General features: G+C 47.8%; 3 protein-coding genes across 5 annotated transcripts in view; 2 read left to right on the top strand and 1 right to left on the bottom strand.

Moving 5' to 3' along the window:
- Positions 1-27,534: 27,534 nt before the first annotated feature.
- MRPL45 (mitochondrial ribosomal protein L45) lies at positions 27,535-37,659 on the top strand. Its single transcript, XM_084863150.1, has 8 exons — positions 27,535-27,772; positions 28,829-29,006; positions 29,646-29,763; positions 30,912-31,010; positions 33,434-33,482; positions 34,704-34,853; positions 35,291-35,464; positions 35,650-37,659. Exons 1-8 carry the CDS (start codon positions 27,707-27,709, stop codon positions 35,734-35,736), a joined length of 921 nt encoding a protein of 306 aa, XP_084719276.1. The 5' UTR covers positions 27,535-27,706; the 3' UTR covers positions 35,737-37,659.
- Positions 37,660-37,747: 88 nt separating this feature from the next.
- On the bottom strand, positions 37,748-54,898 carry GPR179 (G protein-coupled receptor 179; the record flags this gene model as incomplete). Its single annotated transcript, XM_084863119.1, has 11 exons — positions 37,748-44,504; positions 45,496-45,642; positions 46,100-46,205; positions 46,727-46,865; positions 47,038-47,276; positions 47,564-47,673; positions 48,288-48,356; positions 49,152-49,387; positions 49,552-49,639; positions 52,492-52,600; positions 54,126-54,898. 11 exons carry the CDS (start codon positions 54,896-54,898, stop codon positions 39,426-39,428), a joined length of 7,095 nt encoding a protein of 2,364 aa, XP_084719245.1. The 3' UTR covers positions 37,748-39,425.
- A 4,977-nt stretch (positions 54,899-59,875) lies between these two features.
- The window catches only part of SOCS7 (suppressor of cytokine signaling 7), a 24,749-nt gene continuing 14,068 nt past the window's right edge, over positions 59,876-70,556 (top strand). For 2 of the 3 annotated variants that reach the window (XM_084863121.1, XM_084863120.1), the window contains exons 1-2: positions 59,937-61,031; positions 68,615-68,679. In XM_084863121.1, the coding sequence (XP_084719247.1) occupies positions 60,076-61,031; positions 68,615-68,679 (1,021 nt within the window). In that variant the 5' untranslated portion in view covers positions 59,937-60,075. Of the gene's footprint in view, positions 61,032-68,614; positions 68,680-70,556 lie in introns of all 3 variants that reach the window. The other variant, XM_084863122.1, reaches the window with a different exon arrangement.

Below are 70,556 nucleotides of genomic sequence, written 5' to 3'. Positions count from 1 at the left end.
AACAAAGCATTGCTGGTACTACTTAGCCTCCCTGACTTAGAAAGTGTGGCCTTCAATGTCAATGTCAAGCGTGGAAATTAAAACTATAATTCCACTAATATGAATCTTACATTCGGAAGACGGTAAAGAGGTTCCAAAACCCAGGAACACAAAAAGTTGGAGAGCAATCCATAGGAAGATCCCAACCTTCTGCTTCCTTTTCTGTAACTTTAAACGGCTGTTGGGATGACAGTTGGAAATGCGGAGAGCAGATGGAATGTTGCCTACCTATCCCGTGTTCTTCATGAGAGGGAAGTAGATTAATTCCATGTGCTTTAGCCCTGGCTGGTGTGGCTCAGTTGGTTGGACATGTCCAGTTTATTCCAAGTCAAGGCAGCTAGCTGCCTGGGTTTTGGGCTTGATCATAGCGGAGGCAGCGGATCATGTTATGCTCTCATATCAATGTTTCTCTCTCTCCCTCTTCCTTTCTCTCTCTGAAAAGTAATTTTTAAATCTTTAATAAGTAGGTAAATAAATGAAATGTATTCTATACAGATGAATAACAACTATTGATATAGCAGGTGATACATGTATATATCTGTATGCATATATGTATGTATATCTATCGATATGTATTTGAAATTGGCAATATGGCATATACATCTAAATATGGCCACAGAAAGGTTCTCAGAGTTAGAAGTTTTATTTCTTTCTTTATTTATTTTTAAATTTCTTTATTGATTATGGTATCACATAATTGTCTTCATCCCCCATTCCCATCCCAAACCCCTCGCCATGTATGCCCACCCGCTGTTGTCCATGACCTCTGGTTAGGCTTATATGCATGCACACAAGTCCTTTGGTTGATATCTCCCCTTTGCCCCTATCCTCCCCTACCTTCCCTCGGAAGTTTTATTTCTCTTGGTATCTTTCCATCAGGAAGTTGAAAAAGTCATACGTTTCCACCTGTCTTACTTCCTTTCTAACCCCTCGCCCCTCCCTTTTTATTTCACTTCTTCTGCTTCCTTTTTCAAAACCACTTCCCTGAGATTATTTACCAATCCCCAGTGACTGGCAGCTACATGACTAAACCCCTTTGCGGGTGATGTTTAAATTGAGATGAAGCTGTTTGGCTGTGCCCTCTTAGGAAGGGTTACTCACTAGAATCTTGTAGAAAGTGAGTTAGGGAACAAAGCCAACGCCCCCTTGCTGCGGGCAAGAATGCATACGTCTGTGTCTGACGCGTGGGTCTCTGGAATGCTGCTACATTTCTTGTGGAATCCCAAGTTTTTAAAGGTTACAGTATTTGGGAGCTAGCATGCTGGAATTGACTTAGCACTGATGTTGCCTTGACTTCAAATCCAAATAAATAAATAAATAAAGGCTCAGGCTGAACCAGACCAGTGGAGTAGGCAAGAGGATTAAAAATCTTAGAGGCTTGCCAACAGTCAGGTGGCCTCAGTTTCTCCATCCTTGGCTCTATTTCTGTTTGCTTTTGAAATTCCTGACAACAAGAATTTACATCAGAATTCATTCTCACTCAGTTAAGCCTAGCAAAGAGGATAATTTTCAACCTCTGGCTAACCCTAGGGTAAGGGTGGGGTGCAAAAAAGAGACCTAAGACATTAAAGCCTGCCAACTTGGTCAAATCACATCATACAGGATGTGATTTTTTTTTGTTTTATTTTCATTTTTTTAAATATATTTTATTGATTTTTTACAGAGAGGAAAGGAGAGGGATAGAGAGAGAAATATCGACCAGCTGCCTCTTGCACAGCCCCTACTGGGGATGTGCCCGCAACCAATGTACATGCCCTTGAACAGAATCGAACCTGGGACCTTTCAGTCCGCAGACCGACACTCTATCCACTGAGCCAAACAGGTTTCGACTTGTTTTATTTTTATTTTTATACAAGGTGTGATTTTATGAGAGCCAATTTGCGTTGGAGTTTTAGCCACCTAGCTTAAATAACAGAGGATGAAAATCTCCCACTTCCAGCTTCCCTAATTTGAATATGAATCAAGATTAATAAACATTTAAAAAGTGTAGGAGAAGCTAGAAATTGGCTCATGGCCTGCTTATGCACAGGACTGAGCCAAAGTCATCTTGTCCCCAATAAACTAAAAATGCTGAAGCTGAACAGAAACTTAAGGTGAGCATTGAGGACCCCTTCATTTTCAGATATTCTGCATTTCCTAGGGAATAGTCTCCAGCATGGAGGCTAGCCTTTGGGATCTGGTGTCTTAAAAAACAACAACACCTAAATGGTAACATCTCTGTATTGTGAACTGACTCAAGAAGAAGCCAGAGACAAAAAGCAATTCAAACCTCTTATATTCTTTAGTCCTGGGAAGCTGTACCCTCAGATTTCTAGATATGGTCTATTTTAGTTCAAAGTGTGATCACACTGTATAAAATATACATTCACTGAGGATGAGACCTAGCACAGATACACTAGGGACCTGACATCAGGAATTAGGGCAGGCCAAAAAAAAAAAAAAAAGACAAAATTCTTTAGGCAAACAGGCACAATTCAAACATTCAAGAGGGATTTATAGTTTTCTTGCCCCAAACCTATAGTAGCTATGAAGTGGGAGCCACAATTTTAGGAATTCTACATCAGGGAACATCTATGTACTTTTGCTAAAGTGATTCATTACTGTCTCATCTCACCATAAAAGTATATCAATATGTGGAACAGGAGACAGAATCAAAGGGATTAGAGAGGTGGAGGGGAGGAAAAAGTCACTATTTCACAGAACGTGTTACTCTTACTCTCCGATGAAGTAAATCACTTTCTTTTTAAAAATATATTTGTATTGATTACAGAGAGGAATGAAGAGGGCGAGAGACACATCAATGATAAGAGAGAACCATCGATCGGCTGCCTCCTGCATGGCCTACATGGGACTGACCCTGCAACCCGGGCATGTGTCCTTGACCACAGGCTGACACTCTGTCAATCCACAGACTGGCTAGAGCAGTAATTTCTTTTAAGGCCTTTGTTTTCCATAACTCCCCCCTCCCTCCCCACCTTTCCTGGTAAAGGGACAGAGAAATCCAATATGCCATATTACAAATACTAAGATTCAAACTTAAATTTTAAGGATAGGCATAATAAGTAGTTATGTTCTTTTTTATTATTGTTTTAGGGGACTTCAAGTAAAAAAAAGGATCAGAAACTGACACAGAGCAGAGATAGAAGCAGCAATTTGCCCAAGGTTAACTGCAGAATTGTGACAAAAACCATGATGAGTAGAATTTCTGATTCTTAGTCCTGTCTCTTTTCCAAATATCCTTGCAGTTGTAGGTAACTGTCAGAGGACAGGTGTTGATATATTAGCGGGACTACTTGCCCTAGATTTTATCAGACGGTCCTGGTTTCACATTATTCCCCACCTTTGTCATAGCCATGTACCTGTCCTAGAAATTCCAATATCCCAGCATTTGAGTGTAAAGAAAATGAAAGAAGAATTGTGTACCTGGGAGTCAAAGCAAAGAGGGCACACACGATAGCTGGTGTCCAGGCCCGGTAACAGGAAGGAGACAGAAAGATCTGATTGCTAGCATAACCAGGCAGCTCAAATGAAGGTAATAGAATCCCATGCAGAACATCAGCTGATGCCGAAAAGAATGCTCTCTCCACGAGTGCTTACCACAGACTCGGAGCAATATTGCTGTTCGGAGCCCACCTCTGGAGCACTAACACTCCGGCCTCCATTAGAAGCAGGCTTCCACCTTGGAGAGCTGACATAGTATAACGAGTCCCATAAAGCAAGAGAATCACATGGGGATAACCCCATAGTGAGAGCTGAGGGCCGAAACTGGTTTGGCTCAGTGGATAGAGCGTCGGTCCCGGTTTCAATTCCGGTCAGGGGCACGTACCTTGGTTGCGGGCATATCCCCAGTCGGGGGGGTGCAGGACGCAGCTGACCGATGTTTCTCTCTCATCGGTGTTTCCAACTATCTCTATCCCTTCCTCTCTGTAAGAAATCAATAAAGCCGAGACCGGTTTGGCTCAATGGATAGAGCGTCGGCTTGGGGACTGAAGGGATCCGGGTTCGATTCCGGTCAAGGGCATGTACCTTGGTTGCAGGCATATCCCCAGTAGGGGGTGTGCAAGAGGCAGCTGATTGATGACTCTCTCTCATCGATGTTTCTAGCTTTCTATCTCTCTCCCTTCCTCTCTGTACAAAATCAATAAAATATATTAAAAAAAAAAAAAAAAAAAGAAATCAATAAAAAAAACATTTTTTTTTTTTTTTTTAAAGAAAGAGGTGGGGGAAGAACTTCATTAAAAAAAAAAAAATACATTTTTATGAAGCAAATTTGAAGTCCTCCAACTGCTTTACAAAATCAGGTCTGGTCATACCTCATAAGAATAGCAAACCTAGCAAGAGAAACAAGTTTTCTGGGTTAGTGCTGGGCTCTTGGCCCCTACACAAACACTCCCTAGAGATCCTATTGAAGCATCCTCTTCATTTAGTACAACTAATCCATTCCAACTCTGAATAAACGGAAACACATTTAAATGCTTCTCAAAGTATTTTTCGGTGTGAAAGGGAGAATAGAATCCCATGGAGCGGAAGAATGGTTCAGTTTTTTCTCTTCCCAGGACCATTGCTAACCTTTTCATTCCATGTACTAACCCTAAAGACATATTCTCATCGGCCAGGTGGGGCCTCTTGTTCTACACAGTAGACCAGGTAATTCTCCCCTAAGGATATCTAGTTAAATTTGATTTTCAGGTAAACAATAAGTAGGGTTTTTTTTGTTTGTTTTTTTAGTATAAATATGTCTCAAATGTTTCATAGGACATGCTCATACTAAAAATATGCAATATTTGGGGGGTATACTTATTCTAAAAACTATTCATTGTTTATCTGAAAATCATATTTTCTTGAACTTCCTGTATCTGTATTGCCTAAATCTGGCAACCCCACCATTAGTCTGCTTTCAGATTTTGAAGACGGCAGCCCAATGGCTTTGGAACTGTTTGATTATATAAAAGAGAATTTTAAAATAGCTTTGTGTAGTCCTAACCATTTTGGCTCAGTGGATAGAGCGTTGACCTGAGGACTAAAAGGTCCCGAGTTTGATTGCGGTCAAGGGCATGTATTGATACCTCAGTTGCAGGATCCTCCCTGGCTGGGGCCCTGGTCAGGGTAAGTGCAGGAGGCAACCAAACAATGCGTTTCTCTCACATTGATGTTTCTCTTTCCCTCTCTCTTTCATCCTCTCTAAAAATCAATGGAAAAATATCCCTGGATGAAGATTTAAAAAAAAAAAATCAATAAAAAAAGAAATAAAGAAAAGAAAATAGCTTTGCGTGTTTGCAAAACTTTTTCTTGAGAGTTGACTGGCATTCTGCCATTTGTAGTGGTTTTTTTTAAAATGTGTTTTTTATTGACTTTAAAGAGAGAGGAAGGGAGAGGGATAGACAGAAACATCAATGAAAGAACATGGTTCAGCTCTCTCCTGCATGCCCCCTCCTGGGGATTGAGCCTACAGCCTGGGCATGTTACCTGACCAGGAATCTAACAGAGGACCTCTTGGTTCCTGGGTCAACATTCAACACTGAGCTACACTGGCTGGGCATGTTTATTTTTTTAGGCTATGAAACCCTTCAAGGACTTTCTTCTAATTTTCGTACACCTCAGGTATTAACCTTAGTGGAAAACAGATTAGTTTAGTGTCAACTGGCTCCATTAAAAAATCAACTTGTCTCGTCAGATATTTCAAATGCTTTAAATACTTTTTCTGAGATTACATACCCATGTTCAAAATAGGGTGGTGATTGTGCCATGTTTTATGAGAGAAACTGCTTTGAGAGTGATGTTGGCAAGATTACATGGAGTTGCAGCCAAATGCTGATCTGCCACACTGGGAAACCAATGATAGTTTTTTATTTCTTTCCTCTCACCACTGTTACTATATTAATATACTTTTAGTATTTCCACTCACCTGAAAATGATGCAGTCAGACATTATAGACCTGATTCTGCCACTCCTGTAGATATTACTAGTAAAGCTTAACCATTTTAATGGGGAAGGAAAAAAAAAACTTTGAAGAATAAAATTCCACAGGATTTTCATAAGGAATTTTCCAAAAGAATCTCATATTTTAACATTATTCAAGAGAAGGAAATCTTTCCATAATTATTAATAATTTGGTCTTTAAAAAAAACATCTCTTCCAACCTGTTTCTTAAACACTTATTGCTACAGTGTGCTACTCTTGAGTGTATGTGTCTTCTTTCATATACAAAACTAGAGGCCGGTGCACAAAATTTATGCACAGTGGGGAGTGGGGTGTCCCTCAGCCCAGCCTGCACCCTCTCCAATCTGGGACCCCTCAAGAAATGTTCGACTGGGAGAATCCAAGATGGCTGCTCGGGTAGGCAACTAGCCACAGCCGCACACAACAATTTTAATAAAATACAACTAAAATATAAAATGGACATTACCCAGAACTACAGGAAAGTCGACTGACTGGAAATCCTACAACAAGAAGCAAGGAGAAAACCAGAAGGAAGCGCGGAGGAGCTGTAAAAGCCTAAGGTACGGAGACATGCGGCGCACGCGAAGAGGACGGAGCCGGAGAGGAGGGAGGCCGAGTGCCTGGCGGGCGTTCCCTAGCGGAAAGGAGATAAAACTCCGACTGTGCTGGGCCCCCGACTGCTCTGAACCCCAGTTCTGGGCCAGACCCCGGGGACTCAGGCTCAGCCATAGGGAGCTGGGCTGTAAGTCGGAACCCCGGGGGAGCGGAGAAAGGAGGTCCCGGAGGCGCGCACACTGCCCCCAGAGAAGGGACGGTCGGCTGTGCCGCGGGATTGCCCTGACGGGAAGGAGACTGGGGCTCCAGACTGCTGTGAACGCCACCTCCATCTCCACTTCCAACTGAACTGAACCCCAATACCGGGCTCATTGGGGGAGAGCATAGACTGTTTGGCAGCAGGCGAAAATCGAGGGCACCTTTCTCTCAGAGGCGCCGGCAGCGAGCACTGAAGGACCCGCATAGGGCGGGGCTGACGGAAGCCAAAGCTGCAGGCTCCACCCTGAAACCCCGTCCCATCTGTAACTGCGAAATGCGACAACAAAATAGATCACAAACGAAAGAAATGGAGGACAAAAAGCGTCTGGATATAGAGTTCAAATCTACGCTTATAAGGTTTTTCAAGAATTTCCTAGAAAAGATGGATAAGGCCTATGAGGATATGAAAAGAGATCAACTAGAATTAATAAGGAGTCAACAAGAAATGATAAGGGATCAACAAGAAATAAAGAATACATTGTCTGAAATAAAAAATATTCTACAGAGTCCTAAAAACAGAAGGGAAGATCGCAAGAATCAAGTCAAAGATTTGGAACATAAAGAGCCAGAAGACACTCCTCCACAGAAGCTAGAAGGCAAGAGAATCCAGAAAATTGAAGATAATGTAAGAAACCTCTGGGACAACTTCAAGCGAACCAACATCAGAATTATGGGGGTTCCAGAAGATGAGAGAGAGCAAGATATCGAAAACATACTGAAAGAAATAGTGACAGAAAACTTCCCCCACCTGGTGAAAGAATTTGACTTACAAGTCCAGGAAGCGCACAGAACTCCAAACAAAAGGAATCCAAAGAGGACCACACCGAGACACATCATTATTAAAATTCCAAGAGCAAAAGATAAAGAGAGAATATTAAAAGAAGCAAGAGCAAAGAAGGTAGTAACTTATAAAGGAGCACCTATACGATTGTCAGCTGACTTCTCAACAGAAACCATGCAGGCCAGAAGGGAATGGCAAGAAATATTCAAGGTGATGAATAGCAAGAACCTACAGCCAAAAATAAGCTACCCAGCAAAGCTATCACTCAGAATCGAAGGCCAGATAAAGAGCTTCACTAATAAAAAAAAGCTAAAGGAGTTCATCACCACCAAACCAGAATTATATGAATTGCTGAAGGGGGTTCTTTCAGAAGAGAAAGTAAACAAAGATAAAAATTATGAACAACAAATACGTAATTATCAACAAGTGAATCTAAAAACCAAGGAAATTAAAAAAATCTGATGAACAATATTAACTGTTGAATATAATAGAATCAGAGGTATGGAAGGGGAGTGAACTGACGATTCTTGGGGAAAAGGGGAGAGGGGGGCGTGGGAAGAGACTGAACATAAACTGTGCACCTATGGATGAGGACAATGGGGAGAGGGGAAAGGGCAGAGGGTGGGGTGGGAACCTGGTGGAGGAGAGCAATGGTGGGGGGGGGGGGAAGGAACATTTGTAATAATATGAAAAATAAAAACTTATTAAAAAAAATAAAATAAAAAAATAAAAAAATAAATTAAATTAAAAAAAAAGAAATAAATAACTTCTTTACACAGAAAAAAAAAAAAAAGAAATGTTCGACTGCCTGTTCACAGGAATTGGGCCATGGGGGTGTGGCCAGCCTGGGGGAGGGTCTGAGGGCTGTTTGCAGGCTGGGCACACACCCCGGTGACCCAAGGTCCCAGCTCCTCCTTTTTTTCTTTTACTTTAAAAAAATTTTTTTTTAAAATTTTTTTTTTTAGTGCCTCCTTGAGCAGAAGCCAGGGCCATCTGGGATTTATTTATCTCCCATAATTGATAGATAGGATAGAGGCCTGAGTGGCGGCCGGCTGATTTGCCCTGAAGGGTGTCCCGGATCAGGGTAGGGGTTCCCTGCAGGGGTCCTCAAACTTTTTAAAGTGGGGGCCAGATCACGGTCCCTCAGAGAGCTGGAGGGCCGGACTATATGAACTACTAATTCCTACTGTAACACCTCGGCTGCGCTCACTGCCCAAAAAACCTGGCGGGCAGGATCAGACTCCTCTGCGGGCCGCATGTGGCCCGCGGGCCGTAGTTTGAAGACCCCTGCCTTAGGGTGTGGGGTGGCCTGGGCAAGGGGCCTGTGGTGGTTTGCAGGCTGGCCACGCTCCCCAGTGACCCAAGCGAAGGCCCTGGTATCTGGGATTTATTTATCATCTATAATTGAAACTTTGTAGCCTTGAGTGGAGGCCTGGGGCAGCCAGGGTGTGCGGAAACTCGGCTTCCTTCATTGCCGGGGGAAACTCAAGCCTCCTGCTCTCTCCATGGCCACAGCCATCTTGGGTGGGTTAATTTGCATACTTCCTCTTGATTGGCTGGTGGGCGTGGCTTGTGGGTATAGCAGGGTGATGGTTAATTTGTATATTACTCTTTTATTAGACAGGATGTTTATGATGGGGAGGAAGGTTATGAAAACTCATACTTAGTACATTTCTTCCTATCATATTAAGAACAAACATATAGACAGGTAGATATGATAGATCTCCCCTCACACACACACACACACACACACACATTTGATTGTTTCTTAGGCTAAGTATCTAGAAGTAAAACTCTGGATCAAAGAGTGTGAACATGTTTTAAGGCTCTAAATACACATGCCAAACTGACCTCCAGGAATGTACCAATTTACACTCCTTTTAGCAATATATAAGGCTGTCTGCTTCCACACCCTCCAGCATTATTAACTTCGTTTTCTTTTCATCTTGATTTGGTGGGTGAAAGTTGTAGCCCATTGCTGTTTACTTTCCATGTGTTTGATTTTCGGGAAGAATATTCTTTTTCATTTTGGCCGTATTTATTGCTTTGGTGAATTGCTATACACTTTACACTAAGTATTCTTTCAGTTATTCCCCCAAGTACTACATGGAATATATGTTATTATTTTCATTTTGGAAAACTGAGAAATGCATGAGTTAAACGACCTGCCTGGGACCTCGGTGGCTATTAACTGGCAGAGCCAGTGCCAGAACAAACCCAAGTCCGTCTGATTCAGAGCAGGCACTCTTTCCTCCTCAATACTTGGTTTTCCCATTATCTCTTTCTATAAATTCCAGGGCCGATGTAACTTAACCCAAAGAATGGAACAAGACTAGGAGGAACAGAGCTTGAATTCCTATTTAGCCCATCGCTAACAGATGGCGCGTAGCATGGCCCGCTCAAGAGCAGATGAGTTTCCATCACCTGTTTCACTTAAATATTAAGAACTATTAAAAGACATTGTTTTCTCTTGACGACTCTCAGAATCTCCTGACTTTCCAAAAATGCCACTCAAATCCTTTATCTATCTCTGGAATCTCTCAGTGCTTTAGTTTCTTCATCTATAAAATTAAGTTATATAAATGTCAAAGAATTATGTTGTACACTTGAAACTAACATTATATTGTACGTTACTATAATTGAAAAATGCATTTTTAAAAATGAATAAAAAGATTAGATGTTGCATTATATACTCATTTTTTTTTTCTACTAAATTTTTTCTACTAATTTTCTGTAGAAAAAGTTATTATACTTGCATGCATCAGCTTTGGCCAATAAGGGCTACATTCATTGGGAAGTTTAGAAAATTCCCCTTAAAAAATGTGTTTTCTTTTCTTACATACCTTTCCATCCTGACTGTCCTTTCCCCTTGATATGTTTCCAGAGGATCTCTTTCTCTCCCTCCTTCTCTCTCCTTCTCCCTCCCTCCTCCTCCCTTTTCCTCCCTCCTGCCCTGGATTTGAATATTCCACTCCACCCAATTTTGCAACCTTTGTGCTTCTACTTTCCCTCTCTATCTTTCTCTAGATTCTTTGGGGTTTTAATTGCATCTATTCTCTATGTTCATCTCTGTGAAAGCTACAAGATAGCCATAAAACCTGGAAACATACATAATAGCTTATTTTTTAAATTTTCTTTTATTTTTTAAAATATATTTTTACTGATTTTTTTTACAGAGAGGAAGAGAGAGGGATAGAGAGTTAGAAACATTGATGAGAGAGAGACATCGATCAGCTGCCTCCTACACCCCCGACTGGGGATGTGCTCACAACCTACTAGATGTGAGCTGCTTGTGGGCCAGAAACATCTCTTCCATCTTTCTATCCCCAGTGTTGGAGCAGATTTTGTAGCTTCATATTCTTTGAATAGCATTGAATGAATAATATTAATACTGGATGTTTTGATTATACCGGTACATGTAAAATTTAAAAAATTATTACATATGCATTTTAATAAAATATTAATTATTCAAAACTAATCCCCTTACTATTGGTGACACACATTGATATTTTCTATTTTATTTTGTTCATTTTAAAAAATAGAAGTTGCCCTTGACCGGAATCAAACCTGGACCCTTCAGTCAGCAGGCCAATGCTCTATGCACTGAGCCAAACCAGTCAGGGTATAATAGCTTATTTTTTACACATTGAACTCCTTTGATTACTTCTTCTGGGCTGTATAGGTTTGTTCAGTGGAAATGAAAATTAAGTTATATGAGACAAAGCATCACAGATTCATTTGCAGGAATTGATAGAAACTCTATAGCACTGAATGCCCTGTAGGTTGATGCATCACATTAACTAAGCATTTGCCTTTTTAAAAATATATATTTTATTGATTTTTTACAGAGAGGAAGGGAGAGGGAGAGAGAGTTAGAAACATTGATGAGAGAGAAACATCAATCAGCTGCCTCCTGCACACCCCCTACTGGGAATGTGCCTGCAATTAAGGTACATGCCCTTGACCAGAACCGAACCTGGGACCCTTGAGTCTACCGGCTGATGCTCTATCCACTGAGCCAAACCAGTTAGAGCTAACTAAGCATTTATAGTGAGGGACATTATATTGACCATATCATGTAATGTTATTGAACATAGACTGCATGATATTATAATATTCACTAGAGACCTGATGCACGAAGATTCATGCTAGAATGGGTCTTCCTTCCCCTGGCTGCTAGCACTGCCTTTGCTCAGGCCTGGAGCCACTTTTCTGCCTTTGCTCCAGCCCATAGCCGCCTTTCCACCTTCCCACACTGCCCAGAGGCCCCGAGTGGTGGGGGTGGTGCTGCAGAATGCCTGTATCGTCGCCATGGTGATGACGCAGGCATCCTGCACCATCCCCTGGTCACTCAGCACCTGCATATGCAAATTAACCCACTATCTTCGTTGTGTTAATTTGTATACTCACTCCTGATTGGCTGGTGGGCATTGCACAGGTACGGTTAATTTGCGTCTTTCTCTTTTATTAGTGTAGATAAGCCTTCAGTTATGGATGTTCACCTATGTTTCCTGATTTTCTGGCCACTTGTGTTCATCAATGGATTTTTGTTCTTGCCTTTTCTTTCATTTTGCATTATACGTATTTCTTCTTAAATATGCTCTTCATTAAAACTAGCCCATGTATTAATGATTTAGCTTTGAAGATAAAACCAAATGCTTAAATGGAGTCTATCAAGAACCAGAGTTGTAGAACAGTTAAGTTCTAGCTTGCCCCTTCTATGTTTGTCAATGGCCAGAATTTCTGTCCCAATTAAGAGGAGGAAGTTACTCAAGAGAGGCCCCTGTGCAAACACTCAGCATCCATTTAGAAAAATAATATATCAGCCATGTCCTTCTTACTTTTCTGAAACAGTCTGAGAAATTATTAAAGACAATAAAATCTATCTACAAAGTGCTATTTCCTGAGCCATTAAATCTATATTTCTTACTCCTTTCTTTCATTCCTCACAATATTGAGAGACAAGAATTTATGGTTCCCACAACACAAATGAGAAAGTGGATGTACAGATAGGCTGTGAATTTCCAAAGCTCACAATAAGTTGGATCAGGTCTGAAAGCAGAAACAGGATCTCTCTGCTGGCTGAGTCTCCTGTCCACGGATCTTTATACTGCAAGAAGCTGTCTGGTTAATGTAGAGGGTGTGGCTTGCTTATTCATTGCTCTTGGAAAATGAACCTTTCTCTTCCTCTCTTCCTTCCTCCCTACCTCCTACCTTCAAAATCCACACACACACACGCACGCACGCACGCACGCACGCACGCACACACACACCTTCACTTTATTAAATGAGCACGAGGGGAAAGAAGTCCATAACAGCCTGCCATCTGGAATGGCTCAGGGGGTAGCCAGCCTCCTAGAAGCGGGGAAATGACTGTGTGGTCACTGGTGATTTCAGTGATTTCCCCCACCACCACCACCAGCTGTCATCACAATTTCCAGAAAAGCTGCCAAGAAAAAGCAGTAATTAGCATTTCATAGAACCCTCTCCCTCCACGCTGTTATGGATCTTGGAACTTTTTCGGACTGCTTTTTGCCCTCAGTCCCTCCTTCCTCCTCCATTCTGGATAGAGAGACAAGGCATTGCACCTTACCTACAGATGAAGGACTCTTCTCTTGAAGATGCTTCCCTTCTGCCAGGAACCCTTACTGAGACTCAGTTATTATTCCTCTCCCTAATCTTCACCTAAGGAAAAAGCCCCTTATTCCTCCTTTCCTTTCCCCCCCCTTTCTCCTGGTGAGCTCTCTCACTCTCCACAATACACACGCAGGCCTCTGGCTCCTGAGGCACCTTATCACACTGTAGGTAACTAGCAATTGAAGTGCTTATCTTCACTTCTAAGGAATGTGACTTAATGTATCCTAACCCGGCAGAATGCCTGGCCCATTGTTGAGACTCAGTCAACCTTTGTTGAATAGAATTTGCCTAAATTGGTCTCTGGCACCTCCCGAATTTCACAGTGTGCTGAGTAAACCCGCTGCTCCCTTCCTGTCTGGGGAGACCCACCCAAAGACCAGAAGAGGGAGGTCACAGCTCTGCAGAGATAGGGGCTTGACTGATGTCCCGTCCCTCTCTATAATCCTACTCCACACTTTCTCCTCTGCCACAGGCTAAGTAAGGCAGTCCTCAAACTTGTTTTTTCCAGACACATTTGTGCGGGCAGAGCTGCTAATAGAACCAGCTATGGACTAGTTAGGGATCAGGGTAGAGTTCAAAGTCTGAACTATCCTATATAATAAAAGACTAATATGCAAATCGATCGAACAGCAGAATGAGCGGTCACTATGAAACACACTGACCACCGGAGGGCAGACGCTCAATGCAGGAGCTGCCCCCTGGTGGTCAGTGGGCTCCCACAGGGGGAGCGCTGCTCAGCCAGAAGTCAGGCTTACTGCTGGCAAGGGCAGCGGTGGTGACAGGAGCCCTTTTAGCCTCCGAGGCTGTCAGACATCCCCCGAGGGCTCCCACCCGGGCTGAGGGACCCTCCTGAGTGCACGAATTTCATGCACTGGGCCTCTAGTATTATAGACATCCCTAAGAAAGTTAGCTTAGAATTTGATATGACCAACAATGCACTAGACTGATAACCCAAGAGAGGCCTGTAGGGTGGGTTAAGAGTTGTGTCTGTAGCCCTAGCTGGTTGGCTCAGAGGATAGAGTGTTGGCTTGTGGATCAAAGGGTCCCAGGTTCAATTCCGGTCAAGGGCACATACCTTGGTTATAGGCTCCTCCCAGCCCCAGGCCATGCTTGAGGCTCATGCAGGACGCAACCAATCGATGTGTTTCTCTCACATCAATGTTTCTCTTTTCCTCTCTCTTCTACTCTCCCTAACAGTCAATTGGGTGAGGATAAATAAATAAATAAATAAATAAATGGTTTCTTAGGGGAGAAAAAAACAAACACACACAAAAAAAACAAGGGAATTTAAAAAACCTGATGAATAATATTAACTGTTGAATATGGTAGGATCGGAGGTATGAACTGATGATTCTCAGGGAAAAGAGGAGTGGGGGGTGCGGGAAGAGACTGAACATAGACTGTGCACCTATGGATGAGGACAATGGGGGGTGGGGAAAGGGCAGAGGGTGGGGTGGGAACCTGGTGGAGGGGGGAAAAAATGTGGAACTTTTGTAATAATATGAACAATAAAGGTTTATTAAAAAAAAAAAAAAAAAGAGTGTTGTTGTAGAGACCTGCTATCTAGGTTCAAATAGTATTTGTGCAATTTTAATATATATATATATATATATATATATTAGCCGAAACAGGTTTAGCTCAGTGGATAGAGCGTCAGCCTGCAGACTGAAGGGTCCCGGGTTCGATTCCGGTCAAGGGCACGTACCTTGGTTGCAGGCACATCCCCAGTAGCGGGTGTGCAGGAGGCAGCTGATCAATGATTCTCTCTCATCGATGTTTCTACTATCTATCCCTCTCCCTTACTCTCTGTGAAAAATCAATAAAATATATTTATATACTTTATTGATTGTTTATTTTATATATATATATAAAAACATATATATACTTTATTGATTGTTTATATATTTTATATATAATATATATATATAATATATATATTCTTCCTCTCTTTAAACAATCAATATTGATTGTTTATATATTTTATATATAATATATATATAAAATATATATATATATTCTTCCTCTCTTTAAACAATCAATAAAGTATATATATATATTTGATAAATGAGTGCAAAGAATTTGGAGTTTAGGGTGGGGGAACACTTAGAGAAGAAAGTAGAGAAATAGGAAAGAGAGTAGAGAAATAGAAAGTAGAGAAATAGGAAATTTTAAAAGCAATTTCAAATTTACAATAGTAGTTAAGAATAGGTATATTTAATTCAAAATTGTTTATGTTGCTGAGATCTAAACCACCACAAAAATAAAATGGTACAGTACTCCTTGGAGAGTAATTTGGCACTCTCAAAATTAAACTGTTTATATTTTGACCCTTTAATTCTATTTCCAGGAATTTATCTGACCTTGGTACTTGCAAACAGACTCATGACCTTTTTTTTGCAAAACCAGAGTTTAGGAACCACCACCTATCAATGGAATACTATGTGTCCATTAAAAATATTGAGGCAAGGTTATCCATATAGCCAATCGAAAAAAGAGATACACTTCTCAGGCAGAAGGGAGCACTCAGAGTCCATGGAAGGAGCCATGCCAAAGTCCAAGCCAGAGTCTCAACACCTGGCAGAACTTAGAGGCTTCCTATTTGGAGTGGCTGGCCGCGGGGTCAGGAGGCATGAGAATCCCCAAGCCTCCCACAGAGTTTGTGGAGGAAATATCAGCATGACAGCAGGTGGGGAATTAGCAAAGGGGAAGGTGCTTGACAATTCCTTTAAAAACATCAGGTGTTTGTAGGGCCCATACAGAAAGCTGTAGTTGTGTGGTCCCTGGGGTGGGTCTGGTTTGCTAGATGTCCCAGGGACAGACTGAAGAAAGGTAGTGATGGAGCGAGAAATGGGGCTAGGGAAAGGAGCCTGGGAAGCTATGGGTGGATAATCACAGCTACGTGGATTTTAACTAGCTTTTCAACTGGGCTCAAAGGATATTAATTAAAACATTGATATCAACAAAGAGAGGTGCCCCACTGTCTTAGTAAATACATATACATATACATACATATATATATATATATATGTGTGTGTGTGTGTGTGTGTGTGTGTGTATTTTAAATGTTTTTATTGACTTTAGTGAGAGAGGGAGAGAGAGGGTGATAGTAACATCCATGAGAGAGAAACATTGATCTGCTGCCTCCTGCACCTCCCTACTGGGGACTAAGCCTGCAACTCCAGCAGGTGCCCTGACTGGGAATCAAACCAGCGACCTCTTGGTGCATGGGTTGATGATTAACCCCTAAGCCACACCTGCCAGGCTTACTAAATACCTTTTTAAATCAATGACTTAGCTAAACAATTTTCAACCTTTTCATCTCGTGGCACACATAAACTAGTTACTAAAATTCTTTGGCACACCAAAAACCATATTATTATTTATTTTATTTTTTTGCTGGGATCTGACCAAAAAACAGGTATAATTTTGATTCATTCACACTGGACAGCTATTGTTGTGTTGGCTCTTGTCATTTTTAAATTTGAGAATCTCAGGGAAAAGAGGTCAATGCCTCTGACTAAATAATCAGGTATTGTGTGTTTTAAAAATTCTCGTGACACACCACTTGAAAACTGCTGACTTAGATGATGATCTCACTGGGACAGATAACTAATAGAATGGGTGATAGAAGCAAGATTTAAAATAATCTTGACAGATTAGAACAAAGTGCCAAAATCAACAAGAAGTTTGACAGGGCTAACGTGAAGACTTACATTTAGGTTTTTAAAAAATCAATTGTACAGGAAGGAGTGAGACTGGCTGGACAGCATTTGACGTGAGAAAAGTTTGGGTCTCGCTAAATCCAGTGCCGGCACAGTTTCATGAAAAAACAATGTCAGATCAAGAGCGCTAATAGTCTCACCATGGTTTGAACTGACCAGTCCTGACTGCCCCGAAGATATTGATGAGTTAGTGTATATCAGTAAGAGATCAGGTTGAGAAAAAAATCCAGTTACTTCACCAGGTGAGGAAAAACGGGTCGAGTTTAGAGATGTTAAATATGGGGAAGAGAACACCACGGTGCATAAATAATAGATGTCCTCAAATAGCTGATTTTGACAAGTATAAGGTAACACCATGAAATTGCCAATGCTTACCCATTTTGATCCCTAAATTGGCAATTTCATTTGGTTCGACCTAGTGGAAGAGGATGGAGACTCTTTTTGTAATGCTGCAGAGACAGATGAGAATCATTGGGTGAAAGAGGGAAGCAAAGATGACATCAATATAAGAAGGAATTTGTCACAATCAGGCTCCCCAAAGCAGATTGAGCTGCCTTACAAAGGTCTAGGTTCCTTGTCACTGAGAGAGGCCAGGCAGAGCTGGGCAACAGTCTCTGGAGGATATTTAGAATTTTCTGCCCTCAGTGGGAGACTCCATGGTCCAGCCTGAGTCTCCAGTCTCTCCAGCTCAACTCCACAATACACAGACAACACAGCAGGCTGCTGTGAACGCTGTGGCCATTCTGTGAGAATGCTGTGGCCAGGCTGCTGTGAATGCTGTGGCCATTCTGTGTGGTCTTTTGTGCACGTCAGTCTGTGGTGGGGTGCTTCTCCTTTTTCCGCGTACCGCACGAAAAGGGAGAAGGACAGCTTCCTGAGTGGAGGAGCTGGGGGTTAAGAAATAAAAGGGAAAAAGAAGACAAGAGGCAGAAATAGATTCATCAAGCTGGATGCTAGGTGGGCGCCATCCTCTCTGATGGAGAGGCAGCAAGCAGCTGAGCCACGAAGCAGGTTTATTTTATAGGGTCAAAGGAGCTTATTTGCATTCTTAACTAGGCCCTAGCATTACTGGATTTACATATCTAGACCCACCCCTGCTGACACCTGGACAAAGGTAAGTCAGAAACTGAATACACCCTCAGCCCTCGATCTCAGCTGACAATTTAAAGGATGTCCATGTGCCTTCTCAGGCGGCCCCCTACATCAATCCTAGAATTTCACATCTCCTAACTATGCACCCTTCAAATTCCTGCTCACCTCTGCAGACTCAACTCAAGTGCAGGCCCATCTGAACTCTCCAAATGGTCTGCCATACTGTCGCCAATGCACCTTGTACCTACTGCTTACTCTGTAATGTCACTTAACATTCTTTTTTTTTTTTTTAATATATATTTTATTGATTTTTTACAGAGAGGAAGGGAGAGAGATAGAGAGCTAGAAATGTCGATGAGAGAGAAACATCGAACAGCTGCCTCCTGCACACCCCCTACCGGGGATGTGCCCGCAACCAATGTACATGCCCTTGACCGGAATCGAACCTGGGACCTTTCAGTCCGCAGACCGACGCTCTACCACTGAGCCAAACCGGTTTTGGCAGTAATGTCACTTAACATTCTTTTGTAATTTTCCGTGGACCTGTCTCTTTCCTACTAGATGTGAGCTGCTTGTGGGCCAGAAACATCTCTTCCATCTTTCTATCCCCAGTGTTGGAGCAGATTTTGTAGCTTCATATTCTTTGAATAGCATTAAATGAATGAATAATAAATATTAACACTGGATGTTTCGATTATACATGTAAAATTTTAAAAATTATTACATATGGCCGGGACCGGTTTGGCTCAATGGATAGAGCGTCGGCTTGGGGACTGAAGGGACCCGGGTTCCATTCTGGTCAAGGGCATGTACCTTGGTTGCGGGCATATCCCTGGTAGGGGGTGTGCAAGAGGCAGCTGATCGATGACTCTCTCATCGATGTTTCTAACTCTCTATCTCTCTCCCTTCCTCTCTGTATAAAATCAATAAAATATATTAAAAATTTATTACATATGTATTTTAATAAAATATTAATTATTCAAAACGAATGCCCTTACTATGGGTGACATACGTTGATATTTTCTGTTTTATTTTGTTCATTTTTAAAAATAGAAGAGATAATCTAGGTTCCAAAATTAATGTAGGTTTCCAGTCTTAATCTGAAAAACATTGAACTGCATAGTTAAGAGCAGGGATTTGAGGTCTGGCCTGGTAGCTCATTTGATCAGAGTGTCATCCTGATACGCCAAGGCTGCAAGTTAGATCCCTGCTCAAGGCACATACAAGAAGCAACCGATGAATACACAAATAAGTGGAACAACAAATCAATGCTTCTCTCTCTCTCTCTCTCTCTCTCTCTCTCTCTCTCTCGTTTCTCTGTTTTCTCTCTCTCCCCTCTCTCAAATCAATTAAAAAATAAAAATAGCAGGGGTTTGAATGGAAGGTCTGAGAACCTAATGGAAGCTGTGGGCCTTCTTGCCAGAAAGATGCGTGTGTGCACTAAGTTGACCTTCCACTTCAGAGGCTCCGTGTACCCACTAAAGTCCTTCTGTGCGTCATGGGGTATGAGAGTTCCTTCTAACTCCTGTTTTTCTGAGAAGCATGTAGACGTAGTCTAGGAATATCTAAGAGTCGTCCGTAGAGAGAGCACAGATATGGAAGGGAGATGCATAAAGAACAAAGACTAGAGGGACAATTCGGAGGTGGGGCAGGCTGGACTGTTGCGTCCATGTGAAAGGCAAAGGAATGGGGAGCAAAGTGAATCCTGGCTAAGGGTTAGGAGGAAGGAGAGGTGCAGCGCCCGTGGGCCAGGAGAATAGGCCTGCTGATTGGATATTCTTTCCAAACTATGGGGCTTTCTCCTCTCCTCCGTCTGGCTCACTTTCCCTTCCTCCCCTGTAGGCAGCCCTATGGAAACTCTGAAACTTTTCCTCTTTTCTTCCAGATGGGGAGCTCTGGCAGAAGAAGCGTGCTGGCCCGTGTGCAATGATGCCGTTCTCTCTGCCAAGGGATCAAGTTAAAATCTGCTTCCTGGAAACCAGCTAATGTCTTTAGGAAGCATGACCCTGGTGAGGGAGAGATCGGGACCTTTGCGTAAAGGAGGGATGGAAAAATAGCTTTCAGCATTCGCTGATATAGTAACGTACAAGGATAAAATATGAACACCACCCTAACCGGGTGGATAGAGCATTAGCCTGCGGAATAAAGGGTCCTTGGTTCTGTTCCGGCCAAGGACACATGCCTGGGTTGTGGGCCAGATCCCCAGTAGGGGGCGTGCAGGAGGCAGCCGATCAATGATTCTCATCATTGATATTTCTGTCTCTCCCTCTCCCCTCCTCTCTGAAGTCAATAGAGAAATATATATTTAAAATAAATAAATAAAATAAGAGCACCAACAAATAATTTAAAAATGGAATCTCGCCGGGACCGGTTTGGCTCAATGGATAGAGCGTCGGCTTGGGGACTGAAGGGTCCCGGGTTCGATTCCGGTCAAGGGCATGTACCTTGGTTGCGGGCACATCCCCGGTAGGGGGCGTGCAAGAGGCAGCTGATCGATGACTCTCATCGATGTTTCTAACTCTATCTCTCTCCCCTCCTCTCTGTACAAAATCAATAAATATATTTTTAAAAAATAAAATAAAAATAAAAAAATAAAAATGGAATCTCCTATTTCTGAGATCTAAACCCAGGATCACAGACTTGATAAGGTCTTCCTTTCCATCTTAGATAACTCAAAATGTTTCCAGCAACATGTTGAGGAGGCAACAAACATATAACTTACATTCCACAGGACATGTAGTGAAAGGGACATGAGCATAACAGGATTGATTTCCTATTGCCCCTAGGAATTTGGGGTTTGTAAGGCCTTTTGTAAAACCCAGAAAGCCCAAGACATTATTGTAGTCCATAATTAGCATGGCTAAGGGGAAAAGAATGAAATGTGGGGCGGAGTTCTGTGCCTAGATAGGCCCTGACTCACTCTGCGATAAAGGCCAGCCACTTCCGGGCTCAGTGTTCCAGTCCCTCTTTCCCCAGCCCCTTCGTCTGCCCAAGAAAAATAAAAGAACAATTTTATTCTCTCTTAAGAAAGTTAGACCTGAATGTTTCTATAAAGCACCCTGGACAGTAGCCAGCCTCTGCGTGTAGCCATGGGAGATGATTTTGTTCATTTTATAACCAATGACCTGGGTGGCACCTAAACCAGGAGGACTGTAAACTTCTTATTTTGGTCGGAGTCCTCGGATGGGGAGGAAATACACAGGTGGTCCGCTTCCTCTTCTCTTCTGTCTCTTCTGCCTTCTGGGAAGGACACAGTTGTGCCGCTAAAGCCTCCGCGGGGAGATATTTGGGAGATAACTGGGTAACACCCAAGTAGGTCAGGGAATGAGTCAGGGCTCAAGGACTCGATACCAACCTCTCCCTCTCCTGCCAGGAAACCTCCCGGGGTGAGACAGGGATGAGAAAGCAGCCAAAGGGCTGGCCTCACAGCCGCCTGCCCCGGGGCCTCTGGCTTGCTGTTTCACCCCGGTTTGCCCTGCAGCTGTGCTGTGTCAGCTGACGTGCAAGCCCTCACACACTCCCTCCCTCTCTGCTGAACCTCTGCGCAGGCTCAGGAACAGATGGCACATTCCACCCCAGAAGTGACTGCGAGAGAGAAGAGAGGGAAAGGGAGGAACCGAACCAGGTGGAGACCTACCACTTCAGGAAACACAGGGCAAAATACAAGAGCGGTTTGCCTAGGAGGTGAAGAGGAAGTGGGAACTGAACTCACCTCTGAGGACTCAGGATAAGGAAAGAACAGAAAAGCATGATGGCCGGCTGACACAGAGGATGATAGAACAGGATTGAGAGCTAACGCTGAGAAGGACCAAGTAATATTAGCCTGAAATCCTGCAAGACTCAAGAGCGAAATGGCAAAAAAAAAAAAAAAAAAAAAAAAGTCTCAATTCTTGTTTGGAGGTCCTCAGCTCGTGCAAATCCATCTTTCAACATCAATCCCAGTTGGTGGCAATTCTTAGAACTCTCCTCCAGGACAAATAAAATAAAATAAAATAAAATAAAATAAAATAAAATAAAATAAAATAATTTTAGGCACCTAATGTCTACCAGTCCCATGTTTCCATAAGTGATTTCACTTAGTAGTGCTCACAACAGCCTTACCAAGTAAGTTTTATTATCGCCATTTCACAGAGGGGTACACTGAGACTTTAATCATTTCAAGGATTAAAGTGATTTGTTCATAGAGTTTGGAAGTAGCGGGATCTGTACTAGTTACCAGAGTCCCCGGAGCTTCCATTATACCAAACTAGTGCCCCTGAACACGAATCCGTGCAAAATAGCTCGCTGTGCCTGGCCTCAGCTGGCGGCCCCGCCCACTGCTGCTGTAGCTCTCCGCTGCACGTAGCTCCTAGCTCCCTGCCCACTGCCCCGCCCGCCCCGCCCTCCTGCTGTTCAGTTGTTTGGTGACAGCAGTCCGGAACCAATTTGCATATTACCCTATTATAAGTAGAGATTGCCTTTGATTTGAAATCAAATCAAATCAAAATGACGTCAAAATAGAGATTTCTTAAAGCTCCCAAGGAGCAGTAAGAGCAGACCAAGTAAAGAGCCATGGACAGAGAGCTCTAATTCTCTAAATGTAGGCATTTTAAAATCCTGGGATTGCTGGGTTTGCATAGGCCTCCGTGCAGTCTGAGATCCCAGTGCAGCCTTGGTACCCTCTAGTGGAAGTTTTCTGCATCCACACAGCTTCCATTCAACCCCAAAGAGCCGGAGAGCATGCCAAAGAATGGTCAGCGGGAAGGTGCATGTTTGTATGTCAGAGTCCGTGGCCGGTAAATAGAAGAAGGCAGACTAAAGGTGTGCTAAGCACTTGGCTCACAAGGGGCCCCAAAGGGAGTCCTTCCAGTGTATTACAAATGAATACAGGCCTTGGTGCATTATTGATAAGAGCTAAATGCACATCACATGAGACTGGAGGCTTTGGGGGCTCTAGAGAGTAACTTTTTTTTTTTTAATTTATTTTTTACAGAGAGGAAGAGAGAGGGATAGAGAGTTAGAAACATAGATGAGAGAAAAACATCGATCAACTGCCTCTTGCACACGCCCCACTGGGGATGTGCCCGCAACCAAGGTACACTCCCTTGATCGGAATTGAACCCGGGACCTTTCAGTCCGCAGTCCGAGGCTTTATCCACTGAGCCAAACTGGTTTCGGCTAGAGAGTAACTTTTTTGGAAAATAAGTGGTCAGAGATGTGAAGTGACTTTCTTTAAGGCAAGGTAAGTCAATGTCAGCAATGGTGGAACTTGAACCCATGTCTCCTGCCTCCCAACCCAGAGCCCTTCTCACTGTATCACACTTTTCTGTTTGTTGACTTTAGACATAAATTGATGACATATAAGGACATGGGGCTGTAGGTGTAATTAGGAAGTTGTTTTTGCCTTCATCTGCCCAGAATCTATACATTTTTCAAGTTTGTTGTTCAACACATTTGTAAAATACCTATTATTGCCCAACACTACTCTAGGAATTGCTTTTTTTTTTTTTTTAATACATTTTATTGATTTTTTTTATAGAAAAGAAGGGAGAGGGATAGAGAGTTAGAAACATCAATGAGAGAGAAACATCGATCAGCTGCCTCCTGCACACCTCCTGCTGGGGATGTGCCCACAATCAAGGTATTCCTTGACCGGTATCGAACCTGGGAACTTTCACTCCGCAGGCCGACTCTCTATCCACTGAGCCAAACTGGTTAGGGCCTAGGAATTGCTTTTACAGGGTACCCCAGCATATGAGAACAGTGCCCAGGCTCCAAACCCCGTGTCTACAGCCCTGCTGACACTCCTGGAGCTTCTTCCCTATTTCCCAGCGCTAACGTGTGTGTCAGATTTTTTTCTGTCTCCTTCCTCCAGGAGAGGTAAGCCCTGGGAGCGAAAGTGGGTTAGAAACAGATTACTCTGATCCAGGGGCTTTGTTCTCTCCTCTCTAAATGTGGCTCTTGGCTGCGGGGGGGCGGGGGGAGAAGAGGGGGCGGGAAGGGGAGTTGAGGGGGCAGGTGTAGGGGGAGAAGGGACGGTGTCACAAATAGCTTGAAATTCCCTTTTAGGATTATTGCTTGATTTAGCCAGCTGGGGCGAAAGTGGAACGAGAAAAGGCTAGGGATTAATTCTAGACCCAGTATGAACAGCGGGCAGCCTTGGCTTCTTTACTGGCTGAGCTGGAACCAGCAATATCTCTTCTCTAAACAGACCTTAGAGCTAAGGAGTCTGAGGCGGGCAGAAATAGTGAAGGAAAAGGCCTTTGCCCTCAGCAGTAGGGATGAGTGGAAGGACAGATGAGAGAGAAAAACAGCTAGGAGAAGAAAGTCGTGTGGCACAGAAATAAGAAGTCACCTTTGGACTTGGAAACAGACCTGCCTCTAGTGGGCTTAGTTTCGGCAGCGGAGAGAACTGCCCCCCAGGGGACGGCAGCTGACACACAGGCTTCCTGAAGATTTCCCGTGCCTGTCAGAGTTAGGAGCCCTCCTGCTTTAGGGACATTGCACCGGGGTGGACCCTGGGGGTGGGGGTGCTGTCTGTGTCCAGCACAAAGAGCAGTTGCACATAGTGGGACTCTGCTAGGCTCTGTACATCCCTTCCAGGGTCATAGGGCTTGAAAGCAGTGGCCATAACTAACCAGAATGGGAACAGGAACTCATTTAATGATTTCATAACAATTCTATGAGTTAGCTCTGTATTTACCCCTTTGTACAGGTGAGGAAAAGAGGTGGGGCTAAGATGTAAATGTAGGCACTATAGCTTTCTTTCTTTCTTTTCTTTTTCTTTTTTTTAAATATATTTTTATTGATTTTTTACAGAGAGGAAGGGAAAGAGATAGAGAGCTAGAAACGTCGATGAGAGAGAAACATCCACCAGCTGCCTCTTGCACACCCCCTACCGGGGATGTGCCTGCAACCAACTTACATGCCCTTGACCAGAATCGAACCTGGGACCCTTCAGTCCGCAGGCCAACGCTCTACCACTGAGCCAAACCGGTTTCGGCTTTCTTTTCTTTTTCTTTTTTTTTTTAAATACATTTTATTGAGTTTTTACTGAGAGGAAGGGAGAGGGATAGAAAGCCAGAAACATCGAGGAGAGCGAAACATCGACCAGCTGCCTCCTGCACACCCCCCACTAGGAATGTGCCTGCAACCAAGGTACATGCCTTTGTCCGGAATTGAATCTGGGACCTTTTGGTCTGCAGGCCGATGCTCTATCCACCGAGCCAAACCGGTTTCAGCGGCACTATAGCTTTCTTAACCCTTATGTGAGAGTCATAGATAGTGAACCCTTGGAGTGATAAAGAAGCTCTGCTAACATTAGCTGAAAATCACTTGAGTACATTTCCTAGAAAGTCAGAATTCTTGGCTTTTCTCTGCCACTTTACCTTGGAGGATTCTGCATGCTCTCAAGGGAAAGAAGTACAACAGGAATACATAGCAAGCCCGATCCTGGCACTGTCATCAATAAATACATTGTAACCAGATTCGTTCAGTTCTCCAGAAGGATTTTTCTTCTTTTGAATCAACTGTGCTCCTCTTAGAATGTAGGTTGCCAGAAAGAACTCCAGGAATTTCAATCTTAGCTGCCACCTGCCCTGGGAGAAGAGAACAATGCCAGAATACGCCCCCACTGCTTATGAGATATCCCATTCTCTTTGGCTCCGTTTAGAAATTTCAAAATTTGGAGAAGCAAGAAATCAATTCTGTCTTCTGCTTTATCGTATTTCATCTGGGATTCTATTCATTTATTAAGTAAATCCATGAATGTCTACACGCAAGGCTGTCCTTGGCGAGGCTGAGCCCCTAACCACTTTATTCCCATCTCTAATTGCACGAGTTCCCTTCTCTCGCTTTTCCTGACATGTGAATGACTAGGGTTATAGAATTAAGACGTATCCCGTGGTGTTACTTTCCCAGCAGACAGCTCCCGGTTTCCCATGGAGTTAATGAGATAGAAAGATAATATGAATTTTCTAAAAGAGCAGCTAATAGAAAAAGAGAAGCTAATTCATTCATCTCAGAATGAATCAAATGATGTTAACTTCCCTTCTTATTTCATCTAGGCTGATATGAAACAAATTTGCATTCCTTGAGAAGTGGATTAGAGGGCAGGCAGAGGATGATCTGTGATGTGTTGGCTACCATGTGAGGCCAACAAGAAACTCAACAGTGGAGCAAATAATGCCAGACAGACTATACCAATGTTCTGTAGTAATCAATAGCTATTTAATGGAGTTTTTTTTTTTAAATATATATTTTATTGATTTTTTACAGAGAGGAAGGGAGAGAGATAGAGAGCTAGAAATGTCGATGAGAGAGAAACATCGACCAGCTGCCTCTTGCACACCCCCTACTGGGGATGTGCCCGAAACCCAGGTACATGCCCTTGACTGGAATCGAACCTGGGACCCTTCAGTCCGCAGACCGACGCTCTACCACTGAGCCAAACCGGTTTGGCTGGAGTGGGGTTTTTTTTGTTTTGTTTTTTCACTTCTGTGGTGAGACAAGTAAAATAAAAATTTCATGTTTTATTTTTTTGGGCATAGATTGACAGAAGTCTGTTAAGAACGAGTAGATATCTCTCATTTAACTACTTCATAATATATGTTCTTTAATTAATGCATACAGAGGGCAACTAACTTCATGTTGCTATTAATTTGCAATGCTATAGGTTCAGTGCTGTGGCTAGGTCTGATAGAGGAATTCTGATCCTTGAAGAATTTGCAGCATAGTTGATAAGTCAAGACTTAAGACAGTACATGTGATCCCCAAACCCAAAAGTAATCTCTCTCTTTCCTTTCATAGCCCTTAGCATTTTACCTGGAACTTTGTAGCAGTTCTATTCCAGCCAGTAAGCTCTTGTATGTACACACTATAGCTTCTAACTCATTGCAAAATACTATAGGTAAGTGCTCAATAAACACTAATTGTCAGGATAAAATGAGAACCTATGGGTAAGAGGAAAGTGTTTGTGGTGAGAAGTAATTTAATTAATATATGTAAATGTTTAGAAAACCATTTGGCACCCGGTAAACATTTCTAAGTGTAAACTATTATGTGTTCATGTTGATCCCATGCCTCTTTCAAAAAAAAAAAATGACAGATAAGAAATGTTTTTGTCGCCCACGTGTCTTTCGCTTCAATAAACGCAGCAGCCCGTATGTTTGTTCAATAAACATACCAGTCATCTGACATTCAGAAAAAAAAAAAAATTTCTTTCCACAATACAGATTGGGAAAACTAGGGCTTACGTTTAAGGTTACCCAGCACCTTGAGGTCAGATCCAGAAACTAATCGTATTGCCTATCTGGCATTCAAGGAGGCATTGGGGGGAAAAAGAGAAAAAACTTGTCCCAGGAGAGCCACACCTTCCCATTTTCCTCGGAACTGAAACGAGGTGCAGCGGCAGCCCAATCACCTAAGAATGCAGCAACTCCCGGCCGCCCGCGAGCCTCCTGCGCAGGCGCAGGGTGGGCGCGTGACAGCCGTGCGCTCCACCCCGCCCCCAACGCCGTCCCAGTGCGCACGCGCGGCCTGCGCACCACGCGCCCGTGCGCGCGCACGCCGCTCACACTCCGGCGGCGGAGGGCGCGCGCCCTGGAAAATTCCACACCCGAGTCGGCTCCACCCTGTGCGCCTGCTCCCCGGTCCCAGGCTCTCCGCTCTCAGTCCCCTACCCAGAAGGCTTTGCGTGGACAAGATGGCTGCCCCCATGCCGCGGGGGCTGTCTTGCCTATCCAGGGCTATAGGATGGTGGAACCGACAGGTGGGTAGGGAGGGGGCGGACAGGGCTCTAGGGGCCGGAGAAGGAGGACAGAGTAGAGGAAATACTCCCTTCGCAGCTGTCCTCGGTGAGCTTGGAGGATGCGAGTCCCACCAAGGCGAGGGGAGAGTTTAAGGGAGACGGAACCCAGCTACTGAGCTAAAGGGCTGGGTAGCGAAAGTCTCGGTAGGACCATGAAGGGGAGCAAGTTCTCGGGGATTAAGGTTCTCCAGTTTGGTGGGGCTTGTTTGGCGATGAGGGTTTAAAGGGGAAAGACGTAATGGTTTGGAAGGTGAGCTCGCTTCCCCTTGATTCTCTAAGCGTCCCTAAATGGAACAGTATCTGTCCCTGTCCCTGCCCGAGCGAACCTCATGGTCACAGAGGAAAGAGAGCTGGCCTTTAAAGAGCTTATTAATCAGTTGGGAGCTATAATGACTGAAATTGACAGTGAGGATGCCAATAGGATGAGCAGAATGTAATCTTAGTAAACAAACAAACAAAAAATAGAGATGATCTGTGATGTGTTGGCTACCATGTGAGGCCAACAAGAAACTCAACAGTGAGCAAATAATGCCAGACAGACGTTTCTTATACTTTAATAGTAGCATTCTGCTCATTTCAGCATCAGGTCGGTGTTTAATCCCCTTCAGACTGAAATTCTTTGAAAGCAGAAGCCTTGCTTTGGGGGGGGGGGGAGCAATGTTAAAATATGTACACAGATAATAATTTAATAAAAAATGTAAATAAATAAATAAAAAGAAGCCTTGCTTTAATCAGTCTGTATCCCTTGGAGTTGGCATAGCCCTGCACTACGGAGACTTCTAAAGGGAAGCTTTTAGTAAATTTTGAGGCGTTAGTAAAAGTTGCTTACTAGCTTCTAGTAAGAAATGCCCATAAATATTAAAGTAGTAATGTATCTACCCCCCCTCCCGCATATGTGGCTTTATAATTGTTCCTAAGTCATTCTTTGTATATTCCCTTTCTACCATTGTTTAGAGTTTGTTCAAGATAATAGTTTTTTCCAAGTTTATCTATATCCTATCCTTTCCTACCTTCCAGCCAGTCCTGGTGACTCAGTCCATAGCTGTAGTTCCAGTGAGAGCTAAAGCACGTTTCACACCTCCTCCTTATGAACCTAAATACAAATCACAAAAGGAGTTTATAGAACGTTCCCGGAAAGCAGGAATCGTCATTCCTCCAGAACGTTTGGAGCGTCCCATACATCTGGCCTGTACAGGTGAGGCAGGATATTTCTGGGACCTTGATCCATTCCCCTTCTGTCAGAGATCATCTGGAAAGTAAAATGATTTGTACTATGCTTGACACTAGTTAGTTAACCACAAAACCAGTGGATCAATAGAACCTCAACAATCATTTACTTTGTATGCACTGTATTTCATGAGGTCATCTTTGATCTTGTTTTTCCACTATTCCTAGAAGGCAAAGGTGAAATTTCCCCATTTTGTACAAGAAGAATCTGAAGCTCTGAGAGGAGACTTAAATTATTCTATTTTTTTTTTCTAATGTAACATGATTCCCTCTACAACAGTGTTTCCCAAAGTGTGGTACGAGTACCCCCAGGCGTACGGGAAGAGTTTGGTGGAGGTACGTGTTGCACCGGAGTTTGGTGGGGATATGCACTGCACCGTGCTTAGCTGCGCCTAATTCTACGTTCTCATGAGAATGAGGGGTACTCAGCGTTAAGAAAATTATAGAAGGGGTACACATATGTCAAAAGTTTGGGAAACACTGCCTACATGAAAGTCTAGTTCATTAATCTACTTTATTAAGGATTCCTCCTAATTTTATATGACTTCAAGATGACTTTTTCTCCGTCTTTCAATGCTTTCTTAGTTGTCTCCTTCTCTCATTTCAGGTGGTATCTTTGACCCCTATGTTCCTCCAGAGGGTGATGCTCGGGTATCAGCTCTTTCAAAGGAAGGACTGGCACAGAAAACTGAACGATTGAAGAAGAATGTGGCATCACAGTTGTCGTAGGTGTCTTAGACAACTGGGAGTTAATATTAGAATAAAATTCCTGATTGCTACTTTATTCCAAAGAGATCATCCTGGATTAGTTGGTTGGATATAACTCTTATAACAACTTGACATTATTTTCTTTCTCAGTAATAGAGTCCGTAGTTAATGTAGAATAATATGGGCATTCTGATTCTTAGCATCTCAGCCTTTATTGGTTGTTTTTGTCACATCAATTAGGGAGTTGACTTTGAAGTTTGTAGGACTTTAAAAAAATATATTTTTAATTACTTAAAAAAATTTTAATTGAATTCAGAGAGGAAATGTATTTTTATCGATTCCATACTTGCGGGGCAGTTTGTAGGACTTTTTTTTTTTTTATCACATATTTTGTTTTATTATTATTTAAAAAGATATATTTTTATTGACTTCAGAGAGGAAGGAAGAGGGAGAGAGAGAGAAACATTAATAGTGAGAAAGAATCATTGCTACCTCCTGCACATCCCATACTGGGAATTGAGCCCACAACCCAGGCATATTCCCTGACCAGGGATCGAACTGTGATCTGGTTCATAGGTCGATGCTCAATCATTGAGTCATGCCGGCCAGGTCTGAGTCTTTTTATAAAATATTTTTATTGATTGATTTGAGAGAGAGAGAGAGAGAGAGAGAGAGAGAGAGAGAGAGAGAGAGAAACACCAATTTGTTGTTCTACTTACTTGTGTATTCATTGGTTGATACATATATATGCACTGACCAGGGATTGAATTTGCAACCTTGGTGTATTCTACTGGGGATCTAGCCCACAACCCTGACTGGGAATCAAACCATGACCTGGTTCATAGGTCAATGCTCAACAACTGAGCCACATCCGCCAGGCTCATTCTGACTTTTAAGCCTTTCTATGACACCTGTGTTTTCTTTCTTAGTGCTTATAGGATGTTTTCTTTGATGCCAGAGTTATGAAATTTTACTATAAGAAACCTTGATTTTTCTTTAGGATGGTTAATTAAAATGAAAGTTAGAAGGTTGAATTCATAGGACTTGACACATTTAAAAAACAATTAATGAATAAGTAGATAGACATAAATGGAGGTTAATATAAGCTGTGAGTAAAAGAATTGAACGAAGTCTTTAAAAATGATTCTCATGCTTAACTTTACAGCATACGGAGGATAAGAGAATATGATGCTAATTTTAAAATAAAGGACTTCCCTGAAAAAGCTAAGGATATCTTCATTGAAGCTCACCTTTGTCTAAATAAGTAAGTGAACTCCCTGTCCTATACCCATTATGGTCTCATAGCCAGCAGTACTAAAACCATAGCATCACTTGCTCTGGTCTCTGCAATCCACCAGGCTGACCAAAATGTGCAACCCCAAAATTTTGGAGGACAAGGTATCTATATCTGCCCTAGCACCAGCCATCCACTCCAGAAACACAGGCCACTATCCCCACAGTCATGATAGGGTGGAGGAAGGAGGGGGTAGATAGGTAGTTTGCACATATTGTTCTTCTACCTGAGATCATTAGCTTCTCCCCTCATCAGGCACTCCTCTGGTTGTTATAAGTGTCCAGTCAGAATCCAGAGTTCTAAAATAGTGGTTCTAGTCATTTTTTCTTAAGTTACCAGGTGTTTCAATGGAGGGACCCACCCCTAGAGCTTCCTACTCCATTATTTTGCTTGATATCTTGAGTCTGTTGTTTTCCCTGAGTAGATTCCAGGTCTCCGTTTGAAACATTTAGTTGTAAGGTCATCTTCATTGGAGAGGGTGTCTTCTGAGGAAATCCTAAACAACCTAAGTTATGAACATGCTCCCAGAGAGGTTTTGTGTGTGTTTCTGCCAGATACCTCAGGGATATCATTGACTAGGTGTCAGTTTTTATGTTAATTTCTTAGCTTAGGAATTCTGTTTTTAAATATATATATATTTTATTGAGTTTTCACATAGAAGAAGGGAGAGGATAGTGATTTAGAAATATTGATGAGAGAGAAACTTCAATCAGCTGCCCCCTGCACACTTCCTACTGGGGATGTGCCCAAAATCAAAGTACATGCCCTTGACCGGAATCAAACCTGCAACCCTTCATTCTGCAGACCGATGCTCTATCCACTGAGCCAAAGCAGCTAGTGCAGCTTAAGAATTCTTACACCATAAATTTGATATTCACATTTGCATAGAATGTAGGCTTAGCTTTAATTTTTCATTTTCTTTGTTTTTATTCCCCCCCCCCACTCCCCCCAAATCACAGCCCTAGACAGAGAGAAATTTTATCTCTCAGTTGGTGGGCTATTTTTCTTGTCTCCATTTCCTGTAGGTGCAGGACTCTTATAGTCATAGCTTTATTCAGGGATTTCAGTTCCAACTCCCTGTTTTTTGAGGGCCCAAGGTTTTAGGAAGAGACCAGTTCCTAGTCTTCAGACCCTATTTCTGGATCCCTTTGTCATCTGATGTGCTATTGTAGCAGATTGTATTCTTTCCATCTGGTTTTCCTTCCCTCTTCCTTTCTGGCATCTAGGGATTTACCTATCTTTCTAGTGAACTAGGACAGTGTATTGAAAAATGTGTGTGTGTGTGTGTGTGTGTGTGTGTATCTGTGCAACATTTCTAGATGCTTATAGTGGGTATAGTTTTTTTTTGTTTTGTTTTTTAGTGGGTGTAGTTTTACATTAGCTCAGTCCATTATGTTACCAGAAGCAGATGTCTTTATTTTTCAGTGTAAGTTCCATTGTAAAATAGTAAATGAACTCATAGAAAAGGGAATCTATTTCTACTGAGGATTTCTAGGTCAGTACAGAGCGGAGGAAGGGTTCATTAGAGGTGCCAGGCACAGTGGCTGAGGTAGCTCTCACCACAGTGCAGTCTAGTCTAGAGCCACAGCGGGAGAAATGAGTTAGCATCTTTTCTCTTAGAAATAGAGGTGGGAGGGAAGCAGCTAGAACTAATTCCTTCTCCATTCTGGGAGGAGAGTCAAGAGTTTTTAAGGGGATAAGGACTTAAACTGCCCAGGAAGTATTAAACTGTGAGGGAAGGGCTTGAATGTGTATATAAAGAAACTAATCTGTACTCTTAGGTTTATATGAAACTCCTCAGTTAGGAATCTTGCTAAAATCTTGTATGTACAAAGGCTGGGGTTTGCAGTTTTCTTTTACTGCACAGAATCAGCATGACCAGGACACTGTGGCAGTAACAGAGATGGGCGTGGGGGAGGGGAGCATGGCTCAGAAAGGCCGATGATTATCTTTGCTGGGTTCAAAGATGACAGTGTAAGATTCAAGGCCCAGCCCTTGGTACTGGTGATGTGTCTGCGGTGAGAAGAGGAGATGAGCTTTTGATTATTTATGTTGGGTTTTGTTCCCTGTTGCAGTTTAGAACAAAAGTCAGTCCCCATGTCAGGGTCTCTTGCCCATCTTAAGGATGTATCAATATATAATAATTTCAGAGAAATCTCTTTCTGCTCCTGAGATTTAGACCTAACTTTACTCGGCTATGGAGCTCAGGATTTTCTGGTAAATTAGGTGACTGTTCATCTTTGTGTCTCCAGGACTTAGCATATTACCTGGCTTATGGTAGGAGTAAAGAAAATACTTATAAAAGTGAATTGTTTTTCATTTTCAGGGTCATTTTCAACTCTCATACAGGGTATCATAAAAGTAGGAGTCACTGATATGTATCTCTTTTTTAGCTCAGACCATGACCGACTTCATGCCTTGGCAACTGAAAACTGTTTTCCGGTAGGTTCTCGGCCTTAGAATTGTGGGATGCTGAATGGGCATATTGTAAACATCACCTTTGGTTTCCTTAAGTAAGATCAGTTTTGAAAGTGCAGGAAGTTTCCAGCAAAAGCTGAAGCTCCATTGTTTTTGCCTGAATGATAATGATTTGATTTGGACTTTGGTAAGGGCCATGCAAATGAGGAAGGAGAAAGTCCCTCAACAAGCAGTACTGGAACCTTAGGTAGGGATCTTGAGCTCAGGGTGTGGGCCGCATTGGGCCAGCCCACACTTTCCCATGCTGTAATAAAGGACTTAACGAGCATTCACAAGGCTTCATTGTGTGGTAACAGGGTGCTAGGTACTTTGGGAGACCCCCAAGGAGGGGAACTTTGTGATTCAAGAGTAAGAACTTCAGATTCTATCAGTTTGGCCTTATCTCCCTAGAGACAGGGGTAGCTAACCAAGTCTTAGCAGTGTAGCTTTTATATCCCTGCAAAATCCCACTCTTTTTTTTTTTTTTTAAATATATTTTATTGATTTTTTACAGAGAGGAAGGGAGAGAGATAGAGAGCTAGAAACGGCGATGAGAGAGAAACATCAACCAGCTGCCTCTTGCATACCCCCTACCGGGGATGTGCCCGCAACCAATGTACTGTACATGCCCTTGACCGGAATCAAACCCGGGACCTTTCAGTCTGCAGACCGACGCTCTACCACTGAGCCAAACCGGTTTCAGCCAAAATCCCACTCTTCTTTGCTAGAAAGGGGAGGGGGCAACATATATACAATCAGCAGCAATGCATGCAATAATTACCAGAATGTGAAAGTGTATGGGAGGTTGGGTGGTGAACACACAGCATAATATTCAAATGATGTATTATAGAATTGAACACCTGAAACCTATACCATTTTATTAATGAATGTCACCCCAATAAACTCAATAAAAAAGGGGAAAAATAAAGCTGTCAATTTGGAGTGTGGTTTTCATTGATTCAGAGAAGGGTCCTCAAGGAGGCAGGTTGGTCCAGAGTTGTGATTGAAATGAAAAGAGGGTTGTTTTGAGGTGGGCTTGAGCAGTAGTTCAGTGAAAACTTGGGATGGTTAAAAAGAAAGCATTTGGTGGGAAATGTTGCATGTTGGCTGTAACATTGTAAGAAGTGAGAGCAGGTGCGGAAGGAAGCACCAGCTTTCCTAAAGGGAGGGAAACACTCAGTAGAACTTGTTCTCTTCTGCCTTCAGGACATGGTCTGGGACATCCAATACAAGACCGTCCGCTGGAGCTTCGTAGAGTCGTTAGAGCCAGCCCAAGTGGTTCAGGTTCGCTGTTCGAGCATGGTGAACCAGGGCAATGTGTATGGCCAGATCACCGTCCGCATGCATACCCGCCAGGTAGGGTCGCCAGTCTGCGTTCCTCCCAGCTGCTCTCCTTCCCTCAGGCTGGGCACCTACCTCTGGAATGATGGCTCCAGCTGCCCAGGACTGTGGGCTCTAAGGAAAGGCTCACTGAGATCTTCCTTGCCCTTTCACTACGCCCTTCCCACTGCTGGAAGTTAGCTCTGCGAAGACAGATACAAGGATATTTTCTCCCACCTTCCCAGCCTCAGCTTCCTCCCTCCTCTCCTCCCCAGTCAACAACACTTCTAAAAGTAAAGTGTCAGTAGTTGATCAGTTAATCTAGATTCAGAACCTGAGATAATTTTTCTACCCATTAAAATGTTTTGTTACGGTTGTTTTTAAAATGGTTGCATGCAAAAAAAAACAAACAAAACCAAACCAGACAGGACAATTCTGAGATTAACTGGCCAGACTTGGTTTCATCCTTGCAGACTTTGGCCATCTATGACCGGTTTGGCAGATTGATGTATGGACAGGAAGATGTGCCCAAGGATGTCCTCGAGTATGTTGTTTTTGAAAAGCACCTGACAAACCCCTATGGAAGCTGGAGAATGCATGGCAAGATTGTGCCTCCATGGGCGCCCCCTAAGCAGCCCATCCTCAAGGTAAGGCAGCCTGAAAAGAGCTAAAAGAGCCGAGGCCATCCTAGCGGTATCCTGTCAGTCCTGTTAGACTCCCCCTAGGGGAGAGAGGGGGTGATGCAGCACCAGGAAAGGGGTGGGCATGAGGGTGAGGGAGAATCTCCTGGGTGAGCCTTGGGTGATAGATAACTTGGCTTCCTGTTTTTCAGACGGTGATGATCCCTGGCCCCCAGCTGAACCCTGGGGAAGACTGTGAAGAGCCACAAGCAGAGGCCCAGAAGTCTCAGCTAGCCTGATGGCAAACATGACTCCTGGGATGAAGTGTGGGCGATGAGACAACTGGGAGCTGTGAAGACATCCACCTCCATCACGCTGTAGCAGGAACTATCTTTGTTCTCTCCTGCTCTGCTTCGGTCACTACAGCAGTGTCAACCTTGATAACCACAGCTGATGGCCGGGCCCAGGTGGGTGGCTGTTATGCACAGCCCTGGACCCACTTCTTTTAAATTGTCTGTCTACCTCCTGGGTCCAGATGAAAGACACTATGTTTCAGAGAACGTCTGACACCAGTCTTTCCTGCAGCAGGGACTGTCAGGAGCAAACTGGCAGAAATTTCTTTCTTACCACAGGACAGGGGTCAGAGTTTGAAATAAAACACTCTTGCAGTGTTGGATCAATTGTGGTTGGTTCTGTCCATATTCCCTGGTTCAGGCTAAGAAGTAGACCAGCCTTCAGATAGCAGTAATGGAAAACAGGTTTAATGGTGAGTGATATGACTTCCAGGAAATCCAGCCTTGGGAAAAATAATTAGTGTTTATAAGAGATGGTATCTCATTTAAGAGGATCTTTTCTCAGACGCTGACTCAGTGAATCAGCATTCGTATTTCACAGAAGAATGTAAATCCAAAGAAATCATTTCTCCCTCAGCCTTTGGATCGTGTTCTTAATTATCAGCTGCGCCCTGGCATGATCCCAGGAAGCGTGGGGGAAGTTCATACACTAGGGTAATCCATCTGTAAATCTTGGTTCCCTGGCTTTGATCGCCTTTGAGAGTAGGCGATTATTTTCAGCCCAACGCTTGGAAAGCCAAGGTACCAGACTGTGGGCCTGTGTAGAGTGAAACCACCCAGCCCCTCCTCGTTCCTTAGCTCCAGCTGGACTGTCAGGAGGAGGAAGAGGGACTGCCCATGTGTCCTGTGTTGTTGGAGGTTCATGACCAGGGAAATCAGTCTGTACCCATCAGCAAGCTTGGCTTATAGTGCTATTGCTTCATCAGCCCAGTGTGGCCTTCCCTGGAAAAACAGGACCTTAATTCTCATACTTTGTATTTTTCAAACCCAGAATTTTCTTTTAAGGAGTCTGTAAGTTAGGGTAAGGATTAATCTGTTCTGACCTTGACCTGAGAGTAGAATCCAAATAAACTGGAATCGGTTGAGAATAATCTAACTTCTCAGTCCCTCTAAAGCTGCCATCTCAGCAAAGGAGCAAACCCACCACGCCTCACCGGGGAAGATGGTTGTTTTTGCACCAGCTGCTGAGTGCTGGCTGTGGAAACAAGATGTGTGTGCTTCGGGAAGAGGCAGCATTGATGGGTTAATCCAGAACAGCCACTCTCATCATGCTACTTAGTGTCAACCTCTTCGGCTTAAAATGTACATCATTTTGCACCCATGGAAGGTTTGGTCATATCCTATTTGTGTGATCCCCAGATTAAGGCAAAATGAGATGGGAAGTGCTTTGAGCAGGATCCACAGCCATGAGGAATAAGGGGCGGTAATGCAGGTTGGGTAGGGAAGCGGAGAAACAAAGCACACTTACTGGGCAAGTGATACATTGATTTATCTGAATATGTGAAAACTGTGCTTTCAATAAGCAAGCGGTTTCACCCCACTCCCCTCAATCTGTCTCCGGGGTCTCTAGATAATCCTAAACGGCAGCTAAGCAGTAGCTGCCACCAGGGAGCAGGAGGATAAGTGCAATTTTCATTTCCCCTTGGGATCAAATCCAGATGAGCGAATGGCCCAGATGTGAAGGATTGGCTAGAAAGACCAGGCAGACACCATCTGCAGTGCCTCCCGCAGAGCTGAGGTCCTGAAGGCTGCAGTGTGTTACCTTGGGTTTCAGAGCAGGCATTGTTTTTATTTCCTGTTCTTGTTTAAAAACATTGGGAAAAGAAAATCACCATAATGAATAAAGCTAGAACCAACTGCCAAGGAAAAGCATTCTGTATTTTTTTCCGTATGGTTTATTTCACAGCCGTGGGCATAGAGACAAATGGGATTGTTCTGAGGTGCACGGTTAGCAAACTCTGCATTGGTTCAGAAGCTGTGGGGTTAACCAGCCAGAGCCCAGAGCAACAACACACATCCAATACTTCTGTGGATAGGAGAACAAGGGTATTTAGTCCCTGAAAACGTGGGTTACTCCATTCCTTTTCCTCCTCTATGGAAATGTAGCTACTTTTTCTGTGACTTGCTGATTCTGCCCAGAGTATTCTCATGCAGACTCATTTCTTCCCCATTGGGTATTGGGTCTTATTTTGCCTTTCCTCCTTGTGAATGGCATCAGGACCTGTTTAGTTAACAGGTGGGCGTACTGCCATCTGTAGTGCCTCCGCCCAGTTCTGCCATGGTTAGCCTGCATGTTTCTCTCCCCCACTCCCCACCGCCAATCCCGGGACTTCTTTGACCAATGTTTTTCTCTTTCCTCATTTCCCTCCGGTAGTATCATCTAATTCCAGCACTCTGTTATCTAGGATTGCTTAAGAAAGAGGAGCCTGAACTGACTTGAGAGAAGAGAGCTGAGCTAGGAACAAGAGAGCTCCCCAAGAAAGAAGGCTTTGTGTTTGCATGATGCCCTTTCCCCAGCCCTCGTGCCTCTCACCTGCCCTGCAGCCCTCCTCTTTCTGGGGGCAGTTTATAGGGCTGGCTGCAAACAGGACCTCCTTTCTTTCTCTGGAAGGAGGCTGATGTGGGCCTCTTGTTACTGGGCAAGTGGATTGGAGTGGTTCTTGCATCAGAACCAGAGAGTCCCTCTGGCTCCAGTTGCATTGACAGCAGAGAGGGGTCCCTTTGATGGCAGCTCTGAAAGGCTAGGAGCGGGAGAATGAGCCAGCGAGATGAACTCTAGATGCAAAAGATGGGGCAGGAAGAAGGGGCCGTCTGAAAGAGCTAACCTGGGAGACAGGGTGTCTAGAAGGGAGAACTTGACCTTGGCCTGCATGGGGCGGGCCTGGAGTGATTGCCTTTCCGTCTTTGCTCCGTCTCTGATACTGCTTTGGTTGGCAGATGTTATGGATGTAAGATTGCCCGGTTGGCTCTGCTTCATTAGTAAACATGGCAGGTCTGAGGATCGGTTAAGCCGAAACTGGAGATCCAAAGTCAAAAGGACAAGGTCTTAAGGCCTTTTCAGGCACTTCCTTTGAGCCATTTAGGTTTTTCCTCTTATTTATCTTTGAACCTCAATTAAGTGGCTTCTTAAGCTTCCCACGGTGACCTGTATAGCCTTCTGTCACCCTCAGCCCTTGTACAGTCAGCACCTTGTTTGGTTTCGTTTCTTCTTTGAAACAAAAAGGTCCTTTGTAGACTTCAGAGAAGACGAGGTCTCCCTGTGAGAAAACAGGGGCGGGCGCTACTGATTTCCTTTCATCCCTGACCTTGGCTTTCAAGTGAGGGTCTAGACACAGACGGCTTGTGTTGAGTACTCTGGCTGGACAGGAAGATTCATTAGGAGCAGAGGGTCTGGCCTTTGTTCCCTACAGCAGGAAGAATTGGCGGTCAAGAGAAGGTACGACTTCCTGTAGGGATCTGAGCTGCACCCTTCTCGTACAATTTGTCTTTGAATGAATTGACCTCTGGCTTTCCTGGCAAGGGGTGCTCCAGGGTCTTTGTTCCAGCTCTTTGGGAACACCTAGGACTTGGACAGGATTTGGCTCCTGAAAGCCAACCTCCCAGTGTTTGACCTCACAGGAGTTTAAAGGGAATTGTTACACCCGATCCCAAGGATAGACAGTTGGAGGGACGAGTTCTTCATGTGGGTCGTTGGAAGCCTCTTCTCCTTGGTGTTCAGTGAGGGAAGAAGAATTCTGAGCCTCAGCCTCTTGGAGCATTGGCCTTGCAGCTAAGCTGGTTCTTGGCCCAAGCCCTGAAGGCCCTTGGCATTCCCTGACACCTTCCAGAGTGAAAGAGCTGGCTGGCTGGCTCAGTTGGGGGCGGGAGCACTTGCTCTCTGGAAGGAAGCTGCCCAGAGACCTCTGGATGGAAAGGCCTGCTAGGTTCTCGGGGCCTCTGGGGGGCAATGTTTCTGTCTGCGTTGCTGTCAAAGCTGGGAGGCCGGATTCCTCACATGGGGCTCCAGTGTCCTCCCAAGGACAGATGTCTGCCATGGTGCCCTGTATCTTATTTCCTTCTGGATCTGTGACTTCCCATTGATACAGCTCTGCCACCCCGCTCCCCACACTGCTTGCTCCATGGGGACTGACTGTGGCTTGGTCAGTGTCCAGAGCTTCTGGCTGGGGGAGGAGTCCCCCTGAATCCATGCCTGCCCGGGGGCAAACTGCCTCCTGCTCTCTGCTGCCTTTTGCTGCTGCTTCTGAACAGTGTTCTTTAGTCCCGCCTGACCCTGCCTTCTGAAGGAACACCTCTCCCTGCCCTTGGAGTGCTCTGTCCATCTCCTGCCCGGGGCCCTCTGCCTCTGCGGCTGCTGTGCTCATCTCCCAAGGGCAGACTTCCGCTCTCCTGGCAGAGAGAGCCTCTCCCGCTTCCCACGGACACACGTCTGCCACCCTGGCCCCCGCACTGCCTGCTGCCCTGGAAATGCCTTTGCCACTGTCAGAAGCCGGTGGGGCTGGTGGTGGAGACAGGCCTCCACTGTCTTGACTCTCCCAGGGACACACAGCCTCCTGCTTCCTGACTGCCCTCTCTGGCTTTTCCTCAACTGCCCCAACTCTGGACTCTGGTTTCTCTGGAGCTTTCCCCTCCTCTTGAGGTCCCCCTTTTCCACTCTGTGTTGACACCCCTTTTTCAGGGGTTCCCTCAGTCCCCTCCCAGGGACAGACCTCTGCTTTGATGCTGCTGTCAGGCTGATGAGCAGTTGAGGCAGGAGCATCCCAGGGGCACACCTCAGCGTGCCTGCCCCCGGCGCTGGCCAGTCCCCGTTGGTCAGGGCGCTCGCTTCCGGGGCTGGGGGAAAAGATTGCCGGGGCCACGCTCTCCTGTGGACAGATCGAGGGTAGCTCCTCCTTTGCTTTCTCCCCGTCTTCAGGAGCAGCGTCTGCCTCTGAAGATGGAGCTTTTTCGTGGGTTGTGTGTTCTTGGAGGGAATCCGTTTTGGGGTCTTGCGTCGGGTCTCCCTTCTCCGTTACCTCCTCAGCGACTCCCAGGGAGGGCTCCTCTGCCACTCTCCTGCTCTCGCTGCTGGAGGAGGCTGAGACCTGAGGGGCCTGAGCAGAGGGTTCCCTCAAGCCCTCCCAAGGACAAATAGCTTCCTGCCCTGGACTCAGTTTTGTCTCCCTTTTTGATTTGTCTTCTTGCAGGGAGGCGAGTCTCCCCCTTTCTGGAGTTCTCTCTCTCTGCTCCGTTGACTCACTCCCCATCTCTCGTTCTAGTCCCTTCCCAGCGGCCCCTCCAGTCACTTCCCAGGGACAGATCGTGGCTCTTTCACTGGTAGATGCTTCCTCTACTTCCCAGGGACACACCTCAGCTGGCCTGCCCCCCACGTGATCCAGTTCCCTTAATCCCGCTTTCGATCGGTCCGTGTTCGCAGTGTCTGAATGCTGGGAGGAGCTGCCTGGATCCTCGCTCGCCCACGGACAGGTCACCTCCTCCCCAGCTGGCCTCTCCGGCCTCTTTGGAGCAGAAACAGCTGCCTCACCGGGTCCGGGATCTGCAGAATCCTTTCCTGCAATGTTTGGACGTTTCCTAACGGCCTCACCTCCCAGGGCTCGTCCCTCCCCTGCTCCGGCCCTCGCCTCCCAGGGACAGATCTCTGCCCTCTCCGCAGACAGGGTGTCCTCCACGTCCCACGGACAGATTTCGGCAGCTTTGCTTCCCGCACCGCCTGACACCTGGAAACCGGCCTTGGCTCTGTCTGTGTCTTGAGGCCCTGGTTGTGGGTAGAATCCACCAGGGTCCTCGCTCTCCCAAGGACAGACGGCTGCCCGCCTTTGGAGCTGTCCCTCAGGCTTCTCCCAAGCGGTGACCTCTTTGATGCCTGGTGTTCCAGGCATCTTCTCCTTGTCCTTCTGAGATTCTCCTCCTTTGGGCGCCTGTCCTGATGTCCAGTCCTCTGTTGCCTCACTTACCTCCCAGGGACAGATTTCTGCCTTTCCCTCTGGCCCGAGGGCTTCTCGAGGGCATCCCCGGGTGGCCCTGCTTCCTCCATCGCTGAGGAGTTGGCCACTGGCTCCCGAGGAGGAACTGTCCAGACCGGGGCTGGAGTGCTCAGGGGCTGTGCTCTCCCTGGGACTCAGCGACTCCTGCTGCGGACCAGATACCTGCACCGCTTCCCCAGTTTGTTCCCCTGTCTCTCCAAAGAGCCCGGTTCTGGAGGCTTGACCCTCTTCTTGGACAGACTCTCCACCGGTCCCCGGATGTAGCATTTCTTTCCCCACTTCCTCACCACCCAGCTCCCAGGGACAGATCTCTGCTCTCCTGATAGCAGGAGCCGCTCCTGCCTCCGGTGGACACACCTCCGCAACGCTCCCCGGGCACTCGGCAGCTCCTGGGGCCTCCGCAGAGATTGCCACGGGGCCAAGGAAATCAGTCCTCTCCCATGAGCCGAGGGACTCCAAGTCTCTGCCCAGTTTCTCTTCTTCCCCGGAGGTTGCTTCCTTGGGACCTTTCTGCTTTTCCTGGGGGAGCGTCTTCACTCCCTCCTGGGACGGCTTCTCATTCTCTCCTCCCCCGCTTGCCTCCCAGGGACAGAGCTCTGCCTTGGCCGCGTCAGGTGTACACGCTTCTGGGCCTGTGACCTTCTGCAGACGCTTTTCCTCCTCTTCAGCCTCCGCACTGCCCCCTGCCTCAGACCTGCCCTTGGTTCTCTCAGAGTCCTGAGGGGACAGGCCCCTGGGATTGGCTTCCTCCCAGGGACACACTGCCTCCTGCCCCCTGACCAGCCTCTCTGGCTTTTTCCGGGCCAGGGCAGCCACGTCTTTAGGCTCGGGTTCTTCTGGGGCTTTCCCCCTCTCTCCTCGGGAGTCATCTAGATCTTGTCTTAGTGCTCCCTTCTCTGGGCCTCCACTCACCTCCCAGGGGCAGATCTCAGCCCTGTTGCTCACAGGCAGACTTGTTTCTGACTCAGGGACTTCCCAGGGGCAGACCTCTGCCACCCTGCAGCTGGCACTGCCCAGGTGCTGGAGGCCGGCTCCGAGCAGCTCCTGCCTCCCTGCCGGGGCTGCTTTTGCTTGCTCAGCACTTTTGTCCCCACCTGTGCCCTGCCTGACTCGCCTCAGTGTGGCAGGCCCTGTTCCACCTGCTCTCTCCACTTTCCCCTCCCCTTGGCCCTGAGCTGTCCTCCTGCCTCTGTCTTCTTGTTCCCCGCTGCCCTCCTGGGGACAGACCTGGAGCATCCTGCTGGTGTGTGCGTTCTGTTGGTTCTGAAGGGACTCCTCGTCTTCACAGAGGGCGAGGGCGGCCTGCTTACTCACTACCTTGCGCCCTCCTAGCCTGGGGGACCTGGGGCATGCCCCCACCCCCTCTCCTGAAGCTCGGCCCTTGTCCATTTCAGGACTCCTTTCCCCACTCCCCCTTTCCCTGTGCGTGCTCCGGGAACGGGTCAGAGCTCTGATAGCCAGTCCCAGGCTGCGCACCGAACCCTGCTGCACGGGGGTCTTGAGGCTGTGGGATTTAGAAAAGATCTTGGGCCTGTCCTCGTCCACATCATCAGCTTCCCCCCGGAGATGCCTGTCCTCAGTGTCCCCCCCATTCTCCCCGGCACCCCTTTTCTCCACCGCGACCGAGAGGGCCCTCCAGAGCCTTGGCCGAGCCGGGCCAGGGGAGAGGTTGCCTCCCTCTGGTCCCGAGGGGCCTTCTTGAGCCTCGTTGTCTTTCTTGGCTGGCAGCTCTGCATTCTCCCAAGGGCAGATGAAGGTGAGGAAGCTGGGGCTCTGGGTGAGTATTGGGACTGCCGCTAGGGCAGGGCCTGGGGCCAGAGCTGGGGCTGGGCCTGTTATGAGAGCTGGAGCCAAGGTGGGAGTGGGAGACAGCATCCTTGGCTCTGCCAGGCAGGCCCCAGACAGGGCCGTGGTGGGCGTGGAGACCTGGTGCCGGATGGGTGAGCGAGGCAGCCTTTGGGCAGCCTCTTTCTGAAGCTTGCCAGGGGCACAGGAGCTGTCCGTGCTGCTGCTGCTCATGGCAGGGGAAGGTGGGGCTGACAGAGTGGTCCCTTGAGCTCCCTCCAGCCTCCTGGCCGATGGCCTCCGAACCGGGCTCCGAACTGGGCTCCGAACTGGAGTCGCCAAGGCCGCCTCTGCCTTCTTTCTCTCCTCTCGTTCCTTTGCCTGCTGATAGCTCTCCTCCAGATAGGCCTGGCTGGCCACCAGCAGGGCCTTTTCCCCGGGGCCGGCCATGACACTGAGCGACTTCTGCAGGGAGGCGGGCCGGGCCCTGGGGAGCCTCTCTCCCACGGTCAGGTTGTGGGCGCTGGCCGACCTGAAACCCAGGGCGGGAGGCCCGGCTGCCAGCTCCCGGCTCTGTGCCCGGGAGGCCCTCTTGGCCGGCTTCCTCCTCAGCAGCGAGTCCAGGAGCGGCGGGCCCTGCTCCCCGCAGTGGTTGTGGTCGCAGGCGCTGCGGGACTTGCGCAGGGCCCGGGGCCCCTCGGGCTCCTGGAGGCTGGAGCGGAGGAGCCTGCGGCGGGAGGAGCCGGGCAGGCTGCCGCGGCCCGGGGAGCCCGCGTCCCGGGAGTGCTGCCGGGCCAGGGCCTCGGGGAACTCGGCCAGGTACCTCATGAAGGAGCGGCCCAGGCCCTGGCGCCAGCTGCCCTGCTTCCTGGGCAGGTGCGGGTTGTTAGCAGCCATTTCCTTGGTCTTGTGGACCTCCAGCTGGGCGTAGAGCTTCTTCAACTCGTCCTGGGGGAAGGGAGGAGCGGGGAGAGCAGAGCTGGCGTTGGGACCAATGGGCTAGTCCTCCGTCCATTGGCTGCACCGTATCCCGCTCAGCCCTCATTTAGAGCATCGCTTCCCCCCAAGCTGTGTCCCTTCCTTGCTTTTAAACATCTCAGGCCCTAGCCAGTTTGGCTCAGTGGATAGAGCATCGGTCCACAGACTGAAGGGTCCTGGGTTCGATTCCAGTCAAGGACATGTACCTCGGTTGCAGGTTTCATCCCAGTTCTGGTTCGGATGCGTGCAGGAGGCAACCAATCGATGTATCTCTCCTACATCAATGTTTTTCTCTCTCTCTCTCTCTCTCTCTCTCTCTCTCTCTCTCTCTCTCTCTCCCCCCCCCTTCCACTCTCTCTAAAAATCTATGGAAAAATATCCTCAGGTGAGGATAAACCAAAAATAAATAAATAAGTAGATAAAAATAAGCTTCTCAGCTCAGCCAGCATGGCTTAGTGGTTGAGCATCAACTCATGAAACAGGAGGTCACAGTTCAATTCCGGGTCAGGACACATGCCTGGGTTTTGAGCTCAATCCCTGCCTGCCCAGCCCCAGCTGACTGGAGCCACCCACTGCCCCAGCTGGAGACTCAGTCTGGCCCTCGGGGTGCCCTGCTCCTGGGGAGTGGGGGACATGGGATGGGAGCTCCACTCACGGCTCTGCCTCTAACTTTAAAGAGAGTCTGGGGAAGTAGCTCAGGGCGATGGTAGAGAAAGGAGGGAGGGAGGCAAGTCTTAGGAAAGCTAGGAGCCGGGCAGCAGCGCTCCCTGCTGGTCCCTGAAAGCTAGCACCAAAGGGAGGCGGAGAGGGCGGAGGGCGGAGGGCTGAGTGCGGAGAGGGCGGAGGGCGGAGGGCGGAGGGCGGAGGGCGGAGGGCGGAGGGCTGAGTGCGGAGAGGGCAGAGGGCGGAGGGCGGAGGGGGAAGGCAGAGGGGGGCGGAGAGGGCGGGAGGCGGCACCCACCCGGATGTCTCCCGGGTCCAGGCTGCGCTCGCTCCACGCGGAGACGGTGCTGCTGTTGAAGTAGGAGGCTGAGCGCTGCAGGTCCAGCTCGTCCTCAAACTCCTCCTCCACCATCTCCTCCCGGGGAGGCGCCCCCGGCTTCCAGAACTGCCAGGGGAACGGGCGGTGGGGAGAAGGCTCGCCTTGGGCCTCGGGTCCCTGTCCGCCCACCTGCCCCATGAATAAGTCTTCACGGATCCGCACCCCCTCTCTGACTCGGAATTCCAGGGTCCAAGGACTTTTGCTTCCTCTCATCCTCCCTGATCTCGAGCTTAGAGACCAGGGGCTCTCAGCCTCCCGATGCTGCAACTCCTGTCTGCAGCTCCCCACCCCTCTCTGTCAGAGCCCGCCCCCTGAAAGCTTTCCCTCCCCTCCAGTCCTTCCTCTCATTCCCCTTGCCCAGGGGTTGGGGTAGCTTCCTCCCCAAGTGGGCTCCTTCCTTAGGATCAGGGTGCCTGTCCTCACCGGGCCCTGGGGATGGCGCTGTGCTGCGGATCCACAGGGCCCTCAGGCGGGGTGGGCGGGGCAGGGGACCTGCCTTATACCAGGAGGGGGAAGAGCTCACCTTGGGGACGAAGAGCAGAGCCAGGGTGGCGGTGACCGTGCTGTGGGTGTGGACGAAGAAGAGGAGGAGCGTCCAGTCCGGGTGCAGGGAGGGAACCAGCACAAACCTGCGAGGGGATGGGAGGGAGAGCCTCACTGGGGGTGGGTGGCCTCTCCCCCTCCCCACTCTCCCTCGCCCAGCTCCAGCCTGGTCTCCGTGGAGCTGTGGGTGGGTGCGGAGGGCACTCTTCCTTCTCGCCCTCTCTGGGATGGAGGTCCTGCCTGGAGGAGCCCTCCTGCACTCCAGCTGGCCTTCTCTGGCTGCCTCTAGTGCAGGCTCTGCCCCACCACCCTGTTAGGGACCACCTTCTGCACGGAGTCTGCCTCCACCACAGGCCAGGTCTGTGTGGACACACGGCGGGCATGCTCCTGGGACAGCTGAGAGGGGCGGTGGGAGAGTCTGGGAGAACGGAGCACGTGTGGGCGGGCACTTCCTCTTCCCGGGTTTTGGGTGAGACGTGGGGTAGGGAGGGAGCTACAGGAGGGGGCCCCCTCGCCTTGCTGAGGCAGAGCCCTGCTGTAGGGATGGCCATGGAGGGGGGAGGGAGGAGTGTTGGGGGGGGAGTGGTGAGCGGGGGCCTGTCCTCACCTGGCCGCATGGAAGGCGGCGGAGAGCAGCAGCTCGTTGTGCAGGGCGATGCCCATGTAGCGCGGCTCGTGGAAGGCGGAGGGCACGGCCCGCGTGGCGTAGCAGAGGAAGCTGCCCCAGCAGAGCAGCAGCATCTCGGCTGCGGGGAGCAGGGAGGGACAGACAGCACCGGCGCCCCTCAGCAGCCAGCCTGCCCCTTTCTCTGCAGGGTTTGCTGGGAGGACCCGGGGCCAGGGCGCCGGGTACGAGGCAGGAGGAGCTGGACCGGAGGACGTGAGGGAAGGCAGGGCCGGGCCCGGAGTGAGACTCACCCACAACCATGGTGTAGTCCCAGCGGTCGTGGTGGCAGCGGGAGAAGAGGCGGCCAGCGGGCGTGTGGCCCCGGGCCACCAGGGGGCTGTGCAGCGCGCCTCGGTCCAGGACCCTCACCGTCCACACCGCCAGGAAGCCCAGCACGGCCAGCAGGAGCAGCCCCAGGTGCCGCAGCTGCTGCCCGCTGCTCAGATGGGGGCCCCGCTGGGGCGTTCGAGACAGAAACAGCTGGAGCACTCTACAGGGAGAGGGGAGGACCTAGCAGAGGGGCTAGGGCTCTGTCCTCTGACAGGTGCTTTCCTCCCCTCCACATGGACCTGTTTCCCCATCCTTTCCAGGGCTCACTGCCTCCTGAACCCCAGAAAGGAGATGTGGAGGGGAGGACAATAGTGATGGGGCAGGCCTTGGGGACAGGGAGTGCAGCTGGTACAGATGTGACTGTGAAGAACTCCGTTCCACCGTGAGCTGGGGGCGAGGGGGAGGTGGAAGAGAGCAGAGTGAGAGCAAGGCCTGCGCCAGCCCTACCTGTAAAGCTTGAGTATGACGGTGCCGTAGACAATGGCAAAACCCAGCAGCCGGACCCAGCGCAGAGCGATGCAGCGGAACACGCTGGGCTTGAAGTACAGGATGAAGACCTGATTGGGGGGGGGGGGGGAGCAAATGGCTGCTTTCCGCTGCACTCCTGCTGTGTGCCCGGCCTCCTAACGCCCTTGTAACAGAAGCACCATCGCCTCCATTCTGCACAGGAGCAGCTTAAGAACCAGAGAGGTGCCGTGGCCGGTGTGGCTGGTCGGGCCTTGTCCCATGCACAAAAAGATTGCTGATTCGATGCCACAAGCCCGGGTTGTGGGCTCAATCCCCTGTAGGGAGTGTGCAGGAGGCAGCTGATCTGTTACCCTCTCCCATCCATGGTTCTCTCTCTCTCTCTCTCCCCCTTTCCCTTCCTCTCTCTCTAAGAAATCAATAATAAAAATAATCTTTTATTTATAAAAAAGAATCAGAGAGGTTAGGTAACTTGTCCTAAGTCACACAGTAGGTCATAGAGTTCTTGTAAGCTTGGGCTGTTTGCTTCCAGAGCTCACTAGGCCAGCCCTCCATTTGTTGATCTGAATAGGGGGGTTTGGAGGTCTCTTACACCCCCAACCCCTGACAGGGCAGAGAAGAAGCATTCGGGGTTTGGAGGGTCCCACGTTGGGACTGGGGGAACCCTGAGGGGGGGCGGGGGGGCGGCCTCTGGCCACAGACTCACAGGGAAGTAAAGCAGCAGGGATCCAAACAGGATGGTTTCCAGCAGGACAACTCCAGACGCCCGGATCCTCTGTGAACCCAGGAGCAGAGAGGCGGGTAAGCAGGGCCGTGGGAGGACAGCTGGGTGGCGGTGCGGGAGGGTCGCAGGCCTGTTCCAGGGGTCACTCAGTGGTCCCGGGCTAAGACTTTACCCCACAACAGTAGCCCCGCCCTCCATCCACAGCCGCGACTCCTCTTCCCGCCACAGGCTCTTAGCTCCCCTGGCACGGAGCCCGGCTGAGGCCCTGGTTTCAGCCCCCGCCAGCCTAGCCCCATGCTCCTCCCCTCCCCAGCCTGGGCCTTGCTGCAGACCTGGGCTCAGGTCAGAGGCTGCGGGAGCTGGAAGGTGCCTCCTGCATCCCTCTAAGCTTTGGTTCAGACTGCTCGCTGGCCTAGAGGTCTCCATCCCTGCCCGGTTGCCATCTGGCACATTCTCCGGAAAGTCTTTCCCAGTCAGCTCAGGCAGGACAGCGGGGCCCTTCCCTGGGCCGCCACAGAAGCCAGCCCTTAGCTCCGCCCTCACCCTGTCTCGCTGGGCTGTCATTTCTATTTGCATGTCTGTTTCCCCCACTCACCTGGGAGCTCCCTAAGGGTCTGGATCACTTCTCTTAGTAGCTCCACGCTATTTTGAATCAAGTGCCTTCATTTTACAGGTGAAGGGGCAGGTCTAAGTGGTGAGGTCACTTACCTAATGTCACCTACGGCGTTAGATTAAGAATCTAGGTTTTTATTTCTCCCAGATTCTCGTAGCCTCTGGTCTCGTTGATGCCAGGGGCCCAGCTGGGGAGGACGTGTGTGAGGAAGAGAGGCGCGGGGCCTTGCTCACCTTGCTCTGGCGGCAGCGGTAGGAGACCAGCATGCTCAGGAAGACAGTCAACATGCAGCAGGCCTGGCAGGCCAACACTGCCGCCCGCAAAGCCCGGGCCTCCTCCACCAGGCACGGTGTGGCATCCAGGCAGCTGGTGCAGCCCGCAGCACAAGGCTGGCACTGAAGCAGCCTTCCGGAGCTGCCTTGCGGGGACCCAAATTGCCCGATAGGCTGAGTGGCATTCTCCTCTAACCCTATAAAGAACAAGATGGGCGCAGAGAGAGCAGCACGGCGGGTGCATGCTGACATCCTAGCCTTCTCTCCCAGTGGTCACCACCGCCCTCTCCCTGCCCTCCCAGGGTGGCTCCGGGATAGGGTCAGGAGGGGAAGAATGAGGAAGGACTCCACAATTACATACCCCTGGAGAGGCTTGCCCCGTAGAAGCCAGGTTGGCAGCGGCAGAGGTAGCGGCCAAGGACAAAGCCCTGACTCTCCAGAGGGATGCACTGTGGGAAGGAAACACACACACACACACACACACACACACACAATAGATATTTGTATGAGGCTTTCCCTCCTGGTAAGAGATGGAGGATCCATCTACCTTTCTATCCATTGCACCTGGGTCCACACTAGGGTAAGGTGACCAGATGTCTCGCTTTTGGCAGGACAGTCCTGATTTTTAACAATTTGTCCCGTGTCCTGCAGCATTTTAAAAAGTCCAAAAGATCTGCCGAGGCTCAGTGGATAGAGCATCGGCCTGCAGACTGAAGGGTCCCAGGTTCGATTCCGGTCAAGGGCATGTACCTTGGTTGCGAGCACATCCCCAGTAGGAGATGTGCAAGAGGCAGCTGATCAATGTTTCTCTCTCATCAATGTTTCTAACTCTCTATCCCTCTCTCTTCCTCTCTGTAAAAAATCAATAAAAACATATTTAAAAAATAAATAAATAAATAAATAAATAAGTCCAAAAGATTTAAAATAATCTTTCCAAAAATCAGGACTTTTTTAAAATGCCGCTGGACGCAGGACAAATTGTTAAAAATGGGAACTGTCCCGCCAAAAGCGGGACATCTGGTCACCTTACACTAGGCCCTAGTGACTAGGGCATCTCACCAGAAGCCCTCCTTAGTCCCAGGTAAGCCTTCCCTCTGTGGGGACCCTACTGTACCCCACACCCACTGCCATCCTTCCCCAAGAGACACCCAAGCAAAGAGGATGGGGCTAGACCACCCTGTTACTCAGACCAGCAGTGACAGGAGCCTCCCAGGTCCCGTTTCCCAGTGCCCGGCTGGGCGAGTGCGGTGCTCCCGGAGGTGGACGTAGGAAGAACTCTGAGCCCAACCACACCCCTGTACCTGCATCCTGCTTCAGAGGGTGCCTTCAGCCCCCTCTTGGGCATACCAGTGGACTGAAAAGGCTCCCACAGGGAAGTGGCTTCCTCCGTCAGGGCCATCTGGCCTTGGCACAGGCCTGCTTTCCCCAGCCCTAATGCCAGGCTAATGCCAGGCTGGTGGGATGCCAAGGCCAGCTTCTTATTCCGCCTCTGCCCATTAATATCTACCCAGCAGGGGACAGAGCAGTCCTCAGAGCTAGGGGAGGAAGATGAGCCCATGGATGAAACCAGATCTGCTGTAGGGGAAGGCTAGAAACAGCATTAGGCAAGGGAAAGGGTGAACGCTCAGAGATGCTTTTGTTTTGTTTTTTTATTTTAACATTTTGTGTATATTTTTATTGATTGAAGGGAGAGGGGTATAGAGATAGAAACACCAATAATGAGAGAGATTCATTGATCAGCTGCCTCCTGCAACCCCACTCCTCCCCCAGTCCCCTACTGGGGATCGAGCCCGCAACCAGGGCATGTGCCTGACTGGGAATAGAACCGTGACTTCCTGGTTTATGCGTGAATGCTCAACCACTGGCCAGGCAAACCCTTGGAGATTCCATATCCAGCTCAGCTTCACCAGGAAAGGTTAGAGGGTGCTGCTTCTGAAGCCGTGGCCCAGCTTCCCCTCCGGCCTGAACCACCGGAACACCTTCTGCTCTTGCCTCCGTCTGCGCAATCAAACTAAAGCCTGCCCAGAGATGTGAGTGTGGCTAGGATTTAAAATGCACCGGACAGTAGGGTCCCCTCTCTGTCCCTGGACCTACAGCTTCAAACACACGTGCCTTGAAGAGCAGCAGATGCCCCAGCTGGCTGCAGGGCTCGCCATGGCTTCAGTCTAGCTCAGGAACAAGCATGCAGTCAGTGTGACTGTGGAGCAAGCAGATCAGTGCACTGGCCTCCCAGTTCCCCAATACTGGGCTTGCAGGATTACCAGCCATTGCTTTCCATTATCCAGGTTCTTCTGCATCCATGGCTTTGATTCTGCTGGCATCTGGCCTGGGTGCCATCACCTATACCATCCCAGAGCTCTTCAGGCTCCTGCTTTGGTTAGATTCCCCCCACACCTCCACCAGCAATTCCACTTATTTCAACAAACACCAGCTGAGCATCCCTTGTGGGTCAGAAGGAGCTTGGAGCTCTGGTGACATGACATGACAGTGTGGTCCAGGAGAAGGGGAGGGGTTGACTAATAGAGGCTCAGAAGATGGACCTGGGGAGGAACCCTGGACCCAGAAGGGACAACAGACAGGGAGGCTCACTGACATTTCAAAGAAATGAGGGTGGCTGTCTTGGGTAAAGGATGGGGGTAGGCTGTACATGTCCCTACTTTTTTTTTTTTTTTTAATATATTTTTATTGATTTTGTACAGAGAGGAAGGGAGAGAGATAGAGAGTTAGAAACATCGATGAGAGAGAGTCATCGATTAGCTGCCTCTTGCACACCCCCTACCGGGAATATGCCCACAACCAAGGTACATGCCCTTGACCGGAATCGAACCCGGGACCTTTCAGTCCCCAAGCCGACGCTCTATCCATTGAGCCAAACCGGTTTCGGCCCTACTTTTTTTTTAATATATACTTTTTAATTGATTTTTTTACAGAAAGGAAGGGAGAGAGAGATAGAGTTAGAAACATCGATGAGAGAGAGTCATTGATCAGCTGCCTCTTGCACAACCCCTACTGGGGATATGCCCGCAACCAAGGTACATGCCCCTTGACCGGAATCAAACCTGGGACCCTTCATTCCGCAGGCTGACGCTCTATCCAATGAGCCAAACCGATTTCGACCATGTCCCCACTTTTTAAAACCGTGGAAACCATTTTCAGCTCATCACTAGGAGCTCCCCTGAAGCCTTGAAAGGCTGGTGTGCCTTTGTCAGCTGCTCCTGGGAGCTGGGTGGTGGTAGTGGTGAGAAAGGAAGGAGTCAGGGCTCTATCCCCCCCCCCCACACACACACCCCCTTATCCTTACCTGGGTGCTGTTGAGATCACACAGGTGCGTGTTAGAGTACCATCCTGGGCCGCTGGCACACTGATTGATGTCCACCTTCTGAAGATCTATGTCCATCTGCACCTGCCCCCTAGGGCAGTGAACTGGCAGTTAGAGACATAGTGAAGGCTGCCAAGGTAGACATGTGTCCTTGGGCCCCAAACTATGGGCAATGCAAGCTCTGCAAACTAGCACGGTGGTTGCAGTCTGTAGAGTGAGGGCACACGTGCCTCCCATTCCTCCAACGCTGGTAACCCTCACTGTCTCTGAGGCAACAATCCCCATCCCTCAGCTGTTCAACATCCTAGCACTGTAGTCTGCAAACTGCGGCTCGAGAGCCACATGCGTCTCTTTGGCCCCTTGAGTGTGGCTCTTCCACAAAATACCACGACCTAGGTGAGTCTATTTTGAAGAAGTGGCATTAGAAGAAGTTTAAGTTTTAAAAATGTGGCTCTCAAAAGGAATTTCAATCATTGTACTGTTGATATTTGGCTCTGTTGACTCATGAGTTTGCCGACCACTGTCCTAGCATTACCTGGTTTCTATTGGTAGAGGGAGGGGGCACGTCAAGACATTTGGGAGCCGGGACTTTGATGATCTGTTTGAAGGTGATTTTCACACGGTTCCCACTGCATGTACACACACACACACACACACACACACACACACTCACACACGCGCACATTTGGAACTCAAGTATTAACCACCCCTTACTCTGCCCAAACCAGGTCTGAATTCATTATAGCAAAGGAGTTATGGAATGGAGAGGCCCTGAGTTAGAGCTGACGGACCCAAGGGCTCCCAACCCCTGCTCTGGTTAAGTGGGGGAGAGCTGGCGGGGAGCTGAGCTTCCTGCTGGGGACAGTGAGGGGGGGCACGTCGTCGCTGGAAAAACAATGCTGATGTTGAATGTCCTGAAGGACTGTGCCCACTGGCTGCCTCCTTCCCACCAGGACTCCCAATCACCTCTTTATCCCGGTTGAGGGGGTCAGTTAGTTGAGGGGTATCACAGACTCCTGGGCCAGGACAGGCAGGAGAGTGGAGCTTAGTTAATATAAGAATAGAGCCATTGGGAGTGACCTGAGGACCTGGCCAACTGCTGAGCAGAAGGGGCGATGGTTTCAAGTACCTCCCCTCCCCCAGCCAAGGACTTTCCTTCTCATGGAAAACCCTCCTTCTACAGCTCCGGATTGCTAGAACGCAGTGGGCTCAGCTCCTGGGGTACCCACCTGGCTCCCCCAACATGCCTGGAGCATGGATTAACCTTTTCATCCACACCAAGCCCTCTCATGCTTCTTATGCTCAGCCCTGGGGGCCGAGACCTACACTGGGCTATATCCACACCTCTTACACCTGTGCACACACACATGTGTCTCCCTATGTGTAAATACATGGATTCACACACAGTACACAGTATGTGCACTCACACCTGCATGTGCTAACACAGTTACACACAGAGAGTCAACGGCAAATGCACACTGCTGAATGCAAGTATGCACATCTGTGCCCCCCAGACACGCATGTGCATGCTAAACGGCCCATGCACGGCTGGGTGGACTTGGGCCCCCATCCCCACAAACCCACAAATGCATCGAATCCTGAGCAAACCCACTTACCTGATCTCCGGGCTGAGGTCTGGCTTGAGTCCATAGAAGGTGGCGGAAAGGGTGAGGAGCCAGCCTGGGCGAAGCCGGCCCTCCTGGCACTCCAGGAAGGGAGGAGACAGCCTCACCTGCCGCAGGTCCCCCAGATACCCATCTCCCCGCGGCCACCTGGGGCTCCCGAGGCTCCCCAGGTCATTGGTCAGCACCCGCTTCTGCAGGGCAGGGGAGGCCAGGGTCCCGGTGACGCGCTCTCCCAGCACCCGCTTCCCGGACAAGTCCTGAAGGACGGTCTCCTCTCCCAGGCGGGTGGCCTGCAGGGCCAGCGGCGGGTGGCTGGCTCCTGGTGGCGGGTTAAAGGTCAGCAGAGCCCGGTACGCCCTCGGGTCGCCCTCGGCCACGCTGCGGACCAGCGCCTGGTACCACTCCACGTCCTCCTCCACGCTGGACTCGCGGATGTCGTTGGCTTGCAGCAGCAGGTTGAGGAAGTTGGCGGCCTGGGTCAGGGTGCCCGCTGCCCTCGCTAAGATTGGGGGAAGCCGTGGACTGGCCTCCGCCCCTTGGGCTTCGTAGCGCTCACTGCAATTCGCCCCCAACAGCTGGTGAGCGTCTCCAGAGTAGAGAAAGGCCAGGGCTGCTTCAGCCCCCTCCGCGGCCCCCCACTCGGGTACATATCCCGGCCTGACGTGGGAGGACAGCGGGGGCAGAGAGCGGAGGGGCCGCAGACCCCCCAGAGCCCAGCCACAGAGGAAACAGCAGCCCAGCAGCCCCCACACAGGAGGGGGCATGACCACTGGCGCTCGGGGAGCCTGGGGGCCAGGCTGCGGGGGGAGGGGGGGGTCAGATCTGGTGGCTCAGGGGAGCCCAGGTAGAGAGAGTGGCTGCAGCCTGGGACTGCCGGCCCTCCTGCCTCCTTCCCTCACTTTCTCTTTTCCTCTCCCCCTCTTTCTCTACGCTTGTGCTGTCTCTCCTGTTTCTTCTTCCCAGTGTCATCAGCTGGCTTCTGGACTTAGGCACGAGGGCTCTGCCGCCTCCCCTCCGTGTGGCCCCCACCGCAAACCTTCTAATCCTGACACAGCTCTTCCCTCCCCCTCTTATCCAGCCTTTGGGCTCCCTCCCCCAACCCCCATTCTCCACCCTACATCTGTTCCAGAGAGAGATAGATGGGAGGGGAGAGGGATGAGGGGAGAGGCAGGGACCAGTCATTCTCTCCCTCCCTCCCTGCCTCTCTTCCTGCCTCCCTCTGCCCTTTGCTCCATTATGAGAGATGGGGAAATCCGGGATGGGATGTCATAGCAACCGCAGATGAGCCGGTGCTCCCCTCTCCTCATTCCGCCTCCTGGCAGCAATTGCGATGGGCATGATCAAGGGGCAAGCTGCATCTCCTGGCAATCTGCTCTGGCTGCCTGTACCCCCTGGACAGCGTGCTGCTGAACTGGAATTTGACATTGGGGATGGCAAGGGTAGGAAGCCGAGATTCATATTAACTATGATTGTACAGACTGTGGCAGTTTATAAAGTATCTTTCATTTGCATCACCTCTATTAATCTTCCCCACAACTACTTAAGGTGAATATTCTTTTGTAAAAAAAATATATTTTTTATTGAGTCAGAGAGGAAGGGAGAGGGAGAGAGAGAGAGAAACATCAATAATGAGAATCATTGATCAGCTGCCTCCTGCATGCCCCACACTGGGGATTGAGCTAGCAACTCAGGCACGCACCCTGACCAAGAATCAGACCGTGACCTCCTGGTTCACAGGTTGATACCCAAACACTGAGCCACGCCAGCTGGGCACCATTCCATATTCTTAGTATTACCAGTTACCGTTATTTAAGTCCAAAACACACTGGGTGAAGACATAATAGTGGGTTGTTTTTCCCTTCAAGAAGCTTTCCATAGTAATAACAACTAACATTTGTAGAGTGTTTTAGCATTTACATGTAAGTCATTTAATCCCCACAATAGCCCAGTGGAGGGAGATTATTATTGACCTGCTTTTGCAATGAAACATGGGTTCAAAGATGTTAACTATTTGCTCTTGGTCATACATCCAGGAAATGGCATGATTGGGATTCAAACGAGATAGCCGAGGGACAGGGACTGAGCCTCTCTCACTCATCACTGCACCCTGAGGCCTGGCCCATCGCTGAGGGACTGAAGTGAACCTCGGGACTGGTTTACATCATCTGAATTGTTCTTCACAAACTTTAAAAACAAGGGCCCTGCCATTAGGGGGCCACTTTTATAGCCTTCAGTGAAAGAGGTATGTGTAGATACAATATCTGCTCAATGAACACACACCCACCCAACTCATATACAGATACACTTCCTGTGCTGGGGTCCACAGGCCTGGACATTCACGGGGATGGAGAAAGGCAGCATTCCTTGCCCTCCTTTAGAACGGGGCTGTGTGCGTTCCCTGTGCCTCTGTGCACTCGAACAGGTGGAAATGCTCCAGGTGGCAGGCAATCTCCCTCTCAGGCCCAAAACGCAGAGGACAGCAGAGGGCGCTGCAGAGCTATGGACCTTGCGTTCCCTGGTAATGGGGTCTGGGGCCAGAGCTTTCCAGAAACAGCCAGGGATCTTAGGTGGTCTTGGTAGGCCTCAGGTGTTCTGTGATCCTATAGCAATTTCTCTTCTCTTCTCCAGAAACCTCAGTGACACCTGAGAGGTAGCTGAGGGAGAGGAGTTAGAGAGTACAATATTTGGCATCAGACAGGGCTGATTTTGAATACCACTGCAACTTTTGAATTGTGTGATCTTGGGTGAATAACTGAGTTTCAGTTTCTTCATGGGCAAGGAAGGATATTAATTCTGTTGGCTGAATGAGATGAATTTGTATCAAGAGCCATCAGGTGTGAGGTTGAACAAACACTCAATACTTATTATCAAGGGCTTACTCTGTGCCCAGAAAGAGTCCTTGGCACTGAGAGACCACGATGGGCAAATGTGGCCCTGACCTTCATGGAGCTGACAGCTTAGTAATGAAGAAAGACTTCACTCCCACAACTTCACAGATGACAAATTATATCTGTGCAATTAAGTGCAACAAAGGAGTGGTCCTGGACCTCCGGACCTAAGAAGGAAGTGCCAGGCAGGGAGATTTCCCTGAGGTAGTGAGAAGTGCAATCTGAAGAATGAGTAGACATTTACCAAGCAAAAAGAGAGGAAAAAGCCTTTCCAGGAAAGGGAATCGCTTATACATGTGTGCAAGCTGGACACAGGGCGAGTGGAACTACAGGGGAGAGAGAACAAGGGGAAGCTTATGGGAGGAGGCTGGAGAAAGGCAGGGTCAGATCACACAGGACCCAAAAACCTCCTTGTGAAGTTTTGTCTTTAGCTTGAAAACAATGGGAAATCAGGACGCATTGTAATGACTGGCTATTGGACAAATTTCCATTTTATTTATTTATTTATTTATTTAAAAATATTTTTTATTGTTTTTTTTTTTTTTTTTTTTTTTTTTTTTTTTTTTTACAGAGTGGAAGGGAGAGGGATAGAGAGCTAGAAACATCAACCAGCTGCCTCCTGCACACCCCTACTGGGGATGTGACCAAGGTATATGCCCTTGACTGGAATTGAACCTGGGACCTTTCAGTCCACAGGCCGACACTCTATCCACTGAACCAAACCAGTTTGGGTACAAATTTCCACTTTAAAAAGGTCTTTCAGGTGGCAGGACTCATAGCAGACCCTCCACCCTCTTCCCCTCAGTGCACCCTGGGTACCAAAGTTGCTCAATTCTGCTGGCTGCTTCTTCCCCATGATCCCTTGCTCCCTAAACACCTCGCATAGGACGATTGCAATGGTTTCCTAACTGGTCTCCCTGCCACCAGTCTGACCTCCTCTCCACATCAAGCTTGCTTTTGTTTGATCTTCACAACATGCCTGCCAGTAAGTCAAGCAGCAATCCTTATTCCTGTTTTTTTCAGATGAGGAAACGGTAGTATGATGGAGCTGGCTCGTACAGGTTTGTGAGAGCCAATTAAAAACATTTCAGGAATTCTGCAAGCCAGTTGTTAAACTTAGCCAGTGTTAAAATTAAATTATACAAATTTCTAATGGAATAAATATTAAAAACTAAGGTAATGAATTCTCAAAATTCATCACTTCCTAATAATTTTACTATTATGAATTATCTATGCTCTTGGCATGCTACTGCTCATCTCTTTCTAACTCTGTGTTCAGATTGAAATCAACCATGACAGGAGTATTTACAACATGGAAATTGGCAAACCATACAAGTGTAGTGTTTTGTTGATTATCTTCATTTAAGAAAGTGATGGAGAAAATGTTAATAGTTCAGATTTAAATTTAATGTGTTATGTCTGTGGCCATTACATTGTGAACAGAACAAAATTTGTGGACATATTAAGTATTTGAAAACAGTTTTCTGATTCAGCAAAGAAGTCACTCCCATAATTGACAGTTAAGATTGTATTTTTTTTTTAAATACATTTTTTATTGATTTTTTTACAGAGAGGAAGAGAGAGGGATAGAGAGTTAGAAACATTGATGAGAGAGAATCATCGATTAGCTGCCTCTTGCACACCCACTATCGCGGGATGTGCCCGCAACCAATGTACATGCCCTTGACCGGAATTGAACCTGGGACCTTTCAGTCCCCAGACCGACGCTCTATCCACTGAGCCAAACCCGTTTCAGCGTTTGTCTTTTTTTTTTACTTTCCTCTTACGTTGACTTAGAGGAAAATATTAACCAACATCCACTCCTTGGTCAACTGACACCACTCTTCAAAAGCTTGGCAAAAACCAATAAAAGCATTTTGCGAGAATCAATTGGTTACATGGAATTTGCAATTGTATATTATTACTAGAAGCCCGATGCACGAAATTCATGCAAGAATAGGCCTTCCTGCCGAAACCGGTTTGGCTCAGTGGATAGAGCGTCGGCCTGCGGACTGAAGAGTCCCAGGTTCGATTCCGGTCAAGGGCATGTACCTTGGTTGCGGGCACATCCCCGGTGGAGGGTGTGCAAGAGGCAGCTGATCGATGAATCTCTTTCATCGATGTTTCTAATTCTCTCTCCCTCTCTGTAAAAAATCAATAAAATATATTAAAAAAAAAAAAAGAAAAAAAAAAGAGTAGGCCTTCCTGCCCCTGGCTGCTCGCACAGGCTTCCTTCTGGCACCGGGATAGGGGCTTCATCCGGCAGGTCCTCAGGAAGAACGCCCGGTCTAATTAGCATATCACACTTTTATTATTATAGGTTTTTTAATAAATTGTGTGCTACATATCTTTACATCAGTAACATTTATGCCAAACTTATGTATTCTATTCGTATATCTGCATACACCTCCTCTCCCTCCCCTCCCAGTGCCAGTTCAACATTTATCAGCACTCTTAGAACACACTATCCATGTGTCATTGCATGTACATTCACTCCATGCCAGGGGTGATAACAGTTTATCAATGAAGAAGTGACTCCGCCTCGGTCACACCTCGCGAGTGGCACAGGAGGGACCAGAAACCGAGGTCCTCCCAAGGCCAGCAGCTCTCTCCCGGATCAGACCTGGAGTCCCAGGGCTCGTCGACCCCGTCGCCAGCAGCGGTGGCTTCGGCCTGAGCGCCCGGGAAGTGAAAAGCGAGGGTCGGGCTGGGGACCAACAGCCAAGCGAGAAGCAGCTCGCGGCCAATAGCAGGCCAGGCCGCGCGTGACGTCACGCCCCCGGAGGCCGGCGCGGGCCCGCCCTGGGGGAAGGGGCGTGGCCACCCCCTCCCGGAAGTGACGCCACCGGGGGCCGTCCTCCGCGGCGGCGGCGCGCGGCCTGGTCCTGCGCTTGCCTCCGCGCGCCCCCCGCCCCCCTCTATGAGGCAGCGGCCGCGGCGGCCGTTAGCGCTGTCGCTCCGGGGCCCGTGGCGGGCGGGGCTCCGGCGGGGCCCGGCCTAGTCCCCACCCCAGCCCGGCTCCCAGCCGCCCGCCCTCCCTCCCTCTCTCCCCGATGCAGGGGGCCGAACTCCGGGATGGCGAGGCAGCGGCGGCGGCGGCCGCTTCGTACCGAGTCCTGAGCCGCCTGCTCGGCTATGGAGAGGCGGCCCCCGAGCCAGGCCCTCCGCCGCCGCCCCCGGGCCATGGCCCCCCGCCGCCGTCCTTCCTCGCGCGGCCCGGTGCGCGGGGCTCCCGGCCGCCGCAGCTGATGGTGTTCCGCAACGTGGGCCGGCCGCCGGAGGAGGAGGACGCGGAGGCAGCCCCGCAGCCAGGACCCTCGGAACTGCTGTGTCCCCGGCACCGGTGTGCCCTGGACCCCAAGGCCCTGCCCCCGGGGTTGGCGCTCGAGCGGACCTGGGGCCCGGCGGCTGGACTCGAGGCGCAGCTGGCGGCTCTGGGGCTCCGGCAGCCGGTGGGGCCGGGGGTCAAGGCGGTGGGTGGCTGCTGCCCGTGCCCGTGCCCCCCGCAGCCGCCCGCCCCGCAGCCCCAGCCGCCTGCCGCCACCCCGCAGGCCGGGGAGGACCCCACGGAGACGAGCGACGCGCTGCTGGTGCTGGAGGGCTTGGAGTCGGAGGCCGAGAGCCTGGAGACCAACAGCTGCTCGGAAGAGGAGCTCAGCAGCCCGGGCCGCGGCGGCGGCGGCGGCCGGCTCCTGCTGCAGCCCCCGGGCCCCGAGCTGCCCCCGGCGCCCTTCCCGCTGCAGGACTTGGTCCCCCCGGGGCGCCTGAGTAGAGGGGAGCAGCCGCAGCCGCCTCCCCCGCCGCCGCCGCCGCCGGGGCCCCTCCGGCCGCTCACAGGCCCTTCCCTGAAGGGCTCCCTCAAAACCCGCCTCAGTCGCCTCTTTCGCACCAAGAGCTGCCACGGCGGCGGCTCCGGGGCCGGCAAGAGGCCTGCGGGGGAGCTGGCCGCCTCGGCCGCGAGCCTGACGGACGTGGGGGGCTCCGCCGGCCGCGAGCTGGACGCCGGGAGGTAAGACCCGCTGGGGGCCTGGCAGGCAACGTGCCTTTTGTGCTTCGTTTCCCGTTTATCCTAACGAGATCCTGACAGTTTCTTATGCTGTGGCGATCGGAAGGAGGCAGAGAATTGGGGCTAAAGGTGGTGCCATCGCTCATTAGGTCAGAGGCAGTGATGGGAAACAGCTTTCATCCTGAGTTCGTTCATTCCCCTTGGTATGTCTCACCTGGTTAGCATATATCTCTCTCTCTCTCTCTCTCTCTCTCTCTCTCTCTCTCTCTCGCTCGGAGATGATTTGAAACCATGCCTCCACCCCACCCCTACCCTGGCCCAGCTTTTAAAGTTTCCCCAAGGTGTGTGTCTGCCTGCCATTCGCACCCACAAAGCGATCGCTGGAGACAAAAAGTTGGTGTTGCATTTTGACCACCTTGCTTATGATTACTCTTTCTGCTCCACCAGCACCCCACCCCCTTCACACTACGCATACAAATGAGGCGGTGAGTTGTAGGCCCACCGTCAATTGGGCCTCGCAACACCAAGGCTTCATGTTTTCCTCGTTGGGCTCTTATGTACGAGGTATCGCAAGCCCGTGTGCCGAGCACTGTCAGTGAAACTGGAAAACAGCTTTGCTGTCAAGCCCATGTGAGAATTCTAAGTCTGAGGTGTAAGTATTGGTGCCTGAGTTCCAGGTGAATGGATGAAACTTTCAAACTTAGACATTGAGGTTTTTCCCCCTGCGTTTCCGAAGGGGTGGGCTGCTCAGTATCATCCAGTATATATTGCTTTAGAAAGCTGTCAACTTCTGTGTCGGTGAAATGAGACTTCCCTTGTGGTAAACGCCACTGTGGTTTGTGCTGCTGAGCGGATTCTGAGAAAGGCTGGGATTGGTTTTGGTGCGGCTCATGTGATGGGTTCTTGAGACACACTGGCAGCCACAGCCCGAGGCTGAAGAACAGGTAGACGACAGATTGAGAACTCTGTGCACCAGAATCACGTGGGGAGCTTCGAGGAAAGATCAGCTTGTCTGAGGGCCCAGGAATTTGATTTTTAAAAAGCTCCCCAGTTGATCTGAAGTAGGACCTGGACTGGGGACCACTCATCCAGGACTTCTCTTTTCAAGGGAACTTGGGTTCTCCAAAAGGGAAGTGTGGGGTTCCTTTGACGTAGCTGCCCTTTCGGAACAGCTGTGCAGGGGCTTATTTGGGTGTCAAACCAAACGTCCCTAAAGAAATCGGTAGGCTGATGCATGTTACCCCTTCAGGTAGACCTGTGTCTGCATTTGCCTCCAGTGAGCTCATGCTCAGGTCTTAAAAAGTGTGTGGCTGCTGAAACAGCTCTTTTGTAGTAGGCTCTGCATGCGATGCTCCACTTAACCAGAATGGATGAAATTCTCCTCATACGGGGGGAGGGCAGGATTGAAGCCGTGGGTAATGAATAGGACGGATTGCTAATTTTCTTGTGATTTGTCCTGCCTTTGTTCCATATTGACCAGGCCTTGGTCTGGGATTCCAGAGACGCTAGATACGAGGGGTGGCGTGAAATTAGCTGCCCCGTCTAATAGATTAGGAAGAGGAAAAGGCATAGAACATTATACGGTGTTTGCCTTTGGAAGCAGAATTTAATGGTCATTGGCTGCTCTGTCACCAACCCTCACACTAAGCACAATACAGACTTCTGCTGCAGAGCACATTGGGCTGGAGATCTGCAAAGCTTAGTTCAGGGCACTGGAGAATTACATTTTTTGGTCCAAAGGCTTTTTCTGATGAATTGGAAAAGAGCTAGGTATTTGTGTACGAGCGTTTGGCTGACTGCTGTGAGGAGGCAGCTTGTTGGACAGAGAGTGTGAACACCTAGACTCCATTTAGAACTCCAGCAGCAGCTGTGGGATGCTGGCCAATTGTGTTTTCTCTCTTTTTATTCTTTACTAGTAACTAGCTCCCTATCCTGACCTTGTAGGAATAAAGTGAAGACAAGAGAAGTGGAGATGGAATAGTTTGTGCTTTGGAGCAGTAATAGGATTGAACTGGTGATTTTTTATTTTTTTTTTAATGCTAGATTTGCTTGTTAGCTCTTACACAGTTTCCTATGTGCCAGTCTTGCTGGCAGCCTCGCAGCTGCGAGAAACTTGGTAAGTCTGGCCAGGGTAGTTGTGATTTCTATGGATCTGCACCTCCGAAGGAAGGAAGAATGAGTTTGGGTATTTAGCTTGTTCTCTTGTTTTGATTGGTAGGACCTGGAAGCTGTGAGAAGTCTCAGTCTCTTGCCAGAAGGTATATGCCTTCCTCTTTAATGATTTGGAGCCTTTGCTGTATAATTTGGGGCTTTAATAGTAACCTCTGGACATGATTCTCTTTGCTCTGCTTAATATCTACCTTTCCCACAGTTTATCACTAGAAAATACTTCCTATAATCATTTTATAAGGCTAACAGTTTCCATATTTTAACATTAAGAAAAACTTTAGTTCCTTTCAGATGTTTTAGAGTGTGCTAAGTGGACCTGCCTGGTTATTTGGAGTCTTAAACCTGGTTTGAGTTAGCTTAGAGAACTCTTGAATCAAAGGATGAAATGGGCCTACCAGCTAATCAGGCTTCTGTTGTGGAGAACTGGGCTAAGCCTTTTACACATATGCTGAATTCACAGAGCTGGGCTTGGTGCCTGAGGGCTGCAGTGTAATATAGAATTGCTATTTCAGGAAAACCAGAGAAGTTCCCTTTTCTGTTTCACATATGTTGAGCTGATTGTCTTCCTTTATATTTGATGAGAAATGGTATTTGATCTGACTTTTTAAAAAATTATCACTCAATACACACTTGGTTGTAAAGTTTCATTGTTTAAGTCTCGCGCCCCACCCCCCCGTTAATGACGAAGGCTATTAGTATCGATCTTCATAAGTTGCGAGGTGGAAAAATGGAGAACAGTTCTGTAGTCTTTTTCTCTTTGTTTTTTGGGGGAAGATACAATTCTGGGAAGAGAGGCAGGCTGCCTTGGCATCAGTTTGGGGCCCTGCTGTTGTGGACAGAATTGGCAAACATGAGAAATCCTTTTCTCTGTTGCCTTGGGTCTTCAGGTCCAAGGGGGTAGTTTTAAGAAATAGCATGCCATACTGAGAGCAAAATGATTGTACGGTGTGGTGAGGAAGTTCTGACTCTGTGTCTGAGTTTGGGGTCCATACCTCTATTGATCTTTTTAACTATTTTCACAAAGTGGTTGTGGTTGAGATTGGCAGCTCTTGTTTGGAACGAGCAGCCTGGCTTCAGAAATCTCTGTCCATTTGAGTCTTGTATCTTTCACTCCTTAATATCTCCCCTGCTAACATCAGTACTAAGGTTTTAGACCTTGCACTATACCTTCTGGCTTTTCCCTGAAAGTTCCCTCTATAGGTTCTTTAGTTGGTTGATGATGGAGTTTTGGATCTGACCTTGCTGCACAGATGTCTGTGTATTGGAACTAAAAATGAACACATGGTTTTTGTGCCTTAGCACATGAACAGACACTGGCTTATGACGTGTTGAAAATGGCACAGGCTGGCTGAGTTGGCACTGTGTGCTTTAGCAGGGGCAGAGGTAACTTGCGGCTGTAAAGCCTGGTATTTGGACATTCTTGTTTGGAAGTTACTCCAGAAAAGAACACGTGCAAGTCTCAAGGCATCAGTAGAGGAGATTAATGGACAAGGAAGGGAAGGCATAGCTATTTCATTGTTTATATTTTAGGTTTCGAGGAATTTGAAAAGTAGCCAATGGTTATATCAGTGTGTTGTCGCCTGTCTAGTCTAATTCTTTTAACTCCTTTTATCCCACAGAGCTGTTGCCACACAGTTAGCATTTTCAGAGTGAGGAAGGACGGAGGCCTCTGTTACCTGCAGCACAGGCAATGCTTAGCTGTCACAAAGGACAGCTTAGCCTCAAAGAAGACCTTTGCCTAAGGTCTCCTGCCACCCACTGAGGCATAGCCCCCCTCCCCCCCCCATCCTACTGCACCCCACCCCCAAGTCTTTTTGCTACTAAGATTCACATCGCCCACTAGCGGTTACAGTGGCTTAACTTTGCACCCTAATGCTTGTCAAGGTGATGTGGGGAGAAATATAACATGGGAATGAGTTATAGAAAGGTTAGTTAAAAATGTTATCCCAACATTCGTGCTTTAAAAAACACACACAGCATATCCAGCTTTTATCATTTTAAGTGTTCCATATATACAAAAGAAGGTGTGTGTGTGTGCACTATAATAATAAATGCATACCTAGGCACTCATCTCTAAGCTTAGCAGATAGAATGTATCAGTTACCTTTGAAGACCCCTGTGTGTTGTTTCCTGATTATATCTCCGCAGCTACTGTAACCACTGTCCTCAATTTTACGTTAATCATTCCCTTGCTTTGTTTTTTAATCGTCATCTAGATTGGTCTTTTCATGACTGACTGCCATTAGAATGCTCCCAGGATCCTTGAGACAGAAACTGCTTTGGATTTTCAGTTAGAGTCTCCTGGAGAGAGAGAAACATTATTAGCCTTTCAGCCTCTCAGTCCCACCTCTCCAAGCTTCCAGCTCTGAGGCCCCTTATGTGCCAGGAAAAACCCATCCCAGGGCTCTTAAATGCCTCTGCCTGGGTTTAGATTCATATGTACTTCTTTTTCCAGATCCTAGAAACTATGATTTCCTTCTTCAAAATGCTGGGGCGGGGGAGGAGACGAGGCGGAGTGAGAAGGCCTCCCTCCGCAAGCTGTGTGCGTTCGGGCACTGCCGTTCTCCAGTGCCTGGCACTGAAGAGATTCGTCCCGGCATGGGCAGATGGCGGAGGAAGGCAGCTTCCTGTGAAAAGAGGCACGCGGCCAAGTGGCTGAGGTGTGAACCCTGTGAAGACCAATGCTTAGGTTTCTCCTTGCTGGGTTCCATGTACCATGGTTACCAAATAAAAGCCAGTTTGGAAGCTCTTCAGTCTTAAGTTCATGTCCAGTGGAATTAACTTTCTATTTCAGCCCTCTGGAGTGTTGGAAATAAGCTGCAGACGGTCATGAGCAACTTTTATACACAGGGACTATGCATGCTTGTGTCTTGTATGATGCAGCCATTTCTCCCCTGGGCGCCGTGGATGGGCATTTATAATGGGCACCATCATTAGACTTCTTGAGTCTCAGCATGGAGGGAGGCTGCAGAGGAGGGAGTTCCGGAGCAAAGATCTAGCTTCTGGGCTATTTTTGTGTAAGATCTTTACAGTATGGTTTTAAAATTTTGTTTGAATTGAATTCTGAGAATCTCAGATATCTATGCTAAAACATGCATAAAGATCTAAAATAAAATAATTTTAAATATGATTTTCTTTGCTTCACCTTTCCTACATTGGTGCAGTTGAAGTTTCATTTAGTCCTTTGGATGAGAATAATTTTGGAAGGTCAGCCAGCTACAAGACCCTCAAGTCAGTGGTGCAAAGTTTTTGTTTGTTTGTTTTTATAATTATTTATTGTTGAAAGTATTACATATGACTGCCTTTTGCCTCATTGACCCCCTCCAACCTGTCTCTCCACCCGCCCCCCTGCCAAGCCTTCAGCACCCTGTTGTCTGTGTCCATAACTTAAGCATATATGCACACAAGGTCTTTGGTTGATTACCTCCCACCCACCTATTCTCCCCCGCCTTCCCCTGAGATTCCATACTTTTCCATGCTCCCATGACTCTGGATCCACTCCGTTCATCGGTTTATTTTGTTACTTATAATCTACATATGAGTGCGATGTGATACTTGTCTTTCTCTGACTGACTTATTTCACTTAGCATGATACTCTCCAGGTCCCTCCATGCTGTCTCAGAGGGTAAGATATTCTCCTTTTTTACTGCTGCCTAGTATTCCATGTATAAATGTACCACAGTTACCCACTCATCTGCTGTTGGACACTTGGGCTGTTTCCAAATGTTAGCTATTGTACATTGTGCTCCTCTGAACATAGGGGTGCATACCTTCTTTCTCATTGGTGCTTTGGGTTTCTTAGAATATATTCCTAGAAGTGGGATTGCTGGGTCAAATGGTAGTTCATGTTTAATTTTTTGAGGAAACTCCATACTGCTTCCCATAATGGTCGCACCAGTCTGCATTCCCACCAGCAGTGAACTAGGGTTCCCTTTTCTCTGCATCCTTGACAGCACTTGTCATTTGTTGATTTGTTGATGGTAGCCATTCTGACAGGTATGAGGTGATATCTCGTTGTTGTTTTAATTTGCATCTCTCTGATGATCAGTGACTTTATCTTTTCATATGTCTCTTGGCCATCTGTATGTCCTCTTTGGAGAAGTATCTAGTTAGGTCCTTTGCCCATTTTTTTGGTTCCCGTTTTTTAATTGCATTGTTTGTCTTCCTTTTGTTAAGTTGTATGAGTTCCTTTTATATTTTGGATATTAATGATATCAGATGTATCATTGCCAAATATGTTCTCCCATACAGTGGGCTCAGTGGTGGGAATTTTTTAAAAGACTAGTTTATTGAGGTAGGATTTAATACCACCTAAAATTCATCGTTTTTATGTGTTCTATTAATTTTTTAAAATATATTTTATTGATTTTGTACAGAGAGGAAGGAAGAGAGATAGTTAGAAACATCGATGAGAGAGAGTCATCGATCAGCTGCCTCTTGCACACCCTCTTCTGGGGATATGCCCGCAACCAAGGTACATGCCCTTGACCGGAATCGAACCCGGGACCCTTCAGTCCCCAAGCTGACGCTCTATTCATTGAGCCAAACCGGTTTCGGCTGTTCTATTAATTTTGATAAATAGTCATCATGACCTCTGTCACAATCAAGATGTAACATATTTTCATCACCTCCACAAGTCTTTGACTAGTGGTCGTCAGTTCAGTCATCCTGAGTGATTTTTAAAATAATGTGCACTGTTTTATTTATAAAATTTATCCTTATTACTGAAAGTATTGAACTTAGCACATTTCTAGCCAGAAAGTCTCTCTTTTCACAGGAGATCTGGGTTTTTCCAGCTTGCTCCCTGGAGCAGCTTCCCAGGGAAGTCACAAGGAGAGCTGTGTGACTGGCAGTTCAGAGAGGAGAAGGGGCATCTGGTTTGGGTGCCAGGCAGAGCCCATAACATAGGGAAGCCCCCTTGTTAGTTGCTGGCTTTACCCCATGTGCGTGTCTTTCGTGGTTGAAGATGACATGTGCGTCCTGCAGTGCTGGTCTCAAACCCAAATATGTTCTCTGGTTCACTTTGGGACCTGCTCTCCTAGCAGCAGGCCCCAAGGGAAAGCACCTGGTCAGATAAGAGGCTTTTCCTTGGTTCCCACATGAAAATAAACTGTGTTTCTGACTTCCTCTAGAAATAGACTTGCTAATTACCACTCAAGGTGTTTCATTCTATGTGGTGGGTGAGGAGAGATCCAAAGGGATTTCTCATGCTTTTGAAGGCTAGTGAATTCTGTAGCCAGATCTATTTAAGGAATTGCCTTAATTGTTTTATTCTCCCCCTTTAAATTTTAGGCTTTATTACAAACTGTTGCTGATAATGACTGGGTTTGCTTTGTTTTTCAGTGCACATGGAATTGAGTATTGTAGAGGTTTAACCACCCCCACCCCTTACTCTCTCTGTGCTCTTCACCCCCTAGGAAACCCAGGTTGACAAGAACTCAAAGTGCCTTTTCTCCGGTCTCCTTCAGCCCCCTGTTCACAGGTAAGGTGATCTCTTTTTTCCCCCTGTCACCTGAAAGCAGGAGTGTTCTGAGACCTGTCAGGAAACAGCATTGCAGAGGGAGCTTCAGGCCTACTGTGCTTATTTTCTTCATTCCCTGCCTGCTGGGCTTGGGAGGGGCTGTTTTTATGGTGTAGAATGTGTTCTTGGCTTTGGATGCTTTATAGGTTGAGGAGTGACTGCTTGCTGGTAATTAAGTGACCCTGGCAGTTATGCCGACCTTAGTTCAGGGTCATCACTTATAAATTAAAAGGAGGAATTACAAATTTATAGGCTCGCAATGCATGAAGGACTCCTAAGAAGTCATACAATTCCTGTGTCTGCCTCCAAGGGAGTTCATGGATTATCTAATAAACACGGCCCATGATTATCTAGTCTATTTTTAAAGACTTTGGGCAAAGGGGATTACATGAACTCTTGTCTTACCCATTTTAGGGGGTAGCAGTTCTTGCAGCTGTCAGAGTTCTTCATGGTGGCTAATTTAAGTCTATAATGTAACTGCAAGGAACACAGTTGCTAAAGTAGGAAAGCGGTTGAATGTCCTTTGGGCAACTCCCTTCTCTTTAATGGGGAACTTTTTCAGGGAGACCTTTTGTTGTGTCAGTCAGATGAGAAGCTCCTGCTTGAATAAGCTGCTTAAAAGAAGGTCTTTGGCACATTGCTTCAAGTCTTAGAAACTGGATGCTCATTGATTGTGACTGAGAAGATTTTAAAAAAATAATTCCGATTTCAAACTCTTTTGGTGCTGTGTCCCTCAAAGAGATGATTGGAGGAATTGTGATTAGGGATAGACATTTCCAGAGTTAAGCAGGCTAGTGGGACCCCCGCCCCCAGCCCTTACTACATAGACAGCCATGAGCTGTCAGACAAGTGTGCTGGTACCTGTAATAGGCACAGGTGAAGAAGGAGATCTCTGTTTTTATTATACCTCAAGCCCAGAATTAATCTTTTTTTAAAATGTATTTTTATTATTTTTTTAATAGTGATTTTGGTAGTGTGGGTTTACATGCACAATCTCACATTCTAGTGATGGGGTGCTTGACAACCCATTCCTATCTTTCTTTAGTGTGGAGTTTCCTTTAAAAAAAAATGTGTATATATATATAATTTCAGAGAGGAAGGGAGAGGAAGGAAGAAGAAATAGAAACATCAGTGATGAGAGAGAATCATTGATTGGCTGCCTCCTTCACGCCCCCTACTGGGGATGGAGCCCGAAACCCGGGCATGTGCCCTTGACCGGAATTGAACCCAGGACCCTCCAGTCTGCAGGCAGACATTCTTTCCGCTGAGCCAAACTGGCTAGGGCCAGAATTAAAGAATCTTATGTAGTAATATGTCTTTCTGGTTAATAATTGTTTCCTCTCTAAAGTAAGGAACACCCAGATTTGAAGTGTTCTTGTTTCACACAGCTTATCTCCTTTGAATTATATATTTTTATTGAGATACTATACCTACAACCTAGACCTCTCTGACCCTTCAGGAGGCACACTTGTCTGGGTTCATCGCATTGCTCTGGGCATCTAGGTTATTGGATAAGCTTTGTGATGAGTCCAGTATGTACTACAACTTCCACTGATGACTTTTAGAAGAGCTTTTCTGTTTATCTTAATCTATGATCAAGAACTTTGTAAAAAACAAACAAACAAACAACAAAGTCAAAACTGTGTATTAGGTTCTATTATAGACATTGGTCTTTAATAATAATAAAATCCAGCTGAGGGGCTAATTGAGCCTCCCGAATAAGAGAAAGATATTGGAAATAACACCCTCAAATTAGAGAAATCCCGAGTTCTGACCTATTTTTGGCTGTCAACCTTAGTTAATAAAATACCCTTCATCGTCTGGTGACTCCATGGAGA

This window comes from Pipistrellus hanaki, assembly GCF_964339955.1.
Source record: "Pipistrellus hanaki genome assembly, chromosome: 16".
Classification (NCBI taxonomy): Eukaryota; Metazoa; Chordata; class Mammalia; order Chiroptera; family Vespertilionidae; genus Pipistrellus; species Pipistrellus hanaki.
This window is presented reverse-complemented; position numbering and strand designations above follow the sequence as displayed.

Excerpts from the sequence above, each read along its gene's own strand:
- MRPL45 (XM_084863150.1), top strand. The coding sequence starts at position 27,707 with ATGGCTGCCCCCATGCCGCGGGGGCTGTCTTGCCTATCCAGGGCTATA. Across the intron at positions 29,764-30,911 it reads AATGTGGCATCACAGTTGTC|CATACGGAGGATAAGAGAAT; the intron begins GTAGGTGTCTTA and ends TTAACTTTACAG. Across the intron at positions 31,011-33,433 it reads GCTCACCTTTGTCTAAATAA|CTCAGACCATGACCGACTTC; the intron begins GTAAGTGAACTC and ends TCTCTTTTTTAG.